This window comes from Silurus meridionalis, chromosome 22 (assembly GCF_014805685.1).
Source record: "Silurus meridionalis isolate SWU-2019-XX chromosome 22, ASM1480568v1, whole genome shotgun sequence".
Lineage (NCBI taxonomy): Eukaryota > Metazoa > Chordata > Actinopteri > Siluriformes > Siluridae > Silurus > Silurus meridionalis.
The window spans coordinates 6,247,114-6,308,839 of record NC_060905.1 but is presented as its reverse complement, the minus strand read 5'-3'; the positions used below and the strand labels follow the sequence as shown (position 1 = coordinate 6,308,839).

Below are 61,726 nucleotides of genomic sequence, written 5' to 3'. Positions count from 1 at the left end.
ATTAACAGCAAAGAAAATGGTAATGCCTGGACACGCTGCAGAAAGATCCACATTGTGGCTTCACTGACATGGGCTGCTGGACCCACTCTGCTGTTCTCCTGTTGGGAGTTAATCAAATTAATCCAGTACCCTCTACCCAATGATCCATTTCACATCCCGCTTTTCTGTCATCAACTAGCAGTGACAGGAGTCCTTCAGCTGTTGGAAAGTTGCACCAACCAGAAGAACTGGCATTGCTTCTTGTGGTCTGCCTGATGTCCTGCAGGACCACCCTTTTTAAATAAGGATACTCTAGTTGTGTCCAGAGCAGCAGCTGCTGGGCAGCATCCTAAGTTTCCTTCAGCAGCAATAGGAGTCACAAAGCCAATTCCTCGTCTGGCCATCCCCACACATTTCCCACATGCGTCACATCCAGATAGTCTGTGGGGCCATTTTAGTAAATCTTATGTGCAGAATGGTCACAGGAGACAGATATGGAAATTGTTTCAGCTGCTGCAGCTTCTGGAATGCCCTCTGGCTCTCAGAATGCTCCTGCACTGGACTTCAAAGTTTCTCTGTTTTTAGTGGCAGCTGAGGAGTGCTTGGTGTTGAGTTAGGTCGAGAGGGACTTCATGATATTTGCAAGTGGGGAGGTTTCCATGGTGGCATCTAAGTCTTTCACAATCTGAAGTTTAAGCGCCCCAGTGAGTGAGGATGTGGAGAAGGAGAGGCAGGATTTTGAACTGAGCTCTGGGCTTGTGTTTTATTCAGTTTGGGCTTTTCATTGCACTTTTTAAACCTAACAAAAACAAAACAGTCAACAGGAACTGGTCTGTCACAGACTCACAGCTTTCACTTTAACAGTTCAACTTCATGCTGGGTATGTGTCTCACAAGCTCTGCCAAGCAGTATAACACACTCTCTGTGTCTCTCTCACTCTCTCTCTCTCTCTCTTACCTTCTCCCTCTCTCACTCATTACAGGAGTTTTTGGTACATCAAATTGTTTTCTGTTTGAAGTTAACGCACTGCTTGTGACATGCAGGTTTTTTCTATTCATATATAATCAATAATAACTCTGATGGCATTGTACAAAATAGAAACAAAATATTAATTCTCGATTGTCAATTTCTAGCCATACCGTGAAATGTAATAGTATGTATTATGTCCTATTATGCAATTTTTTTTTAGCAGGCAAAACATTTGTTTTACATAAAGCTACAACAGAGCATACTGTACAACTAAGCCATTTTATCTTAAGTGTCATTTGATGACAATTTTATAATGTAATAATTCTGTTGCCTGAAAGGTCAAATGCATTTGAAACGTGTCCAGTTACATTTGGAAAATCTACTTTCAAATCTACTGCTTTGTGGAACAAAGGCACTTAGGGAGGTCTTTCCTGGTGGTAAATTAGCATTGTTTTTAACAGCTTCGCTTTGACTTTAATTCCTAAAGGGCTTCAATCAGCTCCTATAATGAGGCCACAGCCTAGGCAGGTGAGGTGGACCTTTGAATAGCTGAAGCAATGCATCACGAGAGAAGCAGAACTGTCCTTGTCACCAAAGAGGAGGAAAATTACAACAGGCAGTTATGCTGTTGATATACAATTTTACCTTCATTTCTAGGTTAATACTTTAGTGTCAGATGCAAAAAATAGCACAGCTTCAGGACAAAACTGTCCCTTTATTTAAAAATAGAATATATTTCACAGCCTATCTATTCCCTTGATTTGGACCAGAAAGGTTCAATGCTGTTATGGACCAATCCTTTCACAGCACACCACAGCACTTCTGTATACTTTGGGGTAATACCAGAAATCTGTGTGCACTGATATTGCAGTCAGAATACTGGTAGGATTTTCAGTCTCTAAGGTTTTTCAATGCTACTGTGTAGCAAAAAAAAACTGGGAGGTCGTAGCTCAGTGGTTAAGGTGTTGCATTTTTTTTATCTGAAGGTCATGAGTTTAAATCCCAGCCACACCAAGCTGCCATTTCTGGCCCCTGAGCATTGCTCTTAACCCTATTGCTGCTCAGTTGTATGAATGAGATAAATGTAATCTTTCTGGATAAGGGTGACTGCCAAATGCCATAAATCTAAATATATGCCTAAAGAATGGCGTAAAATCATTAAAATAATATCTCATCTAATATTAGAGCTAATAGTATTTATAAAAAATGTTGATTACACAAATTCAATATCCTGTTCAAAACAGTCCCATTATACAGGTCAGTAGTGTCTCTCCAGTCTGATCAACTATAAATACAAGGTGTGAAAATATTTCTTTGCTGACTTTTCTAATGTCACTGCTAGGTAATTAAAAAGCATTATAATTTATAGCAAAATATAAGAAATAGTGCGACCTGTATTTTCTCTAAGCTCAAAAAATCCTAGCATAAACTAGCATTTGCATCTATAATTGTGTCATGATACACAGACAAACATAGAGATTAGAGAACAGCCTGACTGTTTAACACACACATTTACAAAAGATTGAGAAGTCCATTTTATTGTAAAGACATATTATACCCAGAACAGTACCCACAACAGGCCTTCATTTTGGAACTTGCACATAGAAATGTTACATGTATTACTGTAAAAAAAATAAAGGTTGACATCCTGTATCGACCATGGCAGGACGAGATAAGAAGTCTTATGGTTCTATGATTGTTTTTTCAATCAACAAAACAAAAACCATTTATTAAATCATGGTCATACAGTTGTTACAGACAATGATTACATAACAATATTCCATTATAGTACAGCCAGATTACATAATATGGGTCCACTAACTGGTATGTGTTTGTTTACTGTGTTGCCTACTACTATATTTACTCTCAATGTATTCGTTATTGAGAGATTTTTCAAACACCATCACGTGTGATACAGAAATTACAACATTGACAACTAAATTGGACAATTTAAGCTGTTTAGCAACCATTAAGCTACTCTGTAAAATAGAGACTATATCACTATTCTGTTTTTTTTCCTCCATTATTACTATACAGGTATTATTATACATTTATATAACCCATGCCATTTGCTTTAACCGTTACCTGAGATATAAAAGCATTTTCAGTCTGTCATGGTACAGACTTCATTTAAAGTATTGTAAGTGCTCCACCATGAATTAGGTCACAGTTCTGGCATTCTGTAGAAATATCAGCCCTTTCGTACAATATAGTTATACAGACTTGATCGCTCTAATAGTGTTACTCTTAATACTTAATACTATATGTAGTACATCGATATATCGAATTTGCACGGGCTCTTCTTGGTTGCTGCTTTGTGTACCGTTAAATGAGGCGGTTTGAGATAATAGATGATAATGAATGCTAAAAGAGTCAAACACAACACAATTAAATGATAATCAACATTCCCAGGAGCTGTTTATCTGTTTAAAACTGTGACAGAGAGGCTCTTACCTTTCAGCTAATAAGGCTTAACCTGATTATTTTGGTTTGCAAGACTGTGAAACAGTAGCAATCCGACTTTCTTTCATATTAAGAAAAGATTTTTTTGTTGCATTCTTTTGTATTCATGACTGAAAACGTCATTTAATTCCTTTTTCTCTTATTCAATTTATTGTAGTGTAATCACTTTCAATGTTTTGTCCAGTCTGATGTGCTGCATGTCATTAGGTCACCATTTATCGGAGACATTTTAATAAACATTAAGCGAATCTGGTGAATGTCAAACCAGAAGCCATTATTTCAGGCTATTTTCACCATCGATGTGGCAGTGACGCAGATTTGAGGGTTGCGTGGCGTGATGAATACATGCAGTTTAAGTGTTGGCCAGCCGTGTATCATATCGCAGGACAGATCTAATGCAGCACATGGCATATTGCATAAGTGATGCTTTATATAACAGGGGAAAACATTCAAACATGTGGAATTCATCAAGTAGTGCTTGAACCCAACAATTCATGTAAATACATAACATCTAAATGCAATGATGCACATTTTACAACAAAATCACATTTTAGTTCACTTTTCACAATTTCTAGTCTCAATACTGATTGTGTAGTACTTTTTACAATGACTTTTCTGGATGACTTCTCATATCATACTGTATGTTTGTCAATCATTTAAAAAAATCCCCTCATAATCCATTCCAACTTGCAGTAAATACAATGTTTGATACAGATAAGTACAAATGCATCTTTGATTTCTCTGGGTGATAAAGAAAATGTAGTCCCAAGGCAAGATAACTTGAATCTTCTATTTCTAATATCAGCATCAGTAGGACATTGTTCCAGCTGAACACACCAACAACTGCTCGTAAAGGACTCCGGCAAATAATGCAGTCAGGTAATGTGGTATTTTTGGAGCCAGTGCTTAAAAATACTTAATTCTGACATGGATTTAGTGCAGTAATACCATACATTATATATCCAATATAGTATACACTGGTAGTTTACTTTCCTAAAGATATTTAGACTGAACACATTGGATGTGCCTTTATGCTCAACAAAGGACTATACAGAAGAAAAAACAAAAAGGGATGGGAAAGCTTTGCTACTGTTACCTGTTACCAAGCCATGTTATAGGATTTTATAAAAAAATAAATAAAACATTAAACAACCATTTACCATGTGACATTTCTTTCTGGAAGTTTTACAGTATTTTTTTGCCATTAAAAGAAGAAACAAATGACAGAGACAAATGAGATACAATAATCGACAGAAATGTTTTAGGGTCTTTTAGGGCCCGAGGCAAATAATACATTTTTAACAAATCAAAAACAGCATATGGGCAAAACCAAAAAAACGTTAAAACTCATCACTGTATGTTTTTAGTGTCGCTGTGATCAAGTGGAAAAGCAGAGCAGCAAGTTGGCTGAAAATGATTTTCGCACTGACTTATGAATCGATATTACAAGCAACCAGGTTTCGTTTTCTGTGCGAATACATTTTATCTTGAATATGTTAGTGTTGGTTTCACAAATGTGGACATTCGATAACCTATGTGCGAAATTTATTTCACAATCTTAATCATCAAAAATACACATGCAGGGGTTTAAATATACACATCAGGCTAACGGGGAAATCAAACAACATTCAATTAAAGATTTCCCAAAGTTTATTGACCCACTACAGCTACACACAGGGACATTCCATCTAGGCAAGTTATACATTTAATGTATAAGTTTGTGTGTGTGTGTGTGTGTGTGTGTGTGTGTGTGTGTGTGTGTGTGTGTGTGTGTGTGTGTGTGTGTGTGTGTGTGTGTGTGTGTGTGTGTGTGTGTAAACTAAAAGTTTTAGAACATGAAAAACTACTGGAAAACTGCTGCTCCATCCACAATCCAGTATTGTATGACTCCGGTTTCATGCAGTGTATGTGTTGTAGGGAATTTTTTTTTATTTCTGTAATTAAACAGGACCTCACAAGTCTCAAAATTATCTATTTCGCATATCATGATCTTTGTATTATAGGGTTCTATCTTGGTGAAGAGCCGTTCGAGCCAAACCATCAAAACCTGTTTATTTGTACAACACAATAAGATTTCTTCATTTTTAAATTATAGGATGTCTGAGATATTAGTATTTCACAGGTATGTAGTCTGAGATAGTATTTCAAACAATGTCCATACTTCCAATAAAAAAAATATTATTGTATAAGATCCAGCACTAGTTTTATAAGGTTCTCTAAAGCAAATTTCTTTGATCTCATTGATTACCTAGTATCTTTTAATAAACTCAGCAGGAAAATACATTTTCATACCTTTCAGACATTTAAACCAACATAATCACCATCAGTACTGTACGTTTCAATCAATTTTTAGAAACCGAAGTTGTTCTCAACAAGATATTTTATTTCGAAATTTCCCTTTAAGACTTTTGACAATATTACAATACATCAGAACAAACAGTACATGGTTTTGTAAAAACACATCTTACATTTCTGCAAGTTGACCTGCAGACACATTTATACTGCAAACTTCAGTTTACTAAGCACAGTGCATGTTGCTAGCTCATTTTAACTACACTACTATTTAATGCTAATGTTAGCTACATTTAGCCACAATATTACTCTTCTGCTTTCTGAAGACTTTTTAATGTGCCCAAATGATAATAAAATGTATAGACCTGTAATATAATTGCTTTTTTTATACTTACATTTTATTACTTTTAAAGAATATATACAACCAAACTTTTATTTACTTCTTTGGCTTGCCATACTGAGACATCAGATCTGTTCTTCTCTCTCAGAGTGTAAAGAGAATGTGAATGTTTTTTGGCCATGGCTAAGTTCATACTGTGGATGATGAGTGTCTGGAAGAAAGAACTTTATACCGAATTTAAATTTGATTGAAAAATTATTGTTTGGTAAATTTCTCCGCCCAAATATTACACCAAAATATAACGTAAAAAATGTATTAATAACACGAGATCAGTAAAAAGTTTTACCTATTGTTTTTTTTTCTTTTTTTCAACCAATATGGCAGATAGAACCTTATAATACTGAGGTCACGATATAACTTTATATACATGCCTAAAAATTCTACCTGTACCACAAATTTTCCATTTTTTATACACAAGAAGACTCAGTATCAGGATCATCTTTGTATTCTTTGTTGAAAAAACAAACTAACAAAAAAACATAACAAAAGTGGTATCACCCACCTGTACTCTTGCCATGATATTTCTGATATAAGCACTATAATATATATATTTAATGAGACTTATTTTGGAATTAAATAATACATCACTTATATTAAGTAGTTTATTCACAAAACAGAATAAATGCTAATTTTAAAAGATCATCAGTGGAACTAAAACTTGCTTGCACTGTGATCACACAATGCAAGCAAACACCTGTGCAAAAGGTCAAATTAATAAATTACTCGTGTCTTTGCAAAACACAATCTCATCCATGTCTATATTGTACCACACGCTACATATTGCTGGAAAACTAAACCCTCACACGGCAAAAGATTTCACGCAGAGTTTCGTATATATACTGTATATAGGAGTACAAAGAGTTATTGGATGACATCTGATGATGTTGAGAACATCTTTGAGAGTGGGCAAACTCTAGAGAGTTGTACATTTTAAGGGTGCATCTAACAGCTTGTGTCGACTTCTAAGCACGTGTACAGCAAAGGGCTTGAAACATATGTAAAATAAATGTGTCATGGCTAAATTTTTAACACGACCCTCAACACGTCAAACACAATTCTAAGCATTGCTGCAAGGGGGCGCTATAGTCAGCTAAGTGCAGAGGCATGTTTCATTCTAAAATGTCTTGTCAGACCAGCCATTTAATTAGAGTTCATACATAGCTGGGTTGACAGTGTTCTGTTAGCTTGAGCAAAATCTTGCTGCAATATGTAGACTTTGTTTCAGCCCCCAATAGGTGCTTAAAGGAAGATTCAAATGTGACTTGGCCTGTACTAAATTCAGATGTTTTTTTTTTGTTGCTCTATTTCACCCTGTCCAACTACCAGAAGCACTGTAATAGTGTTCTCCTTTGCATGTGCACCTACATGATGAGAGCTTCAAAAACAGTGACAAATATATGGGTGATTTGTCATTAATATACAGTAAATACCTTCATGCCATGTCACTAATTCTTTTCTCTATTTGACATGTAGATTTTGGCATTATATTCAGCTGGGGAATAGTTTTTTTTCTATCCACCAAAGTTCCGTTTTCCTGCAATGTTTTGTGGCTTACTTCAGGAATGGTGGAACAGATGTGTTCCTCCATTGCCCTTGTGGTCAGCAGCTGTATTGCCACTAAGCAGCTCACACAGACTCACTATGAGCCACAAATGAGAGGGTGTGCTCATCCTGGCTATTGACATCAAGTTCCTTCATCACCCTTACACTGTCTACAGCATCCTTACAAAGGCACCTACTGTTGCTTATGTACCTATCCATGTCTCTCAGATACTCCATGGTTATTGGCACTAACAGATCATTTGATGTCAAATATGGTTTAATCTGTAAGCAAACAATAGAGTTCTACACATGGTCCTTAAATGGCCACTTCTGTTCTTGGTAGTGGTTGGAATGCCCAGGCTACTGCTTCTCTTGTAAGATTTTCTGAGATGAAGGGGTGCCAGCAGTGGTGGACGAAGAACACAAACCATGGAGTTGAGTTAAAAGTAAAAGTGCTCCGCTTAAACTTTCACTTAAATAAAAGTACAAAAGTTTTTTGTCTTTAAAATTGTGTCTTAAGCGCTATGATTTTTTATGGCTCTAATGTTCCTATTATAACTCTTTGCTTAATCAACTCAGTTTATGTTAAAAGACTCTGTTACTCTTAACACATCGATCTCTTAATAGAATGATATTAATGAGTCACTGATTGATATCTATTTAAATTATAATAAGCCCAAAGCCTTTTTTTTCAACTACTTAAAAGAAAATTGTGTAAATAAAGTCAGGGGTGTTATGGCAAGTTAGTGTCAGGAGTTTCTTGGTTTATTTATTAAGTAGACACCAGCAAGTGGCAATCAAAAAAGTTTAAAACAGAGAGCGTGCTCGACCCTGATTGGTGGCTTGCTGCGTGATTGTCCACCACTGCCAGCCATGTTTTGTGAGTGTAGTAATGACACACATTGTAGCAGTCCAGGAAAAATAACCACCCTAGTATGTGGGCCTTGTATAAGGTGAGAATATTTCAAAAATGATATATGGACTGTCACTGCAATGCAAGAGGTGTTTGCTTTCTTAAAGGGACTGCTGATTAGTGGTCATTTATGCTGAAAATGTATTTGGTTGCCATTTCAGCTAGCCAGAGCACAGAGTATATCAAATTGACGGTATATCATGGCAAACTTTCATTGCAAGTCAGATACCTCACTCTTATGTTGGAGCCCTTAGGACCACTATCCAAGCATCCAAAAGAGACACTGCTTTATGGTGCAAATTATTGAAGACAACATTTTGCTAAAGATCACAAGAAGAAAGAGGATGGGAAAATGATATGTTGATGATGTGATTAGCTTACTCTGATTTTGGACAAAAGGTTCTGGTGTAACCTTGTTCCTGAATAAGTTTAACTCAATCAAATTTGTAGCACATTGACCTTGCATCAATCAATGAAGGACAATCTGCAGAATGTGCCCAGTACATTACACACAATACATTATGGCAGTATTTGAACTGTAAGGCCAGGTATTTGTTCATCAGGCAGTTAGTCATCTGTTGGAAGAGTGCAAAGAGTGTAGGCGCTGCCTTGCCTATGTAGAGACCCATTTGGTGACAAAAGTCATCAGCATCCTACGGACAGGATGCTAAATGCTAATTCTCTACTGTGATGAGCCATAGTGTGAAGGTATTTATAGCAAGCACTATATCACTGTCACTTTGACTTTGTTGAAGGACTAGACATGCATGCACAGGTGCACTAAACTGATTAATGAAATAACTCTGTTGTACTTAGTTATCAATTGGGTGACGTGGCTACATAAGTAGTAAACATCTACAAAATAGGATTGCAAAGAAATTGGACAAGACTAGGTATTCTGTGTATCAGGTCAGTCAAAATACAGTCTTATCCATGCACCTATGCTAAAAATTGGTCTTAAGAAGTTGAATTGAGCATGTAGATTTTGGACCAAATGGGTTTAGCCATTCTACCATCATTCATTTATGATGTTCAAAACAGCAACAGTGAGCAAACAAGTGCAAATGTAAAAATAATAAATACAATTCTTGTTCCCAACTAAAATGGCAACAGGCTGGCATTAATAAGCAAATTACACTGTGAGAATTGAGCCCTATATACTGGAATTACTATAAAAAATCACAAAATTGCTGACTATGATTGAAAAGCATAGGCTCCAGGATGTGTGCAGTATCAATACAGAGATTTTGGTACACATTGTTCTTATACAATATGAAAATAAACTCGGTAAAATTAAGGAAAAAAAAAGACCTGTCCAGAATTAGTGAATTTGTGCCCATTCAAGCCTGAGATACTCCAAGACCCTGCTGCCTGTGTATCCCAGAACTATCTATCCCTGCATTCAGAATTACAGACAAACTGAACAGAGTAGCACTGCTCCCATTATGCACTGCAGATGAGTGTAATTGCGTTACAATTTACTAGTCTGCTGGACACTTTGTTTCTGTCAAAAGCTTATAACTATATTATTAAATTGCATTATAATACAGACATGACAGTAACTGAAAAAAAAGAGAGTACAGATTATAAAATATACTGCTTGTTGCTCCAGAAGTCCAGAGTCCTACATCATACTTTTTTCATGCCTTCCTGAAAAGAAAAAAGTACAGATCCTGCACATGGGGCTCAAGCAGATGGTCAGATGCAGCTCTGCCAATGCCAATCCCATGGGAAAAAACAGCTCTCAGACCTCCTCGGTTTTCTTTCACTCTTCCATTAGTCTAGTCTGGCTCAGTCGAGTTGGCTGTGTCATACCTCTTCACACCGTCACTTCAGTCTTGCTGTTACTGATATAGTATGGGTGGGGAGGCAGGTAATGCTGGCTGTGTGAGGTCAGCTCATTGACCTGCTCCAGTAGTGTGCTCTGCTTTTTAGGGCCATATGTGTGGCGACGCCCAAGAACCTCTGATGCCTCGCGGCTCCTTAGCATGCCTGGGGTGGAAATGGTGTTGGAGCCATAGGGCAGTGGGTGTGAGCACGTCACCTTCATGCTCTTGGCCTTGTGTCCATTTTGTTTTTGGCAAGGCATCTCTGGGCTATAAGGGTTGGTCGGCTCCGGTTCAAGCTGCACTGGGTGCAGGGGTAGTGTGCCTTTGGTCGTCAAATCCGAACCGTGTCTCCGGTTTGTGTAAAAGTTTTCATTAGCCTTCTCAGCTGAAAATACAAGCAGAAACAAACAATGGATGTTCAAAGTGAGCCAATAAATCTGCAAAGCCACCTTACACCAATCAGGCATAACATTATGGCATTACAACATTATGACCGGTGAATAAATAACACCGGTTATCTCTTCATCATGGCACCTGCTAGTGGGTGGGAGAAGCAAGTAAACATTTTGTCCTCAAAGGTGATGTGTAGAACCAGGAAAAATGGGCAAGCATAAGTATTTGATCGAGTGTGACGAGGGCCAAATTGTGATGGCTAGACGACTGGGTCGGAGCATCTCCAAAACTGCTGCTCAGTGGTCAGTATCTATTAAAAGTGCTCCAAGGAAGGCACAGTGGTGAACCGGCGACAGGGTCGTGGGAGGCTTATTAATGCATGTGGGAATCGAAAGTTGGTCCGTGTGGTCCGATCCAACAGACGAGCTCCTGTAGATCAAATTGCTGAAGAAGTTTGTGCTGTTAATGTTCAACAGGTCAGGACTGTTACAGAAGCAAAAGGAGGACCAACACAATATTAGGCACGTGGTCATAATGTTATGCCTAATCAGTGTATAAAAACTGTGAAGTTAATCTGACCTGTGGCAAACATGCCTTAGTTTCCACAATGAGCACTTTATTGGAGCAAGCTCTACACAATGAATTTAGTCCCTCTGAGAAATACAGTATGTCTGTAAAAAGAAGAATAAGCTACATATTTCCTGTACATGATTATAAGCAAAATGTGTTGCTATGGTGAAAATAATGTCAGAAGTGGTCTATATTAGGTTTGAACACGATCAAGGGATCTGAATTGTCCGAGATGGTAAAATATATTAAATTATTTGTTTGCCCACAGATTGTTTTAGTTATTTTCATGTATCCATAATTAACACTTATTCATTCATTTTCAGTTAGCACTTCCTGGTAATGGCCACAGTTGATCCAGTAAGTGTTTCAGGTACAAGGAGATCAAAGAAAGCCAGAGAAGATGGGAAAACCAACAGCAAAAAAAGATACAAAGCACAGACTGTAATCCAAGTTCTGGATAAAATAAAGTGGATTTTAGTGATGGTAACATTCTTCTGGGTTACAAAAAATCAAGTACAAATATGTTAAAGCTTTAGGTTTTCAACCCATGAATTTGATCTAAACGTTTTAATGCAGTTGTATTTAGAACTTAGCTTTGAAAATCAGTTTCTAGAGATCTGTTCTAGATCTGTTTAACCCATTAAGATGTAAGTTGCCTAAATTCACACATTTTTATTGCCTTGAAACTGTCTAAAGCTCTAATAGGAACAGTATATATAGACACAAACATAGTCTATAATATTATAGACTGCTTAATTCAATATTATTCAGGTGACCTTTCTAACCCTGAGCTTGAAACCAACATTTAGCTGTAGGCAGAGCATCATGCAAAACAATCCAGGTAGTAGAGACAGGAAGGTCGCCTGGGAGAACAAGGCTCTTTCGTGTACATCAATATCCTGAGATTAGCAAATATCAATGGCAAGGAGCGCAATGTCTCAGTCAGCAGTGAGCCAAACATTAAAATTCTCTTGCTGCTGTCTTCTCTTAGACTTGTTTCCTCAAGGCTCTAATGGATTACCTGGAGGAAAACCTTGGTTTCGATTGACTGTTTTGGCAAAACATCCACCATAATGCATTAGTTTATCTGCCAGCATTTTTCAAACAGCTGTCTGCCAACTAACATCATTTAATGAGCTGGACGTTGATGCAGAATAATGTAATTTATAAGAAAAGTTCATATTAAGTATTATCTAAATACTTGCCATCAGTGTTGTGCTAGTTACTAAAAATAGTAACTAGTTACAGTTACTCGTTACTTCATTCAAAAAGTAACTTAGTTACTTTGTTGATTACTTACACCAAAAAGTAATGCGTTACTGTTAAAAGTAACTTTTTAGTTACTTTTTTAAAGAACATTCTTTAATGTTCCTATTAATGCCCTTTTATGTGTTATGGTCTACAAACACTAAACTGACTTAAACACAAATTTTATTTTTAAACACTATTTTATTAAAGTCAGACCAGCACAAACTAAATATATCACAAGGATTTCTAAAATAAATAACAAAACAAGCTGAATAATATATTCACAATCAAAAACTAAAGTGGCTTCTGCTGTTGTGTTGAGCTCTTAAACATGTTCCTTTCACAGCTGAAGTATGAAAACTATCAACAATGTAGAACAGAACACCGGGTTAGCTTCTAGCTTCTAGCTTCTAGCATGAACGGAGACACGCCCACAGTGCGTCTTCTTCGCGTATACTGAGGGTAATCCACCAATCCTACAATGCGACACTGCTATAAACAGGTCAGACTGTAGTCTACACTTCAGCCGGAATTCATTCATTTAAAAAAGTAACAGGTAACGCACCATACGGTAACGGTAACGGAGTTACTTTATTTTTAAAAGTAACGCGTTACAGTATTAGTTACTGTATTAGTTACTGTTACTGGTAACGCGTTACTGCCCAACACTGCTTGCCATAATTTATTGCTGTTGAAATGTTACATTGATTTTATTTTGAATCTAACACTACTCGATTCTCAGATTTACTGTTGCATTTGGATGTTTTTAGCTTTAAGGTTTTTTTTTCAAATGCAAAAACAAAAATATGCTTATTTTGTTTGCCACCACACACTATACATTATCCTCAATCAGTGTGCGGAATAAGAGTGTAACAATAACAGCATAGCATCTGGTATGGAATTGCAATTTACAATGACTTCTATTCACCTCAGGTCTGCTGATGTATCAGCAATGTTTACAGTGTTTACAAAAAACACTAGACTGCACAACCACATCGCTGTACACACCCGTATCTGTTTCTTCTTTACATACTTATTTATATTTATATATTTACTCCTTTATCTTTCATCTATAATGTAAATTGCTATTAATATAAGTTTTACTCTCTGGGCTGCTCTTATATGTGACTTTCCCTCTGGGAAGAAAAAGTTATCAATCTGTCTGTCTGTCTGTCTGTCAATGATTAGATCACTTTGGTGGCTATTTCTTTTGATAATTGAATTTATCTCAGCGTTAAATGAAATTAGCTGCATCATTATATCATTAGTGTCACCAAGCCCACATATTGTGAGAGAAATTTAAGTCTGCATAAGATTTTGTTAGCAGGTTTCTTTGCTCTATGTTTAAAAAAATGACACATCGCCTACAAAAATCCAATTAAGTTTGAATATTGGCAGTCATAACTTGTTAATATTGATAATGGAACCTCTGGCGCTGACTCCCATGTCATATTTGCTACTTACCTTGGTAATAGAATTCGGGGAAACTATTTATGAGAAGAGAAATACAATAGGCAGCCAACTTCTGGGCTTAATTAATGGTACATTCAATAAGGTCTTCACTCATCTTGCCGATGTCTGACTAAATTCAAGTACTCTGTCCTAAGGGTTTAAACGATGACATTCTTGCTGTTTCTTTAACATCGATGTAATAACTCACTCTAAGTATTCAAGCATGCTTACCTACTGCTTTCAACGATGCATATTTGTTGAGCTCTTTGACAGGCTGGGGTTGCTCATAGTTGTGAGAAATCTGTCCCAATGTAGCATATGGAGACATTGGTGTACCCAGTGTAGGGTACGGGGACACTGGTCCTGGGCCCACATTGTTTATCTGGTTGCTTTCTGAAATGAAGAGAAGAGATAACGGAAAAAGAAATGATTTAAATGACAAGGGAATTTAAATGAAAATAGAAATTTCTGAGTGCAAAAGTATGCATGTAAAGAAGAATTGTTTACTCGCTATTTCATATATGCAGTAGTCCCCTAATCACCCATAGTTCTTTTTGAATACATATAAAAACCGAGTCATTTGCACATCACTCGTGTGCGCTTTCTCCTGCTGAGCTTCAATATTCATAATAAATTGGATTTTTCTTCTTTTCTTATTATTTGACGCCCTTTTCATATAAAGCTTTTAAGGCTTGTCCAGTCGATGGACACAAATGCCCTAAGTAACAAAACTATTCAAGAGCTCCACCAGCAGACAGCTGGTCAATTGAGGGGTGCACAGCAGCATGGTAAATTAACTATTGGAGGCCAGCCAGATGTTGTGACCATTATTTCTAACTGCCCTGTTAGACCCCTATATATTGTGGTAATCATTAGGAAACAGCAAAGCAACATGCATATATATTTCTTGTTCATAGTGATGTAAATAAAACACTGCTTCTGTATTGTATAATTAAAGCGCTTCTTCTATCGAATACTATAAAGTCTGTTTTTTTGTTATTTTCTCATATTTCACGTTAGTCTAATCTTTCCCAATGCTGTGCGATTAGCACTGCATTTCACAGTTCCAGTGACAAGAGAATCATGTGTTGTGGTAGGATTTTGTCTCTGGTGTGTTTTCTCAGCAAAAACAAATCTGTCACACTAGTCGAAGACAATAATCCATCACACCAACAGAGGCCCCTGCCTCCAAATAATTAGCCTCTTCTTAAGTCTCAGGAATATAGTAATCACGGACTACACAAAGCTCACACAGATTGTTCACCATTTGTGTGGCCTTGCTGATATTCCATCATGTATGTTACAGTTTATAGGATGGTGCTGTGCCATGCTTTTCCTCTGCTGGATAGTGCTACGTAGTGTTTCTGAATGTGGATCCTCTCAAATCTCCTGGATGTCTGGAATTGCATTTCTTTTGTCTAAATGCAATTACAATTACATATTAATAATATTTTGAAAGGCTGTAAATAATACCTTATTTTATATACAATTACTTTCTTCCTCCTTCCTTTCACAACTATTTTTCTCAGGAGTTTATCTTTTGGCATCGTCGTGCGTTTAAAAATCACCCGATTGAAGTTTTTCCCCCGATGCCGTGCAGCTCAGAACACAGGTGAGGTGCGTTTTTTCGTTTCCGTTCGAAAATTTCATCTATGTTTTGGGGTTCAGTTTTTTGGCTTGAAGTTTGTGAAACCAGGAAAAAACCCAGGTAAAAAATTCATAAATTAGCCAGTTCGTTGTTTAAGCCGCGGGGTTCAAAACGTGGGAAAAAAGTAGCGGCTTATAGTCCGAAAAATACGGTAAGTTAAGTATTTTACTCGTATTGAACGTAAGCTCAAACATGCACTAGTCCTCAACACCAAGTTATTGACAAGCCAGAAACGGATGAGATTTTATTTCCTAAAATACAAATCAAATCGTACAACTCAATTACACCGAAAACCACTGCATTAACCATCAACACAACAGTCACTTAAACACACCAGAATGAAACAGTAAAACATAAAAAAAAAAGTAGTAAAGAAATCTTTCAAAAGGTTTATTAATTTAACAATTACAATAAAAGTATCATGTCACAAAGTAGAGGAACCATTAGTATTCAATGTAGAAATAAAAAGCAGATGGTGATATTACCTATTCTGCAGAATAAATAAGCCACAGCAGATAAAGCTGCCAGGCAAAATGTTAATTGGTAACAGGCATTTTCAATTAAAATATAGGGAAGTTAAAAAACTACTGTGCATATACTGAATCATAAATGTAGTTGAGTAGATACTTTGGTAGTTTCTTTGATACTCAGTAAAAGTAGCCAAGAAAATACTTAAGTACAGTAACGAAGTATATTTACTCAACCACATTTGGTTTCACTCTTGTCAGCCACGAACAGGAATCTGGGACTTTCATGGTTTTGATTTTACCCTGGACATTTTTTTTTTTTTTGCACTGTTACGTATGAACTGTAAAGCCTTTGATTGTGAAAGGAGATTAGCAATTTCTGAAACCCTCAAATCATCTGGTACTAACATCCATGCCATTGTTAAGGTCACAAAGATCACACTTTTATCCTATTATGATGTGTGAACTAAATCCCTTGACTTGTATCTGCATAATTATATGCACTGTGCTGCTACTACATGATTGCCTAATTAGATAACTACCTACATGAGCAAATGGACGGTGAAAGTATAATATATATATATATGTGTGTGTGTGTGTGTGTGTTAGACTTTGCTACTTAAAGAGGCATACGGTATAATGTGAGATTTTTAAACGTGCTGACAGTTACATCTCTCGGGATGATCAATGCGCATATAAATACATCATATACACCTAGATATATTAAAACTGATGCACAGAGACAGCATTTAAAAGGCACAAATGTGATTGCAAATTGATCCAGGTTGTTAATATTCACAATGTGATGTATTCTTTGATGTCTCATTATTTTCATCCTGCATTCTCCGGCTTTTTAGATGTTCGTCCATATAGTCGAGTATCGATCATTGGATAATTTTTCCGATATATGTCAGCGATCATGCAAGTCAAAAGCGGCATGGAAGAAAAGGTTTCTGCCAAGATGTGTTTAGGCAATGCAGTCATTTGTCAAAAAGATAGAGGTTCACAATTCAATTGGAACCTGAAAACTGAATTCTTCTCTCTCTCTCTCTCTCTCTCTCTCTCTCTCTCTCTCTCACTTCCTTTGTCACCTAGTTTATTTTCAGTTTTGTTTGGGATGTGCTCCAATACAGCATTGCCACAAGCCTTTATTCAACCATGAAACGTAAGTGAGAAAGAATAGCATTGCTGTACTGTCTATATTTCCCTTCAGTGCCCATTGCTGCATACTGAATCTGTTTTGAAACCAAACTGGTCCTGTTTGTGTATCATCTGTTTGTAAATCATCATTTGAAGTGGTTAGTCACTGGGCAAATGGCCCGCCGAAGCTGTTCAGATTTGGGTATAAATTATTTCTCAGGTGACAAAATCGAGTGTCAGTCTGACAGAAATTGCTGTAATTTGTGCCCAGCTCTTGAACAGAACAGGCATTTGTCCTGTTGAGAGGACATGTCAGCTATCACCAAAATGTCACCCGGGCTTCTTTTCCCATCACTCTCCCCTGGCACACTCTTTGATTGGATTTTAAGCCATTTCTGCAGACAGCAACATAATGAATATGCCAGCATTAGTTACACATGCTTTCTGGTCTATGATTCTGCAGCCTGCAGACAGCACATTTCACACAGCCACTAAGCCCTATAACAATCAACTGTCAATCGAGTCAAACAACACCAAAGCATATTTGCTGAAAGTGAAACCATGTATATCTGATTTTTGTTGGTATAAAGAGAGCATGTCAAATTATCCATTAAAAAACAAACAACAGAAAAAACATCTAACACAAAAAATCCCACACTATAGCAACTAAACAATAACCAAAGGTGGGATGACCCACCCGACCCACTGCAAGTCATTCATGTTGTTACGTAGCATAAAACCAAAAAACTACAAACCCAACATTTTTAACTGTATGTTGAGATTGCTTTGTAGTAGGAATAATTTTCCAATGTGGGCACATTCTCTCTCTCTATCTGAAGAAAATACCTGTCATTCATGTTGCATCCACATCAATCTAATATAATAAAAAAATATGGAATTTAGGCAATGCGTTAAAAAAAAAAAAAAACAAACACAGATGCCATTGGGCGCAGTAGAGCTATACAACGCAATTGAAATGCATGACAGATGTGATTGATTGGTAAGGGAGTACATATCCAGATGTGAGTGTTTCTGGCACGGCGTTTCCTGCAACCCACTGACAACAATATTTAGGACATTTTTGTGATAATATTTTGTGGCAATATAAAACTCAAAACATGTGTTGGCAATTAAAAGAAGAATATATTAAAAATTGTATCCCAGTCCCAGTGCTTGCATTATATCTCACATTCTCTAGTTATGCTTGTCTATATTGGGCTCATTTATTGTTTAAACTTTATATATATATATATATATATATATATATATATATATATATATATATATATATATATATATATATATATATACACAAAAATATATATTTTTTTAGACCTGATGGGTTTACATTTTAGCCCATAGCTTTTTCAATTCATCAACTGAAACCAAAAAAAACCCCACCAAAAAACAGTAAACTGTGCCAATTCTGCCGAAATAAAAAAATAAATCAAAACATTTTCTAAATTGCACTAGCAATCAGGCAGCTTTGATTTTATGACAGCCACATAACCTGCATAATTTGCACCACACCAGCATAAAATTCATTACGTTTTGCTTGTTTCACTTCTGCTGGGCACTACAATGCCAAATCCTTTGCCAATCAGTGTATGTTGGACAAATCTAGTGTAATGTTTAAATTCAAACACCTTTTGCTCTTGTTCAAAGAGAAAATTGCTCATGCAGTCAAAAATAAAATTGCACATGCAATCAGCAGACTGATTTAAATAAATTTAGTCATTTTTATAGGAACATTATCTAATCAGCCAATCATGGAGCAGCAGCACAATACATCAAATCATGCAGATACAGATTAAGGGCTTGAGTTAATGTTCATGTCAGATGTCGGAATGGGGAAAAGAAATGTGACTTTAGTGACTTTGACCATGCCATGCTTGTTGGTGTCTGATGTACAGCTTACATCCCATTGTCAACTTGCCAAAGGGTAAAAATCGATAAGAACAACAATTCAGCATACAGAGAGTAGGTGCAGTGGCAGACTGGTACAGAGCTAACAAACTCTCTGAACTTGACCAAAACAAAAGAAATGATTGCTGTCTTCAGAAGGATACAACATGACCACTCTCTGCTGAACATTTATGTCTCCTCTGTGCATTTTTGGGAGAACAGTAACTTCCTTGGTGTTCACCTGGAAGTGAACCCGATACGATTCGGATTAAAGATTAAATAAAACTAGACACTCCTTTTCTGTTCTGCCTCCAGGAAGATGCAGCTCTACCTCTGCCATGTTAATCTGTATTCTATGTGACTCTCAAGACACGCCTCTGCCTCTGTAGTGTTGTGATACGTCATATTTACATAGCAGCAGTGGTGCTGAGAGAGCGTGTTTGAGAAACCGTTTAGCGAAGAGAAATCAATCTACATATAAATTATTGGTCACATTCTAAATAATAGAAGTATACCGTAAAGTGTATATAAATAAATCAGTTCATACTGATGCGAGTATGCTAAAAACAATGGATAAACAATGCGATACAAATGCAAACTTTTTAAAATCGATGCATAACATCATTAAATTTAGTTAATCACATCATTAACTAAAGTCGATGCACCGATACCACCGGTGAATCTTACCATCCCTACTATAGAGAGCATCCTGAATTCCTACATCACTACCTGGTTTGGAAATCGTACCGTCCCAGATCTCAAGAAGCTTCAACAGATAATGAGGACAGTAGAGAAGACTGATGGGGTCTTACTTTTCACCATTACACACATTTATACCACACTTTGCACACTATGCCACTAGCTTTTTAGATGACTACACACTCAATTATTTACTCCTGCCATGTGGCAAAAGGTTAGCAAGATTTCAGCCTTTAACAGCAAGAATGCAAGCATTTTCCCCTAAACCATCAAAATTCTTAATACACAGAGCCACACACAGAGACACACATTCATATTCAATTTTACACCATTCTACTCCCTCCAATATTCGCAAATATTTTTTTCGTAAACTGCTGCAAAAACACTACACAAATCCTGTACTGACAACCTCTACTTTCTACTGTTTATCATAGTAAATAGTCATAGTATTATATTTGCATTCTACAGTGTTAAAATCTTTCTTGCACAACCTGTTGCACTACACTGTCCATTTCTGTGCCTATTGTCCTCTAAAGGTCTCTAAACTCTTGTAGCCTCATGAAGTTCTATGTTGTTGAATGTAGCACCACAGTCCTATTGTGCATTGTGTTCAGCTGTACATGTGGTTGAAATGACAATAAAACTACTTGATTTGACAAATGCAACCATGTGAGTTTGTTCTCATGTGAACAAACAAGGAATTATCCTTTAGGTCGACAGGACTTTGAGCATATCCATAAAACACAGGAATCAAGCAATCATTGAAAAAAGGAGAAAGATTTTGGGCTTTTTATTCTGATTTCTAAAAAAAAATACAAACTGGGATTCAGCTGTTATTTTATGTTCAGGCTGGTGCTTTTTATGAGAACAGCACTGCCCTTCTAATAGTCAAACTGCATTGGTTTCAAGATCCCAAAATACTGCTTTGCATATTTCATGAGCTCTTGACGGGTGTCTGTATCTAGGATTTCATCTCACTTAGGACTGGTTTGGTCTCAATTGCTTCAGACAACCTTTGTGTCCTTAGCTGCTACAATCAACTTGCCTTCTTTTCTTGTTTTATTCCCTTTTAAAAAAACATTGCATTTTAGGAATAATGGTGGTTAAATTATTTATCCGCCTATGATTGCATGTCCTGATGGTTCTTGACTATTTGATATTTTAAAATGCTTATCCTCACCCTTGCCTTAGCCTAGCACAATATCAAACATGTAAAAGGTGAACCGACTCAACTCCACAGTCTATACTGTAAATGTTATGTAGAGTCTGTGAGACAAAATACAGTGGAACCTCGGGTTACGAATTTAATTCATTCCGGTACTTTATTCGTAACCTGAAAAGTTCGTATCCCGATACAAATTTCCCCATAATAATGAACAGAAACTTCGGTAATTCGTTCTGGACAACCAAAAATATTACTTAAATAAAAATAAAGCCAATATTCACTAATATTATTTACTTTTAACATGTTATATTAAAATTATACCACATAAAAACATACAAAAGAGGAAAAGATCTTTACCAGGTACTTTCCCTTTGAGAAGACTCGCTGCAGGAGACGACGTCAGAGAAGGGGAGGAGGGAGAGTTATTGTTTGAAGGAGAATCTTATTATATTATATTATTTATATATTATTATATATTATATTATAGAATATTAAAGACAGTGTTATTAACACGAACGCTGAGACAATTGTTGCATTAGAGGGAAAATGAGAGCTGTTTCTTTAAGGCTACTATCAGTTGGTATTGAAGTCCAGAGTGAAATTCATTATGGGTATTGTACTTCGGAAAAGACTGTAACCCTGCTAATCTATCTTCATAAAAACAAGTAAAGTGGTTATGCATCAGCTAATGTTGTCCATCTCATCACTCCACGAGCATCAACTAACGAGTTGTTACGCTGCTGCCGGGAAAAGTTCAAGCGGATAAGTAACACGATGCTCTCGCTAGGGACACAGGACGCTAACTGATGTGACGAGCTGCGTGGATAGAGCAAAAACAACCAACTTGCCTGAGATTATTTGGTGAGCGACGTTCGTATCCCGATATATTGTTCGTAACCAGGGGCAAAAAATTTGATGAACTGCGATTCGTAACCTGAATTATAAAATGACCTTTATTCCATAAATCATAAATAAACCAATAAAAAGAAAATGTCTCCAGGTTACGTATGTTACCCTAATTCCTAAGGGAACAAGACGCTGCGTCAGAACGCTTTGGGAACGGGCTTTGAGCCACCACTGAAGGGGTCTCATGTACAAGAAGCCAAGTGGAAAGACACTGGACGCTGCTGCCATAAACCCGAGCAGCCTCTGGAACTGTTTGACAGTCAGTGACTGCCCTTCTCTGACCTTCCTGCCCGGCATGAGGATGGACGATATGTGGGCAGGGGAAAGCTGCACGCAAATCCCAAGTCGCCGAATCCCAAATGACACAGAGATAGGTGGTTCTCTGTGATGGAGAAAGCACACTATTACTGGTATTCAGCCGAAACCCCAGCTCCTTCATGTGAGCGAGAACGACATCTCGATGCCGGACCACTAACTGCTCTGATTGAGCTAATATCAACCAATCGTCGATATAATTGAGGATACGGATGCCCCGAAGTCTCAGGGAAGCCAGAGCCGCATCGACACACTTCGTGAGGGTGCGGGGTGACAGGGCAAGGCAGAATGGAAGGACCCGATATCGCAAACAAAGCCACACACACGCTGTGTGTATCCCTTCCCCAAACGAAACAGGGAAGAAACAGCTTTCTTAGATGCCTTAATGAACAAACAGAAGCTGAAGCAGTCTTCTCTCCAGGTGCACTTTATACTCCCTGGTCGTGACGTCACCCCGCAGGTGACAGCCTGTCTTTAATTTTGACTGATTAGACTCATTACACAGAGCATGGACAACGCAGTTGCGTTCCCAAAGCGTTCCGACGCAGCTCAAGTTCCTGAAAAGGAACCAAAGCTATGCAGAGATGGCAAACGTACCCACATCCTTCACTTAAGTAGAAGTACAGATACTGTACTTAAGTAAAAAGTAGCGACGCTGGTAACTGGACCTCACATCATATTAATATTAGGGCTGTCAATCAATTAAAATATGAATCGTTATTAATAGCATAGCATGATCTCGCGATCAATCGCACGTTTTTATCTGTTCTAAATGTTCATTAAATTAATAATTTTTACGTTTTGAATACTCAAGTCAAATAGGCAAGGACAAATATGTTTATTATTAGTGAAACCAAACTAAATATAGAGCATGAAAACAAATTATTCTTGTAAAGGTATTAAAGTAATTATGGTGTTTTAAAGTAAGTAAATCGTCAAGCTGATACAGTACCTGAATCAGGACACCAAATATATTATATATTATAATTTATATATTTTAAGTAAAACTCGAAAGAGGTAAGTGCATCTAGAGCTGTTATGTTATATAAAAATGGCTATTTCTACAGTGTTGCTTAGACTGATGATGATGCGACCTCCATACACTAAAACTAAATAAATAAATAAACAAATAACATCAAATCTCTGTATGTTTGTGTGGTCTTCCTGTCCTGAGTCTGATAACCATGAGCTAACTCAAAGACTGTATGGAGTTTTATATTGTAAGAACTGTGGCTAACTCCTGCTCGATTTAGTGAGAGAAAGGGCAGTATACTTTCTGCGGCACTTGATGTCTTAGTGATGCCAGAAAAAACAATGCTGCCAAATAACACATATACTATTGTCCAAATCCAACACATCCACCATTTCATTAATGCTAAGGAGTTAAATATAAAAACACAACCAATAATACAAATTAACAATTCAAGACAATATTAAAGCCATCATATATTCTCAAAACATCCAGGCGCATAAAGCTGCCTGTCAGAATAAAAATTTAGAGAAATTAGGCTACCGTTGACGTTAATAAAAGTAGTTGAGCTACTAAAGAGGCATTTCCTATGAGCCCTCAAACATTTAATCAGACACAACAGATCATTTCAAGCAATTAACTCCAAAGTTATATCTCATTTGACCACTGGGAAATTATGTCCTAATTAGCTCAACTTGTCTATTAATTTCTGTTTTAGCATTTCATTACAGGAGTGTGAAGTCCAAAAAAGTAAATCTTAAACTTTTCAATTCTCTCTCTTTTAGACCTGCGCCTGACCTTGAATTCGTTGGCTCTCAACTTGTTTGAGACAGATTCTGCACATTCACTTACTACATTTTCAAGCTAGACTAACCTGTAGCATTTCCAGACAGCAAATTCTGAACTTTAGACAAGTTCAGTCTGGTGTATGTGTTTCTGTTTCTGTTTCTCTACACTTTCTCAGAGACACAGAAGTTTCTCTGGTCTTCTCATGGTCTTTATTAATTAATGGCTGGTTCCATCTGAACTAAGCACATATCTTCTGTCGATGTAGGCTGCTTTACATCCCTCTTTCTTTTCATGTAATCCCAGACAGATTTAATGATGTTAAAATCAGGATTTTGTGGAGGCCAACACGCTGAAGATAGTTCTGAATGACAATAGATGTATGTTTGGGGTCGTGGTCCTGTGACAGAATAAATGTTGGGCCAATTAGACACCTGCCTGGTGGTACTGCCTATATCTATCTACCTATATCTCTTCATTGAGGAGTCCATGATTTCTGACCAAATCTCCAACTTCATTTGCACAAATGCAGCCTCAAATTTGCAAGCAACCTCCACCATGCTTCACTGTTGCCTGTGAGCAGTCATTATTGTACCGCTTTCCAGCTATTTGGCAAACAACTTGCCTCATACTACAGTGGAATATTTCAGATTTTGACTTATCGGGCCAGAGCACTTGCTGCCATTTTTCTGCAACCCAGTTCCTATGTTTTAGTGCATACTTAAGTTGCTAAGCCTTGTTTCTAAGTCAGAGGTATAGTTTTTGGCGCCAATTTTTCCATTAGGCCCACTTCTGGCCAGACTCCTAAGACAGTAGACAATTTTACCTGGGTCACACTGGTTTCTGCCTCATTTTTGCTAATGGCACATCTACCGAAGTGAAGTAAGCATGATGTGTCTTTAATCTGTTGCATAAACTTTTTATGGTGTATGACCCGTGACATTAAACTGTCTTCCAGAACTTGACCTTAGTAGCAGAGTTTAGCAGTTCGTCACCCAGGGTTAAGCTCCTACACAGATATTTCTGTTTCAATTAATGACTGTGTAAAACTGATAATTGTTAGCACCTGATAGGTATTACTGGTTAATCGTACACCTGACTCGTATACTACAAAACCCATGGCTTGTGCAAGTGTACAAAGTTTGTAAGAACTGATGCTGATTTGAAGCCAAAGGGTTGTTGAACCAAATATTGATTTGATTAAGATTTCTTACAATTTTAAACTTTAAGAATGCTCACATTGCATTTTGTAAATTTACAATTAAAATAAATACATATTTTATACATACATACATATAATATATATTATTTACAAATAATTATTTTTACACATTGTCAGTTTAGTAATTGTTGAACATCTTATTCCAGATTTAGTTCCTCTGCTGTTATAATAAGCTCCAATCTTTTGGTATACCCTATTCATTCGTAATGCCATAAGTGCCCTTTTTGGCCACCTACATGGGCTTTTATCACAAACCTGGCACCAGTTGCTACGTGACACCCTTGTGTGGGGTAAGCTGCCCAAACTCTCAACAACTGACAACATCTTTTATAAAACCTGAAAATACTATACTCTGTGTGGGGGCATAGACATCTGTGCCATCTAACAGAGCAGTGCCATGATTTCTGAAAGAAAGATAGAAAAGTAAGGGAACACATTCTAGAATATAAAGTATTGCATAGAAAATATTAGGTAAAAGTAAGAAAAGGATTAAGGAGAAAACATTAACCCATTGAGGGCTGCATGATATCTCTTGTAATGAATATCCTCCCTTACTTTGATCGAACAAATGCTCTGGCTGGGATTTCCAGGTTCCCCTAGCAGCACATTTGCAATGTCTCTCTAAATATTTGAAAGACGAGCTGGCTTTACGTGACCCTCTTCGAGTCCAGGAAACACTTTATTACCGGTCATTTAGCAGTGGTGTACAGTAAAAAAGTTAATGTAATCGGCTACTGTAGTTGAGTAGCTTTTTTGCACATGCATTTGGGGAGACTTTTATTTAAACTTCACTACATTTTAAAGTCAAATATCTTACTTTTTTACTCAACTACATTTTGCGTAATCAGTCGTTCCTTTTTATTTATGAGTGAATAGGAATGTGAATGAAGAATGTCAAGAATGCAGCAAGCCACAATCAGGGTAGAGCGCACTGTTTTAACTTCTTTTGATTGCCTCTTGTTGGTATCTACTTAGCATCAACATACAGTTCAGCATCAGTTCAACAGCAAGCAGAACATTTTGAGAGAAATAAATGATGGAAGGAACTCCTGACGCTAACTTGCCACAACACCTGTGGCCTTATTTGCCCAATTATTTTTAAGTACCGGTAGTTGAAAAGAAGGTTTGGGGCTCATAATAATTTTAAGATATCAATCAGTGTTTGACTCATTGATATCATTCTAATAGATTGCATAAACAGAGTTGATTAAGCAAAGAGTCTTGTGACAAAAATGATAATAGGAGCATTTAAGCCATAATAAATCATAGTACATTGGATACTTATATACTTTTACTGAAGTGAAAGCTTAAAAGGAGCACTTTTACTTTTACTGAAGTGATATTTTACTTTGTGTATCTCTACCGTAATTAAGTACCTGGTTGTGTACTTTGTCCACCACTGTCATTTATGACTGACAACTGTCTGCACAAGCAATCAGATGCAATTGGGTTTTCTCATCATAGGAGAGAGGTATATGAGAAAAGTTGTGCTTATAGTGTGGGGCAGGCCTTTGGCCTTCACCAATTGATGCCAAAGGGCCATCCCAGAAAGGGGGATCTTTGATGGCCCTGGGCTTTGCCCCTTGTATGTCTGGCAGGAAGTGACTCACAGTTCTATTAGTGAGACTATAGTAAAATGACTGGGGTTGCTAAAGGAAGTGCTTCCCCATCTTATTATGGTCTCTGCATTTAATTGACAACCAATATTGCATCCAAACTTCATCAATCATAGAATACCAAAAAACATTTAATGTGGCCCACATTCTACTAGTTCTGGGATTCCCTTATCTCCAAGTATACATTATTTATGTCTGAGGCTCCCAATGTTCTCGGTTATCCCTCAAAGACATACTCACACCTGCCCTACCTACATCTGGTTCGGAACATTTGTTTTAACTTCTCCAAAACTACTGGGACCTTTTCTAACAAAACGCCTAGAGGCTGCCTTTCCATTGTGCAATCAACCTCCTGGGATCCACTTCACAAAGAGGCAGGTTGTTCTCCCTGTTGATCTCAGAACAGAAAGTAATGAATGAGTATAGTAGAGGCTTTGTCTATGGGATTCAATCGTGTAGCTACACTGCCCTCAGAGGCAGCATTTTTAGTGTTAAAAAGAAAGAGGAACCATTGCACCTTCATCTATTTGGAAAACATTTAATTTTAGCAGCTCGTGGAGGAAAATATTTAAGTGAGTCAGGTGCTTTTCTAGCAAAACCATCTATATGTCAAGTTCAAGAATTCTATGCCAACACAATCTCTGGTTACAACTCACCTCAGTCCAGAGGTGTCAAAAGTACACACATCCTTCACTTAAGTAGAAGTGCAGATTATCATGTTTTAAAAGACTCTGGTAAAAGTTATTTAATGAATAAACTTTTATACACAAGTTAAAGTAAAGAAGTTTGGGCTCTGACATATACTTCAGTAAATTCAGTAGCCATCACTGGATATCACTTCATATTAATATTAGGGCTTTCAATCGATTAAAACATTAAATCACAATTAATCGCAACTTAATCGCACATTTTTATTTGTTCTAAATGTATCTTAAATTAATACTTTTCACATTTTTATTACTCTAATCAACATAGGCATGGACAAATATTAATGCTTTATGCAAATGTATGTTAATTATTAGTGAAACCAAACAATATAGAGCGTAAAGACAAAATATTCTTGTAAATGTTGTAAAGTAATTAAGGTGTTTTAAATTGAATCATAATAAACTTTCTTTCGGCTTCTCCCGTTAGGGGTCGCCACAGTGGATCCTCCGCACGTTTGATTTGGCACATGTTTTACGCTGGATGCCCTTCCTAACGCAACCCTCCCCAATTTATCCGGGCTTGGGACCAGCACTGAGAGTGGCTGGGGATGGTTCCCTGACCGGGGATCAAACCCGGGTTGCAGCGGTGAGAGCGCTGCATCTTAACCAGTAGACCATCATAATAAATTACATAAATTATCAGGACACCAAACGGATCCCTCAGATGCATGGAGTTCTCAGACTTTTTTTATGGGTGCAACACTTGATGTTGGAGTACAGAGCATGTGCACAGAGCAGGAGTGAAAGTGGAACGCTCTCACTAGAGCAGAAAAAACCTTTCTAAAGTTTGCTCAGCACTGCTCACTCAAGCAATAGGATGTTTTCTCATCGGCCAGTTGGACTGTTACACTCACAACAGCCCTTGGCACCCTTTACTGGGCATGTTGCAATGACACTTTGGAAACTGTTTCTAGAAGGACAGATAATGCAATGTCAAGGGTTCACTCTCAAGCAAAATATGTGGCCACCAATAGGTGCTTTCATCACCAAACGAAACACTGGTTGCTATGGGATGCCTTTGTCTCCACGCCAAGTTCTTTACAAGCCCTTCAAATGCCACACTTTATGTGTAACAGAGCCGTTGCTTTTTACATTGATTTCTGATTTATATCGCAAACCAAAGTGAAATTCTTTCTTAGCATAATTATTTGCATATCTTGCAGGGTCAACCATGGCACAGCTCCCACAGAGAGAGTTACTGACAATTTTTATCCATTCAAATATAAATAAAAAAAACAACATTTAAATTATACCTACTGTCATAAAAAAGACAACTTATTGGTTGCAAAAAATGCATGACACAAACAATCATAGTTCAGGACTTCTCAGGTACGTATCAGCATTATTAAACCTACTGAGCAACAGCAGACTTAAGTCATCTCTGTCAGTACAACTAGATAATATGCAGAGATCTTGGAACCACAAACAATAGTCCTGAGGCAGGTGCTCCACACAAGATTTTATGACACACTCGGACTGATAAAAGAAAACAAGAAAAGAAGCCAGCAGCCCCCTTTGAAAGAAGTTGCTGGATGACCTGAAAGCAGCAGGAATGACAATTACCCTAAGAACAATAAGCAATGAACTGCACTATAATCATCTCCATAACTACACCTTACACAAAGATCCTCTGCTGGAAAAGCACAGAGATGTGTGTCGAAAAGCATTCATAGAAAATCTGAGCTCTTACTCTGGTCAGACTAAATAAAAACAGAACTTTTTGGCAATAATTCAGTTATGTTATATTGCGCATATAATCCCAAGCACACCAAGAACATCATACCCACTGTGACGCCTAATGGTGGGAGAATCATGAAATGGGTCTGCATCTTGCAGTCACATTTTAAGATTTGCTGTCAGACCAAATGTTAACTTTTTTGTGGGTTTTGGTTTTGCTGTCATGTTTCTTCATTTGTTTTGTGTTTTTGGTTTTGTTATTCTCATACAGGCCAAAGAATACAGAAAAGGAAAGAGTTGAAAACCACTCACTGTTTTTTGCTTTACTACACACACGCTAGGATAGTCTCTAGTTTGTTATAATTACACATCGACTAAACAGTTAATTTAATATGTTGCACTTGGTTGATTAAACCTTCAAATCCTTAATAAATGTGTTTAAATCTGTTGGTGTCCGCTAAATACACCTTTACTCATCGTTCTTACATGGCAAGGTTTGGTTTAACTTCCAGCCTCACTTAACAAGGGGACAGCTACAGGGAAGCAGGGACTTACACAGAAGCTCTTATAAAACAAGAGTGCCCAACAAATACAAGCAAAAAAATTACTGGATATATGTTTATAAAGCCCAGTAATCCCAACTGCCCATTTTAACAATCATCTCCAAAAAAATGTAAGAAAAACAAAATCTTTTTGAAATATAACAAAATATATCTAGCAAGATTTCACCAGATGCGAGCAGACGGGAGTAATTACCTGAGAATCCTGTTAAGCCAAATTATTAAGAAGGGGAATCTGTCGCATTCGGCAAGTTTTAGAGTTATATAGGTATTAAAAATATAGCCTGCAAAGCTTCTGGGAAGCTTCTGTAAGAGAACGAAAGCTCTAGAGGTGAGTAGGAAATTCAATTGTTGCAGACCCACCTACACCAAACAACACCCTAGATGTGCCACTGCAAAGCTCTGAATTGCCTTTTTCAATGTCCAACTCTGGAAACATGCTGTGTTACTTTAACAAGCAGCTACTTTACAAATAGGCTTAGAGAGAGTGAGAGACAGAGAGAGAGAGAGAGAGAGAGAGAGAGAGAGAGAGAGAGAGAGAGAGAGAGAAGCAAAATATAAAATTGTATGTCTTTTTTTTTTTTTTTATTAACGCAGTTTATTATTAATAACATTTGTGGTCATCAACATTTTTAAAACAAGTTTTAAAAAAATGCCTGCTTGGTTAAATATATAAAATAAATCAAATTCATGCAACACACTTTTTTATTACATTGATTACTGAATTGATCAAATAAAATTAAATAGATGATAAAGTATTATTTATTAGTTTACATTTGTTAGATCCCATTTGCACTGTGTGAGTGTGCGTTTTACATTTTCAAAATATATGATTTACTTAACTGTTTTACTAATAAATAAATAAATTAATTAATTAATTATATATATATATATATATATATATATATATATATATATATATATATATATATATATATATATATATATAAATAAACAAACGCCTACTTTAACAAATGTCTTTATTCCTTCCATCCTTCATTCATTCACTCCCTTGGTATGTGGAATTGACAGGATTTTCTCCTTTTAAGGAAAATTCTTGCGGCTAACTCTAGCGCTATGGATTCTTTAGCATTTTTATGCATGCTCAAAACAAATCGTATTTCCAGTGAATGAGTAGCCACAGTGACACTGCACTAATTTAAGTTTATTTTTATACACATGGCATTGTTGTGTATGTTCTGAAGTTTAATAATAATAATAATAAAAATGCACTGAAAATACGAGGTAGAGACTAAACTAACTTGCAGTCCACCACTTAATATTTTCCTAAGTAACTCAGATTGTGACTATGTTCCGCACATAAAAATAAATTGCATTCACTATACGTGTGTACCGAACAGAAATATGTAGTCTGTTTGTCATATTACAATTTATTGACTGGCATTAATGGAAGAACAGTCAATGAGATATGGATATAGAAAAAGACGTTAAACAGTTTATGTTTGTAGCATTTCCAATCAGTGACATAAAACTCTTGTGTGGAAATATGTTAGGCAGGTTAAATTTAGATTGTAGGCATCTAAAATGTAAAGGCAATCACTGGCGATCCGCCATTTAAAAACTGTAACGATTTTACCCAGTTCCCATTTAAGATTCTGCCACTTCATGCTTTCACATTAAATTCTTCCAAAACTAAAATTGGCATCATCATCACACATCTCATGTGGTTATTATAAATATTCACTACTGTGCCTGAAATGCTATAAATATTAATGGACAAATATTCCCTAAGCTATTACTCAATACTGATGTCGGGTTACTGGCTGTAATGATTTAGACCAGCGGTTTTCCAACTCTGGTCCAAGTCAAGCTCTGCCTTAAAAATGTTTTTGCTGACCCTGCTTTCATATGAATAATTCTAACTAATAATACGGTACTTTATGAGAGGTCGGTATGCTAAAGCAGGGAATGATTAAAAGGGCGCAGGGTCGGGTTCACTTTCAAACCTGCTGTGTGTCTCTGTAAGTGTTTTACACCAAAATCAAGAATGTGTTACTCATCCATTACTCATTCATTGCATTTAATTATAAGCAGGAAAATGCTGTGGGAAGCACAAAATAATTGTCAAGTCATTGGTTGTAATATAATTCCACAACTGCTAGAAGACATGCAAGAAGACATTGTTATAGTAATAAGAAAACAAACAACAAATAACAAATGAGATACTCAAGATACGGTACTAATACAACAAACAGGTATAACTTTATGCCCACTGATGAGGCATAACATTATGACCACCTGGGCCTCGGCCGCCCATGACCCTGTCACTGGTTCACTTCTGTTACTTCCTTGGGCGACTTTTAAAAGATACTGACCACTGCAGAACAGCCCACAACTGTGGAACAGCCCACAACAGCTGCAGTTTTAAAGATGCTCTTACCCAGTCATCTAGCAGTCACAATTTAGCCCTTCTCAAACTCGCCTTACACGTAGCCATTTTTCCTACTTATAACACATCAACCTCGGAGACTAAATGTTCACTTGCTGCCTAATATATCCCACCAACTAACAGGTGGTATGATAAATAGATAATCTGTTATTATTTAGAGATCATGCTAAGTCCTTATATATTTGCAGGTTAAATGTTAAGTCAAGTTTCAAGTCAAGTTTATTTCTATAGCGCTTTTCACAACAGACATTGTTTCAAAGCAGCTTTACAGAAATAGCAGCTTTACAGAAATAAATAAACTATCATGGCTACCATTCCATACTTAAACACCTTGCAATCCCAACTGGACTGCATCTAACTGGAATCAACTTCACCCTACAAGCCAATGACCCACAACATAAGCTCTGTGAAAATGTTGTAAAGAAAACAGTCAGCTGGAGTGTTATCTCTCGTTAAATGGCCTGCCCAGTCACTGTGCCTGAATCCTATTGACCTGCTCTAAGATGAACTGGATCGCAAGGTCAGAAAGAAATATCCAACTAGTAAAGAAGTTTTACAAGAGGCACGGCAAAGTATTTCATCTGAGAGCCCAAATGCCAAGAGCATGTAAAAAGATTTTTTTAGATAAACATATTTGTTTAGTCAGAGTTAATATCCATACCATCAAATAACCTGGTTTGTTACATATAAACAAAAAGAGCTTGCAAATTTCTTTCAAAAGCCATACAAGATCAGTGTTTTTGACAGGCACTGTATCTAGTATTTCCCATTATAATATCAGAATATATGTAAGAACCTATTTCTAGACATTTTTTATCTATTGATAGGGCAAAATTAATTAAATCTTTAATTTAATTAAAGATTGTTATGCTTCAATAAGAAATATTAGACAATATATTAACTTGCTGAGATGCTTTTTGCACTGTTATACCACTGTTAGTAAATGTAAAAAAAAAAAAACAACCAAACAAAAAAAAAAGATAAAAAATTTTTTTTTAAAGTGATAATCCCCAGACCATGCAAATAGCCCTATGTGCTTGCCTTATTCATTCAGGGTTCCCCTTCTCTCTAATTCATAAAATGCTTGCATTACATTAACCTTTCAGTGACATTCAGGCTCAAACTACAGCCCATGAGGCATATGCATTTGGAGACTTAAATCAAGGTTAATGGTAATAGATACTGCAACACAAAACATCTGTGATTACTGAAATTAGAATATTTAAAACCAAGAAAGTTTCTTCATTTTTTCTCCACGATTACTAGATTCTTACTTGAATGTAAGCGGATTTGTGAAATTAAAACTGTTAACTGCTTTGTCAGATTTTCTAATCTCCTCTACTGAAGTACGTGTTCAGACTACACATCGATGGATTTTCTAAAATAAATCATAATGTTTTACACAAGCTTGTTGTTTTTTTTTGATGATTTATTTATTTATATATATATATATATATATATATATATATATATATATATATATATATATATATATATTCCGAAGATGTATTTTTCACTCAGGTTATTGTCAAGAATAGAATTTGTAATCAAAAATAAAAGTTGTATTAAATTAGCAAAAAAATGCAAAATAGAAACATTTTCATTATTCCTCTCAGACATATGGATCCCACTGGCATGTTAACAGATTTGCCTTTAAGATTGCTTGGTGTTAATATAACGCAATGCAAATCTTGTTTATTATTTCTAGAAATGTACTGTAATCAGGTTGTAATTTATCCTGTTGTGTTTACTGTGATATAATATATATTTCAAATTTCCTTAATAAAGTGACATTATCTACTCCATAGTTACCTCAATATTTTGCAATCCACCATGTGTGGAAACACCTCTGTTTTGCTCGAACAGAAATACAATACTGTCACCTGCTTACTAAACCCGATCACATTATTCCACACGACCTTACAAAGTAAACAGGACTAGGAATTTATACTGGAAAATTAGGCTATTGTCATGTTTCTCTTTATTTAAATAAATTCATTATTTTGGACTTCTTGTTTTTGCGAAACAAAATAATCTTGGAAAATAAGCAAGAAAAACAGGTTCCTTTAATAATTTATCCCGTTTTTACTTCACCAAGAATCCATAGCTTTTGCCTGATTCTGATGCTGCTGGCTGCTGTGAGGAGTGCATGAAATAATGATCTTTAAAACATAAAATATATATAAATAAAAGGTAATTTAAGAAAGTAAAATTTAATTTAAAGTTAAATTAGCAAATTACCCCACACGCTTCACATTGGCATGGTCAATAGATTTGTCTTTAAGATCGCCTGGTGTTAATACAACGCAATGCAAATCTTATTTATAATTTCTAGAAATTTACTTTGATCAGGTTGTAGTTTATCCTGTAGTTTTTACTGCAATATAACATGTTAGTTCAAATTCCTTAATAAAGGCACATTATCTACTCCATAGTTAACTCAATATTATGCAATCCACCAGTAAGCAACATAAAACTAGGTTTGACTGGCTATATCGCAATATACAAAAATAAAATCAGATTCAATCAATCGTTCTGAAACTGTGCAAGCGAACACAATCACATGAAGGAGAAGAGGAAGAAGAGGAATCGTCATTTTTTTGAAAGGATGTTGAGTGCTTTAGTGGGTTCCTTTGGTTTAAAGACAAAGCTGTTATTATTACCAACTTTGATGTCTCCTGACAGGCTGTTCATGGTATTCAGGTATTGAGAAACGTTTACATGTTTCTGCAGTACTGACACCATAATAGCAGCTTTTTTTATGTTGCCATGTTGAGAGCAGAGCTTCAACAATTTGCACTGGCCCGGTCTAATGTAAATAGAAAGAGAAAGAATCTGATTTGTCACTATGCACATATGAAAACAGCAAATATTTTTAGTCGTTTCACAGTTTTTATTGAAACTTTAGTTCTCTATTTTTATAATTTCTAAATTGAGCAGTTGCATGTTTGGAAATATTGGTCTATTGGACATTATTTAGAAAGACACACATCCGTGTGTGTACATTCTCAAAATTCATTAGGACCAAAACCTAACCCATGAGGTTCATAGTACTTTCTGTAAACATTTGTGATCAAACTGTATTTAAACTTATATCTTGGAAAGAGTAGAAAAACATTTCTAAAGCTTTGAAGGCTTCCAGGAGCACAGAGGAATCTCCATGGCTGCTCATCAGGGATTAATACACATCACTCACCTTAACTCCTTATTTCTGTAAAGCTGCTTTGAGACAATGTCTGTTGTGAAAAACGCTATAGAAATAACTTGACTTGACTCCCAGGAGCACAGAGGGCATGATCATATTGAAAAATAAAAGATGCTTGGACTCTATAAGAAGTTACATATTTAAGAGAAATGACCATAAACACTCTACCAAAGCTCCAAATCTTCTTCACAGAGGTATAGTTGGATTTTTTTGTAAAATTGTCCATGTCAAGAATACTCTGGACTAGTGCTAAACACGATCAAACTATTTCTTATAAACCCAGGAGCTGCTCATCAGTTGACTAGTACCATTTCTGTAGTAAAAGATGTGAATGGTAGCATCATATTGTTGGGTTGTTTCTCAGTTCCAGGAATAAGGAGACAAGACAGAACTAAGACACGAATGAATGCAGTTAACTACAGAAAGATTTTTGAAGAAAATCTTCCCCAGAGTATGCACAACTTCAGACTGAGCTGAAGGCTCACCTTTCAACATAACGGCCTGAAGCATACAGCCAAGACAGCACTGAAGTGGCCTCAAGTCTCTAAATGTCCTCGAGTGGTGCCAGAGAACATCTATAGAGAGACCTGAATATGGCAGTTCACAGATGCTGTATGCGACGCTTGTAGCGACTTAGACAAGTCTCAAAAATTATAAAATGCTCTGAGAAAGATTTTGCGTAGTCTACTTAAAGTCATGACCAAAAAAAAAAAAAAAAAAAAAGCATAATTGTGAATAAACATATTGACTCTCTTCTCCTGCAGTATCTGATTTCTCGGTAAATCTGACAGGAGCAAGTCTAATTAAATTTAGCCACCATGTGTGGAAACACCTCTGATCTGCTTGAACAGAAAGACGATACTGTAATCTGCCTTCTAAAACCCTATCACACTATTCCACTAGTCCACACTACTTTACAAAGCAAAGTCATTTATACTGGAAAATGGGGCTATTGTCATTTTCCCTCCCTATTTATATAAATTAAATATATTTGACTTCTGCTGTTTGCTTAACAAACAATACTTTGAAAATTAAGCAAGAAATACGGGTTCCTGTATTAATTTATCCAGTTTTCACGTCACCAAGAATCCAAAGCTTTTGCCTGCTGGCAGCTGTGAGGAGTGCAGGAAACAAAACCCCATCGTGGTTTATTTTACATGGCCTACCCTACCCAGGAGCCTTAAAGAATGATGATCAGAATTGGGGTAGTACACTGTTATTTGTTAATAATTTAACAAATTACAGTATATAATTAAGCACAACATAGCTATTTATAGTGCCTTACTCTGTAAACTATACAGTATATACAGTATGAGGCAGCGAGGGCATGGACGAGCGTCAGTTCGCGAGCGAAGGGCGGAACATGTTCTGCTACTGCTATACTATTTTTGTTCCAGTTGCGTTGTATCGCTATTGTCATCGTAAGATCGAAAAATCATAATTCGAACCATCGTAACTCAGAGGCCATCTGTGTGCACACGTGTGTGTGTGTGTATAGAGAGATTACCAACTCTACACCAAATCTGGAACTGTATGCCCACAATCAGGGCTAATCATTCGCAGAGTGATCAGTAGAAGTGCTTGACTGATGGTACTCTCTGATAAAGACCCAGTTAAGTCCGCCTGCCCTACTCTGCATGCTCAAAGCTCTCCACAGAGCCACATCACACACTGCACCACATGCATCCCTTTTTTCAGCTCTCATCTGTGAATGTCGGCTTTAGAAGTGCGAAAGATCCACAATCTGCGCTCCTCTTTCCAAAGCCACATGCTATTTATGCCATAATGCTAATTAATGCTTATTTATATGTTCGTGATTTCGCGTGTGCTCGTTTATTCTATTTTATATTTTTGATATCTATCCTACGTCTGTGGTATTTGTGAAACTAAATCCTGCACATTGACTGCCAGTCACTACAGCCGTCCACCTGAGCTGCAACAGTCCACAGCCACCCACCCATCAACAGGGCTGCTGGCAGGAAATGAACTGCTAATTATTCTATAAGAGGGAGGTAGGAAAGAAAGGGAAATGTCTCTGTTTAAAAAAAAAAATTAATGATTGATCTGCCAAGACTCTCCTTCTCTGCTTATAATGTTAATGAATTTAGAGCAGTAATTTGAGGACAAGACAAGAGACTGTACTGCAGTAACCTTAGCATTCCCAGACATATTAGGCGTTGATAAAAGAGCCTGACGTTTATGAAAAAACACCTATAAGCACTAGAGCATGGGTTGTAGGATCTTTATGACTGAAGAATATGTGGTGTTCAGTGTGAGTGAGTCAGATCATTAAACCATCTCTGTAATCAGCAAAATTCGGTACTCCTCCACATATCAGCCAAGCAGATGTTCTAAACATCTGTTAACCAAACAAGGATTAATCACGTAAACACTTTATTTTATGAGATGGAAGCTGTCTAACTAAAGTTATACCACTATTTCTGGTTCACTAATATTACTGGATGAGGGGCGTTCCAAGAGAGCTGAGTATACGGAGCAACACAAGAGCTTTGGAGGATGGATTTGGACTGTACTTAATGTCAACAGTCTGCTGCAATGGCTCAGGACCACAAGTTGCATTGAATCTACTATCAGCAGCACGTAAAACCTTATCAAGATGAAGCTTCATTGCAAACTATTTTCCTCGACGGCGCAAAAAGAAACAAAATATTTGCACATTTTGTGTCTGAAATATCAGTCAATATTCATTTCCTGTTTATGGTACTGCTGTTGTCCTGATTATCAGCACAGCTGTTAAGGAAAAGTGATGATATTCACTATAAGAGCACTATTGCTCATGTCATATTGCTTAATGATATAGTAAAGATGGATTTGTTTGAGTTTCTCGAAAAAGTGTCTTTTTATTAAGTTTAATAAATAGCTATATAATATTAAGTATAATTGTTTCTAATTAGATTTTACATTTTCATTCAAAACAATGCTACTGGTGCAAACTTTAATTAAAATTCACTTATTAAAAAATTGTAATTAAATACTGCCTTACTGTATGTGTGCGACTCTAGATGTGTGTGAATCAATAGATTAGATGTCCAGAAAGGTCTTGAATCAAATTCTTTTTTAGGGGGAATCTCATGTTCACAAAATTAGTTTTTTTAAGGTCATGTCTTTAAACGGTGAAAAGCATTTCTGGGCATATACCAAGTCACTAGTGCAGTGATAGACTTGGCCTTATACCTCCAAGGTTGTGAGTCTGGACCTGAGATCGGGTGACTGTCCCTCCCAAATTTCCACTTTGGGATCGATAAAGTACTTCTAACTATCTGTTCTAGCATTGGGGACATCAAGATCTCTCAGACTGAATAACAGAGAAATGGACCAACTGTTCAAGAGGAGTAGCTTCTTCCCGTAGCCCTTTTAGAGTCTAAACCAGGAAACGCCTAGCACCTCGTACCTGGACTTCTCTCTGTCTTACTTTTCCTTTGTTGCACAATTATTTTGCACAAAATGCACCACCATCACTTTAACACTGGACTGGCACATGGACACTTTAGTGACAATCACACTGGGACACTTTAAATCTGGACTTCTTGCAATATCTGTCATATATATATATATATATATATATATATGTATATATATATATATATATATATATATATATATATATATATATATATATATATATATGCATATATGCATATATACATCCATCCCTTCTGTCTAATTTTGAATAAGGGACAATAATATGTACATATAATATAATTAGGAATGATTTTTATATAGATATTTTTGTGTGTGGGGAACATATTATCTGAGTTTACATTACATTTTTACTTTAAAACAAGAATATTTTGTCTTCATGCTCTATATTAAGTATAGTTTCACTAATAATAAACATACATTTGCATAAAGCATCCATATTCGTCCATGGCCATGTTGATTAGTGTATAAAAACTTTTAGGTACATTTAGAAAAGATAAAAATGTTCAATTAATTAGTGATTAATCATGAGTTAACTAATAACAAATATTTTAATTGATTGACAGCCCTAATATATATCTCAATGCATATATACATATTATATTTTTAACCCTATTTTTATACTTAAGTCATACTTTATACTTTTAATATACTTGAATACTTTTTTACATCAATTTGTATTTATTTACTTTTTTTTATATTTTATTTCTGTTTACATGTTGGACAGTTGTAAGACGCATTTCACTGCATGTCATACTCTATGAATGTGTATGTGACAAATAAAAATTTGATTTTGAAATTGAGATAGTCACAGAGACACCTTCACAGGGGACAGATGGTAATTTGAAAATGGCATACATTATGCTAGATAGACAGATTAATAGACGTTGTTTATTGATCCCAAATGGGATGCTTGTGCTGGAAAATACAATCAAACACCATACAGTTTCCGTTCTCCGGACCAAACATGCATCATTAGGGCACGAAGGCCATAACTGTACCAGTTCATTTCCTTTGAACCACCTGTTTTATATCTCCGCTAATGCATTTATAATGCTTTTTATTTTAAGGCATGGGAAAAAAAATACGTTAAAAATCTAGAAAAATAAAATAACTCAGTTTATCTGGGCTTTTACACTAGAGCCCTGAGAAACTTGATAGTATCTTTTGGGCCATTTTCCTGCTGCAAGATGAAATGCCGTCTGCTGCTGTTGGTTAGATCTGAGCCTGTTGAGGTGCTTGTATACTCTTCGGAATTCATTCAGCTGCTGCTGCTGCCAGCTGTCACATCCCCAGTAAAAATAAGTGAACCAGTTCCACAGGCAGACCTACATGCCCATAGTGTTATGTTTCACAGAGGAGATGGCATGCTTCATTATAAGCACCCTTTTCACCTTTCCTAGTACAGGTTAATCTTTCTCTTTAATTTTGATCTATCGCAAAGCTCTACATGTCCCAAAATGGCACAGTGCCCAAATCGCTACATATTCCAAAGCTCTCTGTGCCCCAAAACTCAACAATTCCTAAAGATCAACGTCAACTTTACATGAACAACAAACTTTCCATGTCCCAAAACTCTATATGTGTCTGTGACTTTACTGCTATAGATATACGTTGTACTACACACTGACAGGACGTATTTTGCGTAAAGAATCTGTTTTGCGAAAACAATATTTTTTCTGGAAAGAAAAAAAAAAAATCATAAATGATCAGTGATTCCATACATGTTTGTCTATGTATCTGAAATCCATTTTATATCCCATATCCATGCTTTTATCTGTTTTTTTTTTTCCAGGTGCTACAACTTTCATAACACTTTAAATAAGTGTCTCTTTTGGTCTGACCTTAAACAGAAATGCCACTTGAGTTGTATTGCAAGGGTTTGTTATGAACTTCTCTCAAAATTATATTAAAAAAAACCTAATATTCAGTAGAAAAAAACCCAAATAAATGTATAAATAAATCATATTTTGCCTCATTTGTTTAATCGTTTTCTCTTTGCCTACTTTTAGCACTTGTGAAAATCTGATTATGTTTTAGGTCACATTTATTTAGATATATTATAAATTCTGAAAGGGTTCCCAAAATGTCAAGCGCCACTGTGCTTCCATTTTCAAATCTAAATCAATTTTGACTGTTTATTTCTGATATGTTTTTAAAGAAACATTTAGTAAACAGAAAACAGGCCAAGAAAGTAGGCCACTGAGTATACGTCTATAAAACCAAGTCTTGAAATGCTGTCAAGCTTGTATGCTTTGCAGGCTTTTTAAAATGTGCATTTTACTTTCACTATCCTGAAGTATGCAAAGGAGCAGTGGTTGTTTTTCCCAACAATCAAAATAGGACGACTCTTACTTTGGTACCTCAAATGCTTCTTAAACCTGAAGCGCTCTCAGCTGTTTCAATAAAGTAGATGGTGGAGCTGAATGTAGGTTTATTCCACTGTAATGAGTTCTTACTTTCCGTCAGAGATGAGCCGACTGCTGCTGGAGGGACAGAGCATGGCACACGCAAGCTCTCAGGAGAATTAATTACAGTGTCGTTTGCAGTCACTGCTTCTCTAAGCTACACCCCCACTGACACATCCACTGTGGTTACTGAATAATATGTTTTAAAGCACAGATTAGGAATTTCTGGCCCAACACACCTGTGCTCTGTGTGTGTTTGGAAGATTATTTTAGCACTGGATTATAAAGATGATGTAGGAGTGTTAATGCTGTACAGTAGATGAACAAAAGCAAAGCGGCACTGGACTTTTACAGCCATATTTGATTTTTTCCAAACTGTTACCACAAAGTTGTAGTCACACAGATGTCTTTAGATGAGGTTTTACATTTTCCATTCACTTGACCTGAGAGACCTAAACCTGTTCCAGCATGACAATGCCCCTGTGATCAAAGCCATCTCCATGGAAATATACTTTACATGGGTGGGAGTAGCAGATCTTGAGTAACCTTCTATAGAGCTCTAAACTTAACTCTATTAAACACCTTTGGGATGAATAAATGAATGGATGGTGGCCTGATCACCTCACCTACATCAGTACCTGACTTTACTGACACCCTCAAGGCTGAATGAGCATAAATCTCCACAAGCACACAAACCTGAACTATGAGCCTCAAACCCCTGTGTGCAAAGGCAGCTCCATCAAGGTACGGTTTACATGGGTTTGGAATTATAGATCATGAGTGGCCTGTTGTAGAGTTCTGACCTCAACCCTAATGAACACCTTTGGGATGAATTGGAACACTGATTGCACCCCAGGCCTCCTCACCTCACCTACATCAGTAGCTGAATTTTCTTATGTGGCTAAATGAACACAAGTCTCCACAAACACGGTCCAAAATCTAGTGGAACATCACGACTAAAGAGTGGTATTTAATATAAGAGCAAGTGGAACTAAATGTGGAATGGCATATTTAAAAATCACTTACAATTATTATGCTTAATTGTCCACAATCTTTTGTCCAAATTGTGTAAATCTGAACATATAATAAATAATATCATTAAAATATCAAAATATAGAAATATTCCAATAAGTATTATTGCATAATTAATTAAGTAAAAATTAATCAGTAACAATGATTATAGTTAAATTACTCATAAATTGTAATCATAAAAAATATGATTTTAAACATTTAAAAACATCTGTTGTTCATTGTTGTCGTTAAAGGCTTCATATTGGTTTATAGTAATACCCTGAATGGTCTACTTTCTTGGCCTCATTTGTTTGAGTAACCTTCTTTAATCTGATTAATGTGGATCCAAATGGCCCATTTAAAATTTTTGATAAAATTAAATACTCACAGAACATAATTTCTTCATGGTGTGGATTCCGCAATAATGTAGGAAACATTTCTATAAGAGTCTCGTTTATGTTAACATGATTGCATCACATTATCGCTGCAGATTGGTCTACTGTTTTGCGGAGCCCCGTTCTTTCACTTTTCAAAGACATTCTACTGGATTCAGATCTGGTGACTCGAAAGTACATTGAACTTGGTGTCATATTCATGAAACCAGTCTGAGACTTACATTTGAATATAGTCGTAATGTATGTCATGTAGCAAAAACATTATGAGATGGATAAATTGTGTCAATAAAAGATTCAGCAATAATAGTGAGGGGTAGCTTAGTGGTTTAGATGTTGGCCTTCTGATCAGAAGGTTGTGAGTTCAAATCCCAGTGCCACCAAGCTTCCAATGCAGGGCCCTTGAACAAGGCCCTTAACCCTCAAATGCTCAGTTGTATAAATGAGATCATTGTGAGTCATTCTGGATAAGAGCATCTCACAATTGTAAAGCTGCTTTATACATGTCACAAGTACTTTACGGCACAGTAATATTATTTTTTGCATATCCTGGTGATGTTAGGAAGCTGGGGTCAGAGCCTAGGGTCAGCCATGATACAAAGTCCCTGGAGCACATGTATTTAAGGGTGTTTCTCATAGGCCCAAAAATGACAGCATGGCAATATTAGGGCTTGAACCCCCAAACCTTCAGATGAGGTCACCTGAGCCTTAAGCACTAAGCTGCCACCTCTTTGTGAATGTAAATAAATGTGGATGCAACAAGACTCAAACTGGTATTACAGATCGTAGTCTTTGCCAAGAAAACATTCCACATACCCTCACACCACCACCGTCTTGACCTCTTGACACAAGGTAAGTTGTGTCTTTGGATTCCAGCTGCGGATATCAAATTCTGTCCTTACAATCCGCATGTCTGTGGACAGATCCATATTCATTTGACCAAATAATTTCTTTAATCTTTTTCAGCCCAGTTTAAAAGCACCTGCACCCACTGTATGCTGCAGAACTTGAACCCACAGCCCATCTGCATCTTTTCAAGAATTGTTACTTGAGTTATTATAGCTTTCCTGCCAGCTTGTTTTTGTGGCTATTCTCCTCTAAACTCTTGTCAAAACGATGTTTGGTTTTTAGATTTTCCACCTTCCTGTGTAAACTCTACAGACTGTTCCCTTAGGAAAATCCAAAGAGATCAGCGGTTTCTTAGCTCAGAGCAGTCCATCTGGAGCCAACAACCATGCCACAGCCAAAGTCATACTTGTTCCCCATTCTGATGTACAGAATCTACATGATTTTTGCATTCTACTGCTGCCACATGATTAGCTGACTGCATAAGTACAAGAATGAGCAGGTGTACAGAACAATATTCATGCCAGAGATTTTATATACAGCATTTAATTTGAAATTAGAATGTCAGTTTTGCATTCTATCCAACTCATGTAGCATATAGGTAGCGCATAGGTCTAGTATATACAGTGCATACATACACACAAACACAGAGCCCTCTGGCTAAGTTGGAAGTGCTGGAACACCAAGGCCATTTCTTTAGTTTTGCTATACAGCCAAGTTTCTATACAGATTTACATCTAGACATGATACAGTTTTGAACATGGTACATTTGGAGGCAGGGAGACCACCTAATTTTAGAACAAATAGACTTCAAGTAAATTCCAGCCATGCAAACCATGCAAGACATGACACTACCTCCACTGTGCTTAACCAATTAGATTGTTGGCAATATCACTGTCTGTTAGTTTTGGTATATATATATATATATATATTCCACAGTTCCTCATCAGCTGATGTTGTTTTCCTCAGCTAACCAGTTCGATCTGTTCTTGTCAGTACATTAGCATAATTTTGTCTTTGTTAGGACATTCCAAACAATTCTACTCTATGTGCTATGCTAAGTACTTGTGGATTCTATCAACCTCAGAATTGCTTGTTCTTCTCCCATAGACAGCTCTGTGAACTTTCTGTTGGTTTATCCATTTTAACCACTAACAGTATTCACAAGGGAACCCCGAGGCTCAAACCTAAACTGCACTCTGTGCACAAGCTATTAATTGTTTAAACAACAAATCTAACAGCGCAACACCTGGGCAACAAGAATCACTTAGCTGTTACAGCGCCCAGTTTTTTTGATCCATTGAAAAAATATGCACGTTCAAACAAAAGGTGCCATGTATTAATAGCAAAAAACTTGGCTTTGCTGTTATATACTTTTAAAGTGCACTGTGGGTAAAATAGATGTGTGTCCACAAACTATTGGCCATGTAGTGTATAAGCTTGTAGTGCATGGCAACACTTATATAAACCATATCATGCAGCATTTGTAAAAAAAGAATAACATTTGCACAATAAAGCTTTAAAATACAAAATAGATGTACCGTTTTTTTCTATGGAAATAAATGCATGTAATCTGTGAACCTCAAAATCGTCAGTTTGATCGCTTCAGGCTTGGTTAGTGGGAAAGACCAGGAGGTGTGTGCACTGGTAGCAGCGCAGCATGAGTAGCTTGCTATCATGGTGATTAGAGTCCTGCTTACGCATGCGTTCACAGCACGCTTCTGGATGCATGCGTGCCGAAAGTGCGAGAAAAAGAGCATTGCTATGTGTATTAGTCAGCCAAGGCAATTACCACCCTAGCGCATTAAATGATCACTGTAGTTGTAAGTGGTGCTGTGGCCCAACGGATGTGCCAAAAATGGCCTGCTGTAATAATTTCCCTTCTACGACAAAGGCCAAGTCAGAGATCTGTGGCCTTCTGCAAAACTGTAGGACCACGCAGCTGCCTTTCTGTGGTGAACAAAGCATCAGCTGCTTCGATTAGATTCTAACACATCTGTTTTTTCCGCCAAATTCACTTTGAATCAATCGCAACCTGACTGCATCAGCGTCACCTGAATTAAAAAAATCACCCATCTCCAAACCTCACTCTGAATTAAATCCACTCTAAAGAAAAATCATACTGGAATCCATTATGTAAATGTACTTATACTGTCAAAAATATATAGGACCCATGACTCCTAATATACAGTCTACCCATTCAAGGGCCCCACTGTAAAAGTGTAAAAAAAATCTCAACTTGAAAATCCATTGTAATTGATTACTAGAGACTGCGGTCTGTAATCCACAGGTATCATAGGGGATCTGATCGAAGAAATCCTGTACGCAACAAACAACAGGAATTCTGAGAACTTCAACAGTTACAAGATCTTTTCGCCAACAAAGTGCAATCATGACGTGATGTGAAACACTCCCTACACTTCACGGCTAGCGGGAAAAACTTGCCGTCTTGGCGTTCCATTTCTAAACGCACGTATACTTACGCAGGTTATTTCCTGTTGTCCTGGCCTGCAGGGTCTCGTATGGCTGTCCGTGCACAGCCAGACTCTCCTCACGTTCCTCTCCTCCTGTCTGCCGCATCACCTGCGCCAGCGCTCTGCAGATACACACACGTGGTTATAGCAGGTCTCAGAACGATTAGAGGTGAAGTGCTTTCCTGATGCATGTTAATGTCATTGAAGCCTCGCGGCAAAACCGCCAGGATGCAGGAGTTGTATTGTAATAGGCATGCCAGAGGGTTTCGAAATGTAGTATTTGTAAAGCACATGCTTAAAAAAAGGATTGCAAGAAATCTGGTGTCTGAAAACAATTGACCTGGTGTAACCCGAAAAGACTTCGCCTAAAGGACGTGTCCTGAATGAAGATGGTGTTTGGGGTTTATAGTGGATTCATTAGAAGCAAGGATCCAAACACACGTGTGTATTTATATGACAACTGATGCGATTACTTTAGTCTAAGTGAAAAAAGCATGTTCACGTCTCACGCTGTCACATCCTTTCTACACACACTTCCACACACATCGTTTATCCTTAAGGTCATTTACTGATACTGTTAATAGGGTCCATTCAATGTGAAATCTGAGAGCAAATATATGCTGTATCGTATATATTCTAACAGAAAAGGAAAGTCTGGGTGCAAGCTTTTACTCCAACCAAGCAGGAGCCACACCAGGATTCATTTACATGAATATAAGTCTCAAATTAATTAGTTCTCGTCAATCAACTAGCATCGAATTCACAAAATATACTAGATTTATCGTCTACATATCGTTATGCATCATCCGTATATACGCTGTGTATAACTTTTGGTACGTACATTGTGCATATCTCATATTGTATATTTATAAATCCCACACTTCAGCACATTTCTACACTGCCAGAGCTTTTATATTTATTTGCCGTACATATATTTACATATTTATCTGCACTTGCACAATGATACTATTTGCACATCTATCTATCTATCTATCTATCTATCTATCTATCTATCTATCTATCTATCTATCTAGAGTCAGACTCTCTCTTTTTGTGTGATTGTTTATGATTATTTTGAGGGATGCTGGAGGTGAAAAGCCTCTCATATATACACTATATGGATAATGAATATGCACATTATGCTACATAGATTCACTTCTGTTAGTTATCAGTGTCCACAGGTGATAGTTTTTGAGTCTTTCCCACCTAGACATGTTTTCTCGGTGAGGTCTGTGCGCCTTCTCCAGCCCAAGTTTGGTGAAAATCCCCACCAGAGCCATGATGGCGACCACTCCGCATATGACGTACACAATCAGGTTGGTTTTATCCCTCGTGGGGTCGTGCGCCGGGTCGTTCTTCTTGGGTGGCGGTCTGCCCGTGATGGACCAGGGCGGCGTGCCGTCGTTAGTGCACGCGCGCTGGTCGAGGCGCGACTCCTTGAACTCGCAGCAAAAGCGGAAGCCGCACGTGCCGCAGCAGTACAGGTAGCTGCCGGTGCGGCACACGAACGGCGGGTCCCACTGGCCCATCACGTCGTAGTAGCCCCGACATTTGTCCTCTGTGTGCGGCGGCTCCGGGAGACCGCTCTCGTCGTCACGGGACTCGTTGGAACCAGACACGGCCACCGAGCCGACTTGTCTAGTGCTTTCACTGGCCACGTCGCACGCAGCAACTTTCACCAGAAAGTAGGCGAGCAGCAGGTCCGTGCTTCTCATCCTGCGCGCGCGCTCCGCCGCCGTGTTTTTCTTATTTTTATTTTCCCTTCTTTTGTAGTAGCCGCTTCCGACAAGACAAGAAGCTCGCGCCTCATGAAGTGGCAAGAGGCTCGTTGTCCGCGAGCGCGTCGCCGCCGCCGTCCGAGTTCCCCCTCATGCTTTTGATGGACGCGCTACGGGCGCAACAGTCGGTCGGCGGAGAAGCGCGCGCAACCCGCGGTGCGCCTCCGTTACACGTGTGCCGCCGCACGCCGCGGCACGCCGCCACCCAGACATACAATACAAATGTGCAAGAACAAGAAAAAAAGAGAAAGAAAGAAAGAAAGAAAGAAAGAAAGAAAGAAAGAAAGAAAGAAATCTGGCGCGTTACAGAAATCCTCCTTTAACCGCGACAATCCACATCATTTAGCGCGCGCGCGCGCGTGTGTGTACGAGAACCTCTGAGTGAGTGCTCCTCTGGCAGTGCGCACACGAGAACGCCGAGCAGGATCTCAATGCGTAATGAGAGAGGGGGAGAGAGACGCTCGAGTGTAGGAAGGTGTGAGCGACCAAACTGAGAAACATCTAGGTCCCTGCAGAACCCGTCTACGGGCCTTCTAGAAAATTATGACGCCTCTGAGTGACAACAAGACAGACGCAGTGCTCAGGCCCAGGTCCTTCAAAGCAGCAATGGTTGAGAGACTGCGAATTGTGATGCTCGTGCATTTATTGAACAGCAGCACACCATGCGTAAAGGAGTTATTGCCCAATAAGGGAGAGATGTGTTCAATAATAACTAGCCTGGATATCCTCTTTAGTGACGCATAAATTACCATTAGCCACTCCCACCTTCTTAAAATCAAACTACATGATTCCAGCCCTCATTACTGACAAGTGGTAGTTCAGTAGTTAAGCTGTTTGCCATCTGATTGAAAGGTTGTGAGTTTGAATCCCCACACCACCAAGCATCCACTGCTGGGCACTTGAGCAAAGCTTAACACTCAACTGCTTAGTTGTATCAAAAAATGACACAAATGTAAGTGGCAATTAATAAAGGCAAATGCCTTAAAGTAATGATACATTATTTTACATCTTTATAAGATCCATAAGGGTTTGGATCCTGTCCTTATGTCCACTGTTCTTAGTCTTCTCAGTTCACCTACAATTAGGGATATAACAGAAGTCAGCCAGGACATGCAGCCCCTCTCATCCTGTCTATATAATGTAGATTTTGCATTTCATCAGCTCTGTACATGTACTTTGTTCAAGGACAAAAAAGGTTTAATCTTTTATTTTCTAAACTATCCTGAACTCATCCTACAAAAATCTTCATGAAAGGCATTTCCACTCAAGATTAGTCTACAAACCTTGACCTCATAAGCTGACTAAAAACTGTGGAGCAATATTCAGTTTAATTTAGTTTTATTTAAACAGAAATTTCAACAATGGTCTTTGTCTCAAAGCAGCTTTACAGAGATAGTTAGGTTGTAAAATATGAATTTATACAGTATGTTAGTGCCAATAAATTTATCCCTAATGAGCAAGCCAGTGGAGACAGTGAAAATTAAAAATTCCCTGACATGTTATGAGAAAGAAACTTAGAGGAACCAGACTCATAAGGGGGTAATTAAAGTGGTCTTTAATTGAAGAGAACTCCATCCAGAGTTCCAAAAAGAAGAAAGGGACAGGATCATTGGTACCTCAGGAGTATGTTTAACTTGACAAAAAAGATTGAAAATGAGAGGAGGGCTGACAGGGTGACATTTCTCCTGATGACACAGTCTAAACAATTTTCGGTGAAGAAAAAAATTCCCCTTTCAATGTTTTTTTGAACCAGGAAACTGGTGTTTTTTTGCATTAATGATGTTACAGTGTGAACATGTGCAGGCCCATAGTGTGTTAGAAATGTGATAGCACTCGTAATTTCTTCTGCTAAACATTTTGTCATGTTGAGGTCTGATTATTTTCCATTTGTTAATATATTTGTAATATAATGTAGTTTTTTGTAGTATTACACACTTATGTGGAGGCTTCTGAATATGCCACTTTAGCCAGACTGCAAAGACCCAAGGTTAACATTAAACTGTACTTCCACATGATATTCAGTCCAACATGTGAATCCTAGTGTTAGACATTTTTCAGTTTAGATTTGTTTCACCCATACAAGACCCTGACCAGCATGCAGCAGTTGCTGTAGATGAATCACTGAATGAGCTGCTGACCATGTCAGTGTTTTGTTCTTACCTTCTGAGTCAAGTCACTTTATTGTTATGTCTGCTGAAGTAAGAAATGACATTTTTCTTGCATGTTGCTTCTCAGGAAATCCACACAACTTCTGACCAAGTTTTGAGTCTTGTTGGACACCAGTGGAGAGTCTGCGTGGGGCAGATGTGGACCCCCTCCATGTTACCTGGTATGAACAACCTCATGCAGCAATGGAGTGGTGCGGTTGCAGGGAGAAGAGGCGGAGAAGGTGGTGAAGTTCAGGTGCCTGGGGTCAACAGTGCAAAGTAATGGAGAGTGTGTTAGAGCAGTGGTCCCCAACCTTTTTTTTGCGCCACAGACCGGTTTAATGTCGGACAATATTTTCACGGACCGGTTTAATGTCAGACAATATTTTCACCGACCGGCCTTTAAGGTGTGGTGGATAAATGCAACAAAATAAAATGAAACAACCGGCATAAAAACTGGTATTTTCTAAATATAATAATAAACGTGAATCCACTGTGTTGTTTTTTGTTCATTTTGCTAGCGTTGGGTTTGAATTTAGCGGTAACGTATTATGTGTTAGCGGCCGGAGCAGCCCCTTTAAGAAGGTAGCGGATGTTGGTAAGACATGTGACCAAGGCAAGCATCCTGACATGCATCAAGAGTGAGTCATAAACAGATGTGGCGAAGAGAATCCCGTAATTTTCCAAAATAAAACATCGTTCAGAATCAGAAAATAAATAAAACGGAAATAATGTAAGTTATGTATTCTTTCTGTGCCACCCGGTACCAATTGACCCACAGACCATTGCCAGTCCGCAACCCAGGGGTTGGGGACCACTGTGTTAGAAAATTGAAGACAAGAGTACAGGCAGGGTGGAGTAGGTGGGAAAGAGGTGGCAGGAGTCATTTGTGATAGTAGGGTATCTGCAAGAGTGAAAGGGAAAGTTTATAGGACTGTGGTGAAACCTGCAATGTTGTATGGTTTAGAAACAGTAGCTTTGAGTAAAAGACAGGAGGTGGAGCTGGAGGTAGCAGAGCTAAAGATGTTGAGGTTTTCGTTGGGAGTGACGATGATGGACAGGATTAGAAATGAGTTTATTAGAGGGACAGCGCATGTAGGACGTTTTGGAGACAAGGTGAGGGAGGCAAGATTGAGATGGTTTGGACATGTGCAGAGGAGGGACATGGGGTATATCGGTAGGAGAATACTAAGGATGGAGCCACCAGAAAGGAGGAAAAGAGGAAGGCCAAGGAGGCGGTTTATGGATGTGGTGAGGGAAGACATGCAGGTAGTTTGGTTGAAAGAGGCAGAAGTAGAGGACCGGCGGGTATGGAAATGGATGATCCGCTGTGGCGACCCCTAATAGAAGAAGCTGAAAGAAGAAGAAGATTGGAGGTAGTGACTTGTGCCGATGCCAAGCTGGATATAGATTGGCTGTCCAGTAAACTTGACGAGCGCTTTCTGCAACCTGCTTTCTGCAACCTTCGACTGCCTCCACGGAGCTGGGGTTAAGGCTGAATGCCAAGAAGAGTGTGCTTTCTCAATCACAGAGGACCACCTATCTAGGTAAACTTTGCTTGTGGCCGTCAAGAAAGTGAAGGAAGGCCATTCACTCACTGCTGGGTCTGATGGTGGCAGCATCCAATGTGCTTCCACTTGGCCTCCTGCACCTGACACCCCTCCAGTGGTGGCTCAGGGCCCAATGATTCTCTTACAGGGGCAATCCACTCTGTACAATCAAGGACGCAACAAACGAGGGAGAGATGGAGTGGAGGTTATGATGGATATGATGGAGAAAGGTGTTGGAAATTGTTTTTAGGTAGTGATTGTAAAGAAAACCAGGTGATGATCATCAGAACTTTAAAGTGGGGTAGCAGTAATGTCTGTAGCTCGGGTAGGGCTAGTGAAAACCAGGTCCTGGACATTTCCTCCCTTGTGTGTGGGAAGGCAGCTGATAAATGTCAAGGAGAAGGTATTTAGAAGAGTCAGAAGGCAAGATGACAGAAGTTTGTAAGATGGGAGGTTAAAGTTCCCAGGAACTGTCAGAGAGGTCAGAAGGGGAAGGACACATTGAGGAGTGTGTCCATCTCTTCTAGGAAGTCTCCAAGGGGACCAGGAGGCTGATTATATGTAAATGTTTAATGTTTTTTAGTGCTCACTGGAAAATGGTTAAGTAATTTCCCCAATTGCAGCAATCCAACAAACCCAAGTTCCAAACAGCACCAGCTTCTGCCTTTTAAACATGAGTAACTATGATCTACTACTATCTGCTATGCACAATTTATCTCCAGTTACATGTTTTTTGGTCATATTTTCTTTGGGCAAATCTGTTGCATGTTTGAACAAAATAAGGATTCGGAAAGTAAACATGAGTCAGTACTCAGATTTAAGTGCTATTAGCATTACTTGATATTAAGAAGGTATCCTGTTCTATATTTTGGTTCTTGTATTATGTCCTTCGATTAAACTCAACTGCCAATCAGTGTTTGTGAAACTGTAACCTGCGGGAAAATTGAGGTGTGCAAGATAAAGGCCAGGAAAAAAATTAATGATTTGTTGTAGAAAGACAAGATGGAGTGGCGATTAAACTCATGGGCATTTATATCATAACTGTCCTGTTAGTCAGTGTTGAGCATTGTCTTACAACAGGGGTGTCAGTCTTCAGCCATGAAGCCGACATCACTGCAGAGCCAATCCTACTTAATTTAACACGCCTCATTCAATTTAATAGATATCTAGCAGCTCTTTCAATAGTTAAAAATAAAACAATAAATAAAGAATGTCAGCAAGACTAAAAAAAACTAATAAATACTCAAGTAAATCACATTTGTTCCTTGGCTACAGTGTGCATTTGTCTGAAAGGCTGCCAAAAAGCAGTAAGCTGAAGGGCACATTCGCGTGATGTTTTAAGATATTTAGTTGTTTTTGCATGGCTTTCATAATAATTTAGACAAGCACTGAAAGCCAGTATAAAAAGAGGCCATGGCAGAAGAAGGAATTATACTGCATCTCTTATCAAATAAAAACATATTAAATGTAGTCATATAATGTATGCAGTATTACCCATTTTGAGATTTTCATAAATAAAATAAGATTATAGCAGCTACGCTAATTTCTCTCCACTGCTTCTCTTTCTCTCCCCATCTCAAGGCATCCTGAGGTTTGGCCAGCTCCAGTCACGTCCCACCTCATGAAGATTATGGACCTTTGAAGAGGTAGATGCCGAACTCGCAAACATCCCATACCATCTAGGGACGTACCAGTGCCAATTGGATCCCACTACATGTGTGGAGTTTTGACACTGGACCTCCTGGAGTGTTTAAAGGCTCCGGCATGGAGAAGCTGGTGCTGGATCTGTGATGATCACAAATGTTGATCATCTAGTTTTATAACCATAATGACTATATAAGACGGTAGAAAGAACATTACTTATAAAGCTGTTTTGAGACAATGTCTGTTGTGAAAAGTGCTATAGAAATAAACTTGACTTGAAACTTGAATTATAATCTTACACTCCAGTGCTCATGTTAGTTCTCACTCTCCAGTGTTCTGTATTGTTGAAAGATTTATGATCAAACCCTTGATGTCACCCAAATGAGATTGGGTTCCCCTTTTGAGTCTGGTTCCTGTCAAGGTTTCTTCCTCATAACATCTAAGGGAGTTTTTCCTTGCCACAGTCGCCATGGCTGCTCATCAGGGATAAATACACACCATTCACCTTGACTGTTGATTTCTGTAAAGCTGCATTGAGACAATGTCTGTTGTGAAAAGTGCTATAGAAAAAAATTTGACTTGACTATAGAAGATATTTCCAGACATTTTGTTAAATGTTAAGCTTTCACAAGAACATGTTCTTTGTCATGTTTCTATCCCATATTCTCAAACAAGAATATCAGCAAACAAGTAAATGATGTTTACTAAGTATGTTTCCTCACCCCTAAAACAACTAAACACATTATTTACTTTAATAATTAATTATTTTGTCATCACTTTATCGGTTGCCAGATTGAAACCGAATACTTGAAGACTGGAAAAATACCCTGTATTTTATTTAATTAGGAGTGGAATCCAATGTTCACTATGTTTGTAAAGAGTGATAATGAGTTGCTATATCCTTCCTGGCAGCACAAAAAAATCTTTTACCTTTCTTACCAACATGGCCTCTCCACCTACAGAACTGGTGCTTCCTGAATTGTTTTTGTATTTTGCACCATTATGTGTCAACTCAACAGACTGTTTTGTGTGAAAATTCCAAATCTTTATTTTCTTAAATACTTTATTTCAAAGTTTAAACAAGCCCATCTGACACACACAATGTGAGGTTTGAATCACACCTTTTCTTCAGATCACAATTTCTTCCATTCTAACATTTGATGTTTTAAAATTGTAAATGTGTTGGATGTGAATTTCCAGCTATTCCTAAGCTGGATGAAGATTGTATACATTATATGTGTGTATCACGCACACACATATGTAACCGTTTTTACAATAAAGGCTCAGCTTCACTCATTAATTTTTTCAAACTTGTCAGATAACAAGTGGCTCTTGTGCTTTAGGTACTAAACAAAGCACACATTTCACACAGAAATACAAGCATGGTGCAAGCATTCAAAAATAGTTATTAAAAGAAAAAATGGATTTTGAAGAAGTTCTCTTAGAGGAACAGATTGCTGAGAACACACACTGTTACTGTGCAGATGTATAAATATCATATAATGCATTTTCTATTCTTTAGAAACTGAACATCTGCACGTCAGCATGAGAATGTCCAAATTTAGAATTGTTCACTCATATTAATTATATAAACTGGAAAGTTAATCATAAAGTTCTCAGCTAAATCCAGAAAACAAAACTTTTATGGTTACTTTTAAAAAAATAACCTTGTGAACCAGGTGCTACAATTAACTGGATTAATGTGTGATATTTATGTATTTAAAATAGGAATAAAATGAGATTCTAGGAGGTTGGCCAACACATTCATTTTCATCATGATAGTAGTTCTGGCTTTAATATTGCACCTGCAAAAAGCTGATAAAATTTCTTTCGGCTTCTCCCATTAGGGGTCGCCACAGCAGATCATCCGAATGTTTGATTTGGCACGTTTTTACGCTGGATGCCCTTCCTAATGCAACCCTCCCATTTATCCGGGCTTGGGACCGGCACTAAGAGTGGCTGGGGTTGGTTCCCTGACCGGGGATCGAACCTGGGCCGCAGCGGTGAGAGTGCCGCATCCTAACCATTAGACCACCAGGGGATCCTGCAAAAAGCTGATACTACCCAAAAATAGGCCTAAATTCAAGATCATATTTGCACATACCTGTTCAACTGTCAAAGTGTTACATCCAAGATTTTTCGGTTATATATATATATATATATATATATATATATATATATATATATATATATATATATAGTCCAAGTTAATATTCCTGGCCAATTGCAGAGAATGTTAGTATGTGTTCACATATGCATGTTTTTGCACTTTTCATTGTGCTGCAAGTTTTCTTTCGTGAAAATAAAGAGAGCAACTGAATGCAGTTTATTTTAAGTAAGTAGAATTCGATGCCAACGACATCCATGGGGATGGCACCACTGCCAACAAGTCTAGTCCTTCGTATTAGTAATGTGTGCGCCTGAAAAACAGTTTTAGACTTTTGATTTTACTGTGACCTTGGCCCTGTCGGATCAATTCCAAAATCAAATTTCATCTGCTGGTTACAGTGATCCTTCCATGTAAATTCCACAAGCATTCAACAACTCTGTCCTGAGAAAGTACTCTAACTAAATCCTGAGCATGAAATTAATATCTCTATAATAAATTGGTAGGAATCTTTCAGAGAAAAACTATTTCAGACATTTGACCTTGTTGTGACCATGATCGTGTTAGGATTGAATCACTCTAAGATCGAATTCATTTGATGCATGAGGTCACCAGGACATTTCCACATACCTTAAACATCCAAGCAAATATTCTCTAAATATCAATAACATTATATAACAATATGGATAACAATATTAAATTTTAGATGGATGCACAGACAGAAAACCTGAAAACATAATGCCTATCCCCCTTGTGATGGGGTACAAAAAGGCTGCAAGGTTATAGAAATACTTCCATGGTTGTGAATCAACAAAAAAGACAAGTTTTTTTTCCCCTAAAAGGAAAGTGGATGTCAGAGTGGAATCCTCTGTGGCCTAGCTAAGATAATGAGTCATGTCTTTGACCCCTTGTAGCCTACAGCACAATAAAACTGGCCATGTGTCACACTGCAAGTCAGTTTGCAGCTAAATACACTTTTACCTTTACCTTTTGACTCCCGTTCGCTCGCTTTCCTCCATCAATATGATGGCAGTGGAAAGAGTTAGAATAAAACCAGAAGAAGAATGTGAACAATTTGAGGACATCACATGAGAATGCACAAATCTACCTTCATTTACCCTACTGACAGAACACATTAAGAATGAGAGAGAGAGAGAGAGAGAGAGAGAGAGAGAGAGAGAGAGAGAGAGATAGCTGTGGGGCCAATTATCAAGCAACGTGGGAAATACATTTAAGCTAGTGACAGAAATTATACATTTCCTGCAATTAATCAAAGATTTGCTCTCTGATTAATCAAAGCTGTGCATATTCGGCCTTAAACGCTACCATAATATTATTGCAGTGATTTGTCAGCTTTTGTGCTCCTTCACCTGCCCCTACTGAGTAATCTTGACATTTTTTGTAGTGATTACAGTCTTGTTGGATCACTGCCATTAAGCGAAATGATATTTTTAGCTCCTGACTGACGCACAATGGAACGCAGCTGACCAGCTAACATCCCCCCTCCACCCCAACACACATGCACACACGCAGTGAACATGCTAACAAACCCCGAAAACATACAAGCCCACACATTTCATCCAATGTAAATGTGCAGTGGCGCACAGAGACACAGTGGGAGTTCACTGGGTGGTTGGCAGTGTAAGCTCCTCGCACGTCCGCTTGACGCAGTCTGTTCACTTCAAGTTGGCAACACTTAGCCATGAAAACCATGATGTGAGCCTTTGTGAGCTGGCTGGGTGACGTACTTTCTTAACTATGATTCAAGGAGATAAGATAATATAAGGATCTCATGGCCTCCCACAGGCACGTACACTATTTTCGTTCGAAACTGGTAGCACTGTTACACAGACTGACAAATAGGCGCATAGGTAGCATGCAATTAAATAGGTGGTACTGAGACTATGCAGGTCAGCTTTATTGTCGCATTACACCTATTCTAAGATAATTGTAATGACAGTCGAAAGACATAGCTATTCAAAACACAGCCACATCTCCTATGCTCCTGGCTTCAAATGATTGCTGAGCATGCTCAGGTTTCATTTTGAAGGCATTAAACAAAGTTTAACTACAAACTATTAATTTGTTGCGGTCATTGCAGTGGATCTTTCCTGGCTTTTCACATTTGTTTATTGTAACATTCTCGACTCAGATTTTTTCTGTATTATATAAAATAAGGTTTAATATGCTAGTCACAAATAAGCAATACTGCATCAGATGATGAGGGCTTCTATTATTCTGCAGTCCTCATTAAAATTAGAAAGAAGAGCCTCTACATCTGCCTCTTTCAAACCAACTACATGCATGTCTTCCCTTTCCACATCCATAAAACTCCTCCTTGGACTTTCTCTTTTCCTCCTTTCTGGTGGCTCCATCCTCAGCATTCTTCTACCGATATACCCCATGTCGCTCCTCTGCACATGTCCAAACCATCTCAATCTCGCCTCCCTCGTTTTGTCTCTAAAACGTCCTACGTGCGCTGTCCCTCTAATAAACTCATTTCTAATCCTGTCTATCCTCATCACTCCCAACGAAAACCTCAACATCTTCAGCTCTGCTACCTCCAGCTCCACCTCCTGTCTTTCACTCAATGCCACTGTTTCTAAACCATACAACATCTCAGGTCTCATCACAGTTTAATAAACTTTCCTTTTCACTCTTGCAGACACTCTTCTATCACAAATCTAAATAGAGCATTGCATAGGCACATGAATTTAACACAAAACAAAAGTTTAACCAGCACCTGAATAGAAGAGCAACATAAGCTGTAAACCTAATATTGTTTAGACAACCATGTTTCCTTGAGCAGCTTTGGTGGCAAGGTAATATGGCAATAACTCTTTGTGAAACCCAGGGAAGAGTAAAAACCAGCTGCGCCCAGACGTTCCAGGAGCTTGTCAATATGAGGCAATGGATAGGCATCAGATTTAAAAAGAGTCATCACCTTGCAAAAGTCCACACAGAAACAGACCGCCCTGTCCAATTTGGGGGAAACATGACAAATCTGCTTCTATTGCTCCCATCAGTAACACAGGCAGAAACTCTTTTAATGAAATCTGCTGCATTAAATCTCTGATTAGTGCAATTAAAGAGAGAAGTCTGATTTATGACTATGTGTGTATTACAGTTCCACTGAAAACTCCAATAACACTTTAGTAATGGAGAAGATATTGGATTTTGCCATATAAAGCCAGGTCTTTGCATGATTTCCGTTGTTTAATCTCTTTTCCAGCCTTAGCACCTGGCAGCCAATAAAATTTCATGAAATTTTCCCTAAGCATTATACATTTATTAAGTTTAAAGGTCTCTTGTCCTTTTATTTGAATGCAAAACAGTGAAATTCCTTTCCATGGTAAATACTGTACTTGTAGAGAACTCTAGTATTGTAGTATTATACATATACAAAGACAACTTTATGTTTTTGTGACTCTAATGCACAGTTTGAATCACTGTGAAGTGACTTTTGCATCAACGTTAAAAAACACAAGTATTGAAATTAATTTTCACTTCACAAGAAACCCAATCCTGTTATAGTCTGTAAGGTGACTTTAATAATATAGGGTTTAATATAATATAAAAACAAATCAGATCATTACAAAATCAGTTTATACATTTTATTTGTACAGATTATGCATGCCAAAATAAAAGACAAATATGTTTCATTCCGAAGTCATTAGAATCTGTGTGGACTTATTTCGAAACCTGTCAGCCCCAAAAGTATTGCACTAGCAAAGGGTAACTGTTTGTTACACATCGAAGACCTTTGGGTTTAAGATAAAAACAGGCATATTTTATTTAAGCTTCGGTTTCCTAATATTCCCATCTGGATGCTATAAACCACACAATTTGCAGAAGAAAAAAAAGTTCTGGGACAGATAGACTAATCGTTAGTATTAAGATCACAACCCAGCCATTAGGGAGGCACAAGCCAGTGCACTCTTAGTGCCGTCCCAAGCCCGGATAAATGGGGAGGGTTGCGTTAGGAAGGGCATCCAGCGTAAAACATGTGCCAAATGAAACATACGAATCACAAATAAGAATTTCATACCGGATTGGTCGAGGCCCAGGTTACCGACAACCGCCACAGATATCATTAGCTAACAGGGTACCGGTGGAAATTGGGCTACTGTTGGCCGAAGGAGGAGAAGGAGAGGAGGAAGAATATTTCTTCTTACCCAATCAGGAGCAGTTGTAGCTCAGGTTTTTTCCAGTGTGTATATATACTTGTCTGCAATATCTGCAATAAACTGAAGATGAACATATGTGCCATTCTGACCAGAAAATAACTAACACTTGCCCCAGCTCAAAGATAGACGTTCAAAGACTAACTAGACACATTTGGGTAAAAAGAAGCAACCGGTATTCGCATGTTTCAATATTTTTGATAAATTTCAATATTGGCGGCTCCAAAAAGTCAAATGTTTTCAATTGTTCAAAACACTTCAAGACGTAAATATAACTAAATAAAAGCTGGAATTATGGTTGATTGTCTCTTATTCGGCTTTTGATCTCAAACCCAATTCAGTGTCAACTTTTGAAAAGGACTTTATATGTAGTCTATTTGTTGTAATATACACATTCCTCATGCGTTTTAGCGATGACAGATCAAAGGTTATTTGATGTGTTGTTTCCCTCCTGGATCTCAATTCTGCCAAACAGTATGCTCTGTGAAGTAAAAAAAAATCCCAGCGAGAGACTTTTGTTGCTGCGGATCTATTGTTGGAGTAATCATATGCTGCATTTTATTGCGCTGTAGTGATCCTTCTGATTGAAACAACGTAATAACAACCTAGCATCTCTTTGAGACACTAAGTGAAGCATCAGGCTTTTGATCACAGTTACATTCTGCAGTAAAATTCACAGGAACAGACCAAAAAAACTCTAGACAAATATGAGCCATAATTATAACAGAAATCATTAAAGCATTTTTGCTTACATTGACAAATTTTGGAATAGTCAATGTTGTGTGTGTGTGTGGGGTTAGGGGGTTTACATGCTCCTGTAGCTAATTATTAATTTGATTAAACTTTTTTTAATACCACTTCAGTACATTTAATAAATATTTCTCTTTCAGATCTTCACTGCATACTTCTTAAATTATGTATATGAAATGTGTTTATACATTAGCTCTAAGGACATGATAGAATCTAATTACATGCTATTGTACATGCTTTACCACAAAAAACGAATATCCAAGTTGAGGTATGATGCTTATTTTGCAGACCATATAGAACATGCAAGTTGGCCTTAAGCTGTGCTTTTTTTCCCCCGATTTAAATCCAAAAATTAGACCTGGTCTTTCTCCAAGGACTCGTCCTGTGGACGTAGGTGTCCAGTGCGTGCACCTGACAGAGTCGGTTCATTTATTTTCTGGTCTGGGACCTGGAATGGAGGAGGATAGAATGTTTGTAATCTTACAGGTTGTGGGACAGCTGAGGGCACCTTGGGGATGTAAGGCACTAGCCATACCTGGGGTAAACTCCAGAATGGAGGGGGCCACAGAAAGGGCCTGCAAGTCCCCTAATCTCTTGATAGCACAGATAGCCAACAAGGACGCAGTCTTGATGGAAAGGTGCCTCCAAGATGCCTCGGCTAGATGCTCGAAGAGGAGCTCAGACAGAACCCCCAAAACAACTGTCAGGTCCCACCCAGGCACTCGTACTGGGGGCCTCAGCCTCCAGGTGCCGTGGAGAAAAAGCGTTACCATAGGGTCTTTGCCCAGAGATTGCACGGCCAAGGAGGCATGATAAGCTGAAATTGCAGACGCGTAGACTTTAAGGGTGAACGGAGCCAACCCCTTGGTGAACTGTCCCTGGAGGAAATCCAGCACTGAACCAACCGGGCAGTGGACTGGATCAGGCTGGTGGTGCTTACACCACTAGCAGAACAGACGCCACCTGTCGGCATACAACCTCCTCGTGGAAGGAGCTCTAGAGTGGAAAATGAGTGGAAAACCACCTCGGTGAAGAGACTAGAACCTCTGAGCTGTGCCCCATCAGGGGCCACAGCCACAGCCTACACATCTCCGGACGGGTGAAATATGGTACCCCCGAGCGGGAAAAGAAGATCCCTCAGAGGATACTTCTATGGAGGGTGCTTGAGGAGAGCAACAAGGTCCGCTACCAGGAGGAGATGGACTCTGTCTCGGTAAACTCTCTTCAGAACTCCTGGAAGCAGCGCGACGTGGGGAAAGGCATACAGATGCAGCCTCGGCCAGGGGGGCTGGAGGAGTAAGGGAAAACCAGAGGGGACAGTTCAATGTCTTTTGGGAGAGCAAACAGATCCACCTGGGCTCTTCCAAATTTTTCCAACCCTGCTCCACATCGGGGTGGAGCCGCCATTCCCAGGGTCTCACCTCCTGCCTCGACAGGGTGTCTGCTGCCTTGTTCAACCAGCCTGGGATGTAAACTGCTCTTAAATAGAAGAGTTCCCCTGGGCCCAAAAGAAGATCTGGTGCACCAGCCTGCACAAGGGGCGTGA

At 37.9% G+C, this 61,726-nt stretch overlaps 1 protein-coding gene across 1 annotated transcript; it reads right to left on the bottom strand.

Moving 5' to 3' along the window:
- Positions 1 to 2,470: 2,470 nt before the first annotated feature.
- On the bottom strand, positions 2,471 to 48,595 carry shisa9b (shisa family member 9b). Its single transcript, XM_046835473.1, has 4 exons — positions 47,227 to 48,595; positions 46,030 to 46,142; positions 14,282 to 14,443; positions 2,471 to 10,772 (listed from the first exon to the last, which is right to left on the bottom strand). Exons 1-4 carry the CDS (start codon positions 47,733 to 47,735, stop codon positions 10,378 to 10,380), a joined length of 1,179 nt encoding a protein of 392 aa, XP_046691429.1. The 5' UTR covers positions 47,736 to 48,595; the 3' UTR covers positions 2,471 to 10,377.
- Between the last annotated feature and the right edge of the window lie 13,131 nt (positions 48,596 to 61,726).

What these genes read in the sequence shown, in the direction of transcription:
- shisa9b (XM_046835473.1), bottom strand. Translation starts at nt 47,735, where the DNA reads ATGAGAAGCACGGACCTGCTGCTCGCCTACTTTCTGGTGAAAGTTGCT. An exon ending in CACCGAGAAAACATGTCTAG is followed by an intron (nt 46,143 to 47,226) that starts GTGGGAAAGACT and finishes GTGTATCTGCAG; the next exon opens with AGCGCTGGCGCAGGTGATGC. An exon ending in TGCATCGTTGAAAGCAGTAG is followed by an intron (nt 10,773 to 14,281) that starts GTAAGCATGCTT and finishes TTGTATTTTCAG; the next exon opens with CTGAGAAGGCTAATGAAAAC.